This window comes from Apteryx mantelli, chromosome 32 (genome assembly GCF_036417845.1).
Source record: "Apteryx mantelli isolate bAptMan1 chromosome 32, bAptMan1.hap1, whole genome shotgun sequence".
NCBI lineage: Eukaryota > Metazoa > Chordata > Aves > Apterygiformes > Apterygidae > Apteryx > Apteryx mantelli.
The window spans coordinates 1,220,429-1,281,376 of record NC_090009.1 but is presented as its reverse complement, the minus strand read 5'-3'; the positions used below and the strand labels follow the sequence as shown (position 1 = coordinate 1,281,376).

At 53.0% G+C, this 60,948-nt stretch overlaps 3 protein-coding genes, 2 long non-coding RNA genes and 1 other non-coding gene across 9 annotated transcripts; 5 read left to right on the top strand and 1 right to left on the bottom strand.

The window, feature by feature from the left end:
• The first annotated feature begins 2,141 nt into the window (after positions 1 to 2,141).
• On the top strand, positions 2,142 to 28,348 carry LOC136994722 (class I histocompatibility antigen, F10 alpha chain-like). Of its 3 annotated transcripts, XR_010886654.1 has the most exons (8): positions 2,142 to 2,236; positions 2,462 to 2,725; positions 3,264 to 3,539; positions 21,276 to 21,548; positions 21,631 to 21,732; positions 21,891 to 21,922; positions 22,583 to 22,989; positions 28,069 to 28,348. XR_010886654.1 is itself a non-coding variant. In XM_067313797.1 (7 exons), the coding sequence occupies exons 1-7, from the start codon at positions 2,173 to 2,175 to the stop codon at positions 22,607 to 22,609; spliced, it is 1,038 nt and encodes a 345-aa protein (XP_067169898.1). In that variant the 5' UTR covers positions 2,142 to 2,172; the 3' UTR covers positions 22,610 to 26,874. The 3 variants fall into 3 exon arrangements, 2 of the variants coding, with proteins under 2 accessions (XP_067169898.1, XP_067169899.1); XM_067313797.1 differs by lacking the exon at positions 28,069 to 28,348 and having other exon boundaries at positions 22,583 to 26,874; XM_067313798.1 differs by lacking the exons at positions 2,142 to 2,236; positions 2,462 to 2,725; positions 3,264 to 3,539; positions 28,069 to 28,348 and adding exons at positions 20,452 to 20,719; positions 20,836 to 21,108 and having other exon boundaries at positions 22,583 to 26,874.
• On the top strand, positions 6,768 to 11,504 carry LOC136994758 (uncharacterized). Its single transcript, XR_010886661.1, has 4 exons — positions 6,768 to 6,890; positions 8,126 to 8,249; positions 10,678 to 10,886; positions 11,217 to 11,504. It is a non-coding gene; the product is annotated as an uncharacterized lncRNA (long non-coding RNA).
• Positions 28,349 to 31,866: 3,518 nt separating the features above from the next.
• Positions 31,867 to 34,577, top strand: LOC136994767 (uncharacterized). 2 transcript variants are annotated; one of them, XR_010886674.1, is made up of 2 exons: positions 31,867 to 31,974; positions 34,285 to 34,577. It is a non-coding gene; the product is annotated as an uncharacterized lncRNA (long non-coding RNA). The 2 variants fall into 2 exon arrangements; XR_010886673.1 differs by lacking the exon at positions 31,867 to 31,974 and adding an exon at positions 33,799 to 33,955.
• A 9,218-nt stretch (positions 34,578 to 43,795) lies between these two features.
• TRNAP-AGG (transfer RNA proline (anticodon AGG)) lies at positions 43,796 to 43,883 on the bottom strand. The gene is given in 2 exon segments: positions 43,796 to 43,839; positions 43,846 to 43,883. It is a non-coding gene; the product is annotated as a tRNA-Pro (tRNA).
• Positions 43,884 to 46,139: 2,256 nt separating this feature from the next.
• Positions 46,140 to 49,791, top strand: LOC136994725 (butyrophilin subfamily 1 member A1-like). Its single transcript, XM_067313811.1, has 4 exons — positions 46,140 to 47,033; positions 47,761 to 48,042; positions 48,345 to 48,461; positions 49,478 to 49,791. The coding sequence occupies exons 1-4, from the start codon at positions 46,559 to 46,561 to the stop codon at positions 49,483 to 49,485; spliced, it is 882 nt and encodes a 293-aa protein (XP_067169912.1). The 5' UTR covers positions 46,140 to 46,558; the 3' UTR covers positions 49,486 to 49,791.
• A 3,663-nt stretch (positions 49,792 to 53,454) lies between these two features.
• LOC106497303 (class I histocompatibility antigen, F10 alpha chain-like) lies at positions 53,455 to 56,567 on the top strand. The gene is made up of 5 exons (XM_067313810.1): positions 53,455 to 53,709; positions 54,230 to 54,505; positions 54,675 to 54,947; positions 55,030 to 55,131; positions 55,984 to 56,567. Exons 1-5 carry the CDS (start codon positions 53,481 to 53,483, stop codon positions 56,001 to 56,003), a joined length of 900 nt encoding a protein of 299 aa, XP_067169911.1. The 5' UTR covers positions 53,455 to 53,480; the 3' UTR covers positions 56,004 to 56,567.
• The last annotated feature ends 4,381 nt before the right edge of the window (positions 56,568 to 60,948 follow it).

The following is a 60,948-nucleotide window of genomic DNA, read 5'->3' as shown; positions in this document are numbered from 1 at the left end:
AACGTTTATTACCTCTGCATCTGAGCCAGGGTTCCCCAGCCATTTCCCGGTCGAAGCAATAATGGAGCAGGAGAGTCCCTGGCACCGCCGAGCGTCGGTCCATGGTGAGGAACGCTGCGGGGGGGGCACTATACGTGGGTTTTGTTACTATACACACGCGCAGGAAGCACACTGAGCTCATCACTAATCTCGAGTCAAAGCCCAGGTGCAGCCCACGCTGCGCAGGCCCAGCTACGTGGCTATGGGTCAGCATGCCCTGTCGATGCTCCTTTTCCCACGGAATGGTCTGGCCAGCTCCCATTGCCTGTCTCCTCAACATTCTTCCGCACTTTCCCATACAGTAGTTGTGTAAAGTTTAACCTTCTTATGCCTATTATTTACAATCATATTGTACATAAAATTATGGAGAATGTTAGTATGCCTCAAAAGACTTTGGGAACTCTGTTTCATATATTAGCAGGAATGCTTAATAAAAACAAAGGGAGGACTGATAAAGAATATTGGACTGAAGCTGCCTAGAGTTGATCACTCAGCATAACTTGTTTAGCATTAATAGCTAAATTTGCTGAAGCCTTAGGCCGCAAGCTGTGAACTTTCTCCTAGATATTACCTAGGTAAGTGAAAGAGGGTCCTGGAGCTGGTTCAAGCCGGGAAAATGAAGAAGTTACAACTGAGGGCAGAAGCTGCAACCTTGCAAATAAGAAAAGCAGCAGCCTGCCTAGAGACAATGAAGGAACCCAATGAAGAAGGGGAAGACCCCAGATCTAAACATGACTCTTCGTCCGAAGTCTCGCATGAGGGGTGGGGAACTTAGATTGTAAGGGTATAATTGCGCAGGGCTGTCCTTGTGCGGGGTCTCTCTGTGGAGGCACCCAGCTCGAGCTGTTATTTGATGCTGAACCGCTTCCAGTAAACCAGTTTGATACTCAGCATCTGAGACTCTGCTTTGGGAAACCGAGGGTCAAGGAACTTCTTTAACAATCGTGTACCAGCGCGAGAGCTGCCCGGACACGAGTGACATCATGCACCAGTGCGAGATCTGCCTGGACACGAGTGACCTCTGGGGGGGCAGGACGCCTGGGTCCCCAGGGGTGACCTAGGTAGGGGCAGGACACCTGGGTCCACAGCAGGGCACCCTGGGGGAGGGGGACAAGACAGGGGCCAGGGGGTGCCAGGGCTGTGGGAGCATCCTGGGGGGATCTGAGGGGCTGTGGGGAGGGGGCCACAGGGTGTGAGGAGCCTTTGGGGTGCCCTCAGGAGTTGGGGGGGTCCCGGGGGGTCCCAGGGGTGTGTGGGGAGCCTTGGGGGGCCCCCTCAGGAGTTGGGGGGTTCCCAGGGAGGATCCTGGGGGTTCCAAGGGGTTTGGGGGGATTGGGGAGAGCCGAAGGGCTGGGGGAGGAGGTCCCGGGGGGACCCAGGTTGTGGGGGGGGTTTCAAGGGGTGTGGGGGGCCTTGGGAGGGTGCTCAGGAGCTGGGGGGCTCCCTGGCAGGGGTCCTGGAGAGGTCCAGGGGGATGTTGGGGGGAACTTGGGGCATAGGGGGTGCTGGGGGGGGTGACAAGGGCTGGCGTTGGTTTGAGGATGGGCCTGGGGGGGCACTCAGGAGGTGGGGAGGGGTCCGGGGGTGGGTCCAAGGGGGTGTTGAGGGTCTGGAGGGATCCCAGGTACTGGGGGGGCCCCGAGAAGGGGTCCGGAGGGTTCCAGGGGGATGTTGGGGGTGTGGGGGGAGCCCAGGGACTGGGGGGGGCTCCCAGAAGGGGTCCGGGGGAGGTCCGGGGGGGGTGTTGGGGGTGTGGGGGGAGCCCCACGACTGGGGGGATTCCGGAAGGCGGTTCCGGGGGGGCTCTAGGGCAGCGCGGGGATTGCGGGGAGCCGTTGTGGTGCCGGGGGGACACGGCGGTGGGGGGGGGGGCCGGGCCGGGGATCCCGGGGGGGCCGGGCCGGGCTCCCCCTCCCCCCTCTCCTCACCGCTCGCGCCTTTCGCTTTCGCTTCTCCCGGCCTGCCGCGGCGGGATCTGCCCGGCGCCCGGTGACGACCGAGACGGCGCGGGCCGCCATTGGCGGACGATCCGGAGCGCAGCCAATGGCCCCGCGGGGAGCGGCGCGGCGCGGGATAACGCGGCACGCGCAGCCGGATCGGAGCCGAGTGGTGGAGTCGGAGCCGGGGAGAGCGATGGGGCCGGGGCCGCTGCTGGCGCTGACGCTGGCGCTGGGGGGCGGCGGGGCGGCGGCGAGCGGTGAGTGCGGGCGGGGATCCCGGGCCACCCTTTCCCCCCCCCTCCCCCGGGGTCCCCGTCAGCAGCCCTCCATGGCCCCCCCCAAACCGCCCCCTGTGCCGTGCTGCCCCCTCCGGACCCCCCGGTCTCCCCTCCCGGGAGCTGGTGTCCCTTTCTATCCCCCCGGTCCCCTCCATCGTGCTGCCTCCCTCCCCCCAGCCCCTCACCCCCCCCGTGTCCCCGCAGGCCCCCACTCCCTGCGCTACTTCTACACCGGGGTGTCAGAGCCCAGCCCGGGGCTGCCCGCGTTCGTGTCCGTGGGGTACGTGGACGGAGAGACCATCTCACGCTACGACAGCGAGACGCAGAGGAAGGTGCCCCGCGCGGCCTGGATGAAGGCCAACCTGGACCAGCAGTACTGGGACCGCCAGACCCAGATTCTACAGCGCTGGCAGCAGACTTTCCGCGTGGACCTGGACACGCTGCAGAAACGCTACAACCAGAGCGGGGGTGAGCGCAGGCTGGGCCGGGGCTCTGCGGCCCCATGGGCGCCCCGAGGCCTTGCCCTGTCGTGGGCCGATGCCTCGAAAGCTCCAGCCCTTGCCCAGCCGGTATCACGGGGCGTCCCGAAAGGGGAGAGAGCCCCGGGGGCCCCTCGCTGTCCCCAGGACACTGGGGCAGCCCCGTCACGCAGCCCCGGGGGCTCCCAGCCACCCCATCGCAGCCCCTCGCCATGCCCAGCTGCCTGTGCTGGGGTCTGTGTGGCCGGGGTGCCCCTGTCCCTGCACTGGGTGCCGGGAGGTCTGGGGCAGGGGTTTGTGTGACGCCCCAAACGCTTCCGGCCCTGGGGGAGAGGCTGAGCTGCTGCGGTGCCAGTGCTCGAAGCCACAGGGCAGCCCGTGCCAGCATCCGCCTGGGGCCCGGCTCCCCCGTCAGCTGCACGGGGCTGGGGCAGGGGCAGGGGCAGGGGCTGCTGCCGAGGGGTGTCTGAACCCCTCCGAGGTGCCAGGGCTGCCCCTGAGCCCCCGTCTCCCTGCTTGTGTCTCAGGGTATCACACACTGCAGTTCATGTACGGCTGCGACCTTCTGGAGGACGGGGGAATCCAGGGGTTTTTGCAGCGTGCCTACGATGGGAGGGACTTCCTCGCCTTCGACAAGGACACGCTGACGTTCACCGCGGCAGATTCTGCAGCAGAAATCACCAAGAGGAAGTGGGAGGCTGATGAGGCCATTGGTGAGAGAATGAAGCACTACCTGGAGAACACCTGCACTGAGTGGCTGCAGAGATACATGGAGTACGGGAAGGCCACGCTGGAGAGGAGAGGTGAGGGCAAGGCGGGCAGCCCCGGAGACGGGGACGGTCCCCGGGCTTTGCGCTGGGCCAGGGCGACGGAGGGCGCTGCCCGAGCTGGGAGCAGGACTCAGGTGCGTGCATGCGGGGTTGGGCACAAGCTGCCTGACCTGCCTCCCTGCCTTGCGCCACCTCCCCAGAGCGCCCTGCTGTGCGACTGTCGGGGAAGGAGAGCCACGGGCTCCTGACCTTGTCGTGCCGGGCTCACGGCTTCTACCCACCGTCCATCGCCATCAACTGGCTGAGAAAGGGCCGTGTCCAAGCCCAGGAGACCAAGCGGGGCAGCACCGCGCCCAACAGCGACGGCACCTACCACGCCTGGGCCAGCATCGAAGCCCTCGCAGCAGAGAAGGACGAGTACCAGTGCCGCGTGGAGCACGCCAGCCTGCCAGAGCCCGGCCTCTTTTCCTGGGGTGAGCACGGGCGCCCGGAGCTTGCAGAGCGCCAGCTGGGGGGCGGCTCCGTGCCCCTGCTCATGGCCCCGCTCTCTTACAGAGCCGCAGAGCAACCTGCTGCCCATCATCATTGGGGTTGTCATCGCTGCGCTCGCCATCGTTGCAGCCATCGTCGGCTTTGTGTTCTGGAAGAGCAGATCGGGTAACGCGCTGGGGCCATTGTGTTGGGGGGAGGAAGACTGGGTCTCGGGGGGCTGCTGGCGGCCGGGAGGAGAAGGGGGCGCGAGGAGGGGCGCGAGGCGGGGCCCCTGCGGGTGGAGCGGAGCCCAGGTGCGAGCTGCCGCTTTGGCTGATGCCTCTTTCTTCCCGCGGGGAGGAGGGAAAACAAGTACACGAAGGCCGCGGGTGAGTGCCGGGGGGGGCAGCTGTGTGCCAGGCCGGGCGCAGCAGCGGGGCAGGCTTTGGTCTCTGGTTTCTAGCGGCCGTGGGGCTGGTGTTTCCCAGGCCCCGACTGCCCTTGTCGCCCCTCTCCCGAGCCCACAGCTTTTACCCCGGCCCCACAGCTGGGGTAAGGGTTCCTGTCCTGCCGCTGGAGGCTGAGGCGCTTGGGTGCTGCCCTCTGCTCCTGGCGGCCGTAAGGCGTCTCCAGGGCTGGGTCCCGGCCGAGGGCCTCTGCCCCAGCCCGGCTCTCCCCACAGACAGCGCAGGGTTCACGGTCTCCTTAGCGCAGGGCCGGGGCTCACTGCCGCTCCTCTCTCGCAGCCCATGACGGGGGATCCAGCAGCTCCGGAACGGGTAAGGGCTCGTGCTGGGAGGTGAGCGGGGGCCCTGGCCCAGTGCCCTTCCAGGACAGCACCCGGTGCGGGGCTGTGGGGTTCAGAGTTCAGAGGCCGTGTAGGAGCGCTTGGCACAGGGGACCCTGCGGGGGCCAGGAGCCACAGCCTGGTGCGGCGCACTGCGCGAGCACGACACATCCAGTGAGCCCCGCTAACGGGCCATACCAAGCAAACAACTCATTTGGCCCAGCGAGAAGGAGAGAGGGAGGGATTCCTCCTTGCAGCGGCAGTGCCACATGCTGCTGCTCAAAGCTTCTGCCCCTCGCTTCTGCCCCCAGCTCTGCTCTGGCTGTGTCCTAGTGCTGCCTTCTCCCACCTGCCGTGACTCTACACCCACGAGCACCTCTTGTTTGGCCTGCTCCCACCAAGGCATGATTTTACACCCGCTCTGGGTCGGTCTGCTCCCCCCATGCGCTCTGTCCCGTCCCCCTGCTTGGCCAGCTCCTGCCTCCGCCTTGCAGCCCCACCAAATTTGCTTGCGCAGGCAACGAGGGGAAGAAACGGGGGGGCACAAAGCCCTTGCAGCGCAGTCCCTGCTCAGCCTGCGCAGCGCATCCCAGCTCCCGGGGTCCGGAGGATGCTTGTGCCTCCAGAGAAAGCCCCGCGGCCCGCAGGGCCTCCCGCCGGCTCCTCCAGCGCCTTGCCGGCTCGCTCCGCGCTGGAGCCCCCGCGGCTCCTTCCTGTGCCTCGGCGCCGCGAGCCGGGCTGCAACAGAGCCGGGCAGCCGCGCTGGGGCCCGGGCGGCCGGGTCGGGCCGGGCCGGCGCGCAGGAAGGGGCGGGAGCAGCGCCGAGAGGCCGCGCCTGGAGCGGCCTGAGCCGAGCCGAGCCGAGCCGAGGCCGACGGTGCCCGGGCGGCGCGGGGGCCGCGGCCGCAGCTACCGCGGGGGCTCCCGGGGGGCAGCGCCGGGGGGCGCGGAGAGGCAGCACCGGGGGCTGCACGGGGGCCGAGGAGGGGCAGCACCGGGGACAGCAGCGGGGGGCTCGGAGAGGCAGCACCGGGGGCTGCACGGGGACCGAGCAGGGGCAGCACCGGGACCCCGGAGAGGCAGCGCCGGCGCCGCGGGGGCGGCTCTGCCCTGCCGTGCCTGGCTCCGCGCCGCTGCTCGCAGCCCGCCCGGCACCGCGGGCGCTTAGCCGGCTGCGTGGGGGCCGCTGAGCCGCCCCCGGGCTTGGCTCGGTCGCCCGAGCTGTCTTCCCTGTCCCCGGGTCCCGCTTACAGCGATCTCTGCTGATTTCAGCCCGTGGAGCAGGGGTTCCCCTCCCGGAGCAGGCTCGGCTGCAGCATGGAGCAGACTGACGAGCTCTCGGAGCCCGATGCCCAGGGCACGCGAGAAGGGGAGGCTCCGGGAGCCCCCCTGGCAGGTAAGGAGCCCACCCCTAGAGACACGCTACCCCAGCTCCCTGTGCTCCCCAGGTCTGTCCTCCGTCGTGCGCTCCGTGTTGAGAGCGAAGACATGAGGCAGCTCGATGCGTCGCTCTGCGTGTTTTGGTTTACCACCCCCCCCACACACACCATGACATTGTTTCCCTTCCAGAAATAAAGCCATTTCTCTTGTCTGTAACCCAGCAGGATGTGTGATGAGGAGGGCGAGGGCAGAGCCGGACCTGAGCCAGGAAGGTGCTGAGCGAGGGGAAGGGTGCAGCATGGTATCGGTGAAACGGGAAGGGAGTGATGTGGAGGGCGCTCAGCAGGAAGCAGCGTGTGAGAGGGAGCGGAGACCAGAAGGAAACGACGCAGGGAAGGAAGTGGATCAATGCATCCCGCATGGCGGAAACGTAACGGTCTTCAAGGAATCCAAAGCCTAGTGCAGAACCCCTGCCAGGGAGAAGAAGTACATATGCAATGAGTGCGGAAGAAGTTTTGGCCAGAGCTCAAACCTGATTGTGCATCAGCGGATCCACACGGGAGAGAAGCCTTACAAATGTCATGAATGCAGAAAATATGCTGCGGGGTCCTTTGCCGCTCCATCATAAAGGGAAGGATGCTTAAAGTAAAACGACCTACAGTGCATGGGCCACCTGTGGCGTTGGCTGGCACATATGTATATGCTGTAGTGCCGCACAGAAGGAACCACCCTAATGGTGGTATAAGGTGAGCAGACGCATAGGTAACATTTATAGTGTCATTACAAATTAACTGTGTATTGGTTACATGCTGCAGAACAGGGGCAGCATTTACAAAGTGCAAGCAAATATCTGCTTTAGATATGTTAGCTATACAAAAAGAGTAAGTCCAAGGTGTCATCTTTTGGGAAACAATACCCAAATTGTATAAATTCATGGGAGTAACAGAAATCTCTCTCTTTTTTTAATATATAAGTCTGTAATACTGCGAGTGGAGCTGGTACACCTATGTGACATGTAGTTAAGACATCATCCACTGATTGTCCTCCTGCAATACAGAAAGCAGAGAGGTTAGCGGATGTTTGTGCGAGCCAAATCCATGCATTTACATGGGAAGCTGGATGGTCTTGTAGATTAACGGCCTCTGTTGTGGTCAACAATAGGCAACATCCCAACAGCAACTTATGGATGCCGGCGTGATAACCTGTTGAGGGGAAGATAGAAAGGCATGGTATCACCATCAGGAAGAACTAGAGCAGTGGCTCCTGGACCATCTGCTTGTTATGGAAAATTAGGCTTGCCGGCCACCATAACAGGGTCTGACCCTAGGTTCCCGCTGAGGCAGAAGTTCAAAGTCAGATTGGAGAGAAATAAAATTTAATGACACACATGTGGTAATTACAGCTCAAGCTGGGTGCCTCCACAGAGGGACCCCACACAAGGACAGCCCTGAGCAATTATACTCTTACAATCTAAGTTCCCCACCCCTCATGCGAGAGGTCGGACCAAGAGTCATATTTAGATCTGGGGTCTTCCCCTTCTCCATTGGGTTCCTTCATTGTCTCTAGCCAGGCTGCTGCTCTTCTTATTTGCAAGGGTGCAGCTTCTGCTCTCGGTTGTAACTTCTTCATCTTCCTGGCTTGAACCAGCTCTGGTGCCCTCTTTCACTTACCTAGGTAATATCTAGGAGAAAGTTCACAGCTTGTGGCCTAAGGCTTCAGCAAATTTAGCTACTAACACTAAGCAAGTTATGCTGAGCGATCAACTCTAGGCAGCTTCAGTCTGATATTCTCTAACAGTCCTCCCTTTGTTTTTATTAAGCATCCCTGCTAATATGCAGGTCCTTATCTATCTTTGCTGCTTGGGTTAATGCTATTAGTTCTGCCCCTTGAGTGCTTACACACAGAGATAAGGAATTAGCCTCAAGTACCACAGAGGCTGCTGACAGCATAACCTGAATGGTGTTTTCCATCGAAATCATAGGCTGATCCATCTGTAAACAGAACTAAGTCTGCGTTTCCCAAAGGTTCATCTTGGAGATCCTCCCGGGGCTTCCTCGAGCTGACAACCACCTGTTCACAGGAATGATGAGGCTCTCCATCTTCAGGTAGGGGCAATAGTGTCGCTGGATTTAAGATGTTGCAGCAGCTCTTTAAGGTCACATTATCTGCGTGTAGTATTATTAGTTCATAGCCATGAGCTCTCTGTGGGGACACTGCTTGAGCAGCGTACTGTTTCGTTAACAGTTCTACCTCATGTGGCACATAGGCAGTCATTGGGTGACCCAAAACTACAGGTCATGTTTTTTCAATAAGGGCTGCTGTAGCTGTTATCACTCTGATGCATCCTGGAGTGCCTTTGGTTACTGCATCTAGCTGGGTGGAGTACTAGGCCACTGGCCTACGGTGAGGACCTAGTTTTTGAGGGAGTACTCCACTTGCTACTCCCTGTCGTTCAGGAACAAATCATTCAAATGGCTTATGATAATTTGGTAGTCCTAGAGCCGGGGCTGAGACCAATGCCCTTTTTACAGATGTGAAAGCTTTTTCTTTTCCTGGATGCCAGGTCAAAGGCTCTGTCTCCTCCTTCTTTGTTGCCTGCACCAAAGGTTTGGTAAATTCTCCCAACCCGGGAATCCATGGTCGGCAAAATCCTACAGCTCCTAAAAATCCCCTGAGTTGCTTTTTTGTTCTAGGACGGGGCATATCAAGAATTGTCTTTACTCATTCGGGATCAATTAATCTGTGCCCTTCCTTCAAGATGAACCCCAAATATTCTACCTCTTGTTGACACAGCTGGAGCTTGAACCCATCGAGCTGGAGCTCGATGCCCATTCTCTGCAAGAGCATTTCATAGAGAAACATGTCAAACATGTCTCTTAATCTTTACTTGCTAATAACAAATCATCCACATATTGTGTTAACACTGAATGTCCTGGAAGTTCAATATCCGCAAGATCATTTTTAAGTATATGCGAAAAATAGTCGGAGACCTAGTAAATCCCTGTGGTAGCCTAGTCCAAGTCAATTGCTGTCCCTTCCAAGTGAAGGCAAAAAGATCTTGGCTGTCCTCAGCTACCGCTATACTAAAAAAGGCTGCCGGTAAATCAGTCACGGTAAAATAAGTTGCCCAGTGGGGTATCTGTAATAATACAGTTGACAGGTCAGGAACTACTGGATGCGGAGCAATTACATGTTGGTTTATAACTCTTAGGTCTTGTACAAACCGATACTCTGGATCGCCATCAGAATCCTGCCTATTCTTTTTCACTGGCAGAATTGGAGTGTTGTATGGGGATTCACAAACTCTAAGGATACCCAACTTTAAATAGTGATCAATTTGCTTTTGGATACTCTTCTCTGCATCCTTTGGGATAGGGTATTGTTTAACCACGGGAGGTAATCCCCTCTTTGTTTTGATGGAGACTGCACTAGCTGATTTCAATAGTCCAACATCCATTCCTGAAGAGCTCCATAACTTTCCAGGAACTCATTCTAAACCTGTTGGAAGCTGCAAATTAGTTGACTCTGTTTCAGGTGTCTCAGCCAGAACACACGAGCCCATTATTGATAATTTCAACTGTTCCGGCTGTAAGCAGATCTGAGTGTCCAAGGCTTGTAAGAGATCTCTCCCTAAAAGGCAAAAGGGTGAATCCATGGAAATTATGAAACACACCACACTCCTTTACCTCCAAGAGTGAGCAATAAGGGCTTAGTTAACGTCCGTTCGCCTTTTCCCATTACTCCCTGTACTGTTATTTTAGCTGATGACTTACATCCTCTAAGGCTCAAAATTCAGAAGGGAAAGGGTAGCTCCAGTATCCACTAAGAAGGGAATTTCTTGACCTTCTATATTTGCCATTATCTGCCCCCTGAAATCCAAATCTATATCCCATGAATTCACCCCAATTCCCACAGTATTTTCTGGGTCTCCCATCTCCTGTCATTGTGGGCTGGCTGGGAATTGCCTAGTGTCATTCCCAGTACTCGACTGTCTCCTGCTGTCCCCTCCATTCCTGGGCACGCGGGGCTTCACTGGGCATTGCCGCTTCCAGTGCCCTTGTTCCCCGCAAGAATGGCAATAATCATTAACTCCTAAGCGTACAATATGTTCACTTTGATTCCGTCTATCTCCTCTGGCCCTTATTCACCCCCTTCCTCTAGTTTCTTTCAACCTGGCTCTTAACACAGCTGCTAACACACTCACATCCTCTTTCTTTTGTTGTCTCTTTTCTTTCACCTTCTCTTCATCTCAACCGTTATATACAAATGTGGCTAAACGTACTATTTTGTCCATAGACTTCCCTGGCCAGTCAGGAACATGTTTAGAAAAATGCTTTTTAATGTCCAAGGCCGTTTGATCTACAAATGTGGAAACTAGTAGAGGCCTGTTAGCCTCGGCTTCTGGGTCTATCCCCCCTCCAAACATTTGGATTTGTTAAAATAGTCTAGAAAGGAAAGCTGAGGGCCGTTCCTCAGGTTGTTGCTGACACTCCCTTATTTTAGACCAATTCGCACTCTTTTGTCCTGCCAAAGGTATAGCTTCTTCTAAGCCTTGTCTGGCTAATTGCAACTGCCAGTAATCTGCCTCTACATTATAATTCCACCCGGTGTCCACTGCTGGCCAGGCCGTTCAAGCAGCCAGAACACCCCCCTGTTCTGCCCAACGATGGTTTGCATCCAGAATCGAGTGTTTTTCATCTGGAGTGAACAAGGCTTCAAGGAGCATTTTCACCTCCCCCCAGGTAGGATCAGACACCCGCAGCATTCCTCGTACAATTTGTAACACTTTCTCGGGATCTCCCCTAAGCCTGGGAGTTTGTTGACTCCATGCAATCCAATCTTGGGGCTGTCCCCAGGGTCGGTAAATTCGCGTTGTAGCCACCCGTCCGGACCTGGCGGGGGCACTCCTGGCACAGGAACGACACAGTTTGAAAGGCAGAGGTGGAAGGCAAGGAGGGGGTAGAGAGAAGTTGAAACAGAGGATAGCGCATAGGGTGGAGCAGTTTCTACAAGCATTTTAGCAGCTGCACTACTTTCAGCATTCTGAAAAAAAAAATTTCTTTCTTTTCTAGGTGCCTCTTTTCGTCTAGCAAATGCCCAACTGTCTCATACATACTAATAATCATTTGTCTGGGGAACCGATCCTGCGAATGGTGACGCAGGAAAGTTAACTCCTGATGATCAAAGGTTCCCTGCGGCGGCCATCGTTCCACTGGGTTACCAGCCTTTCTCAGGAACGGCCAATCCTCCTGACATAGTTGGATCAACCTTTTTTTTTCTTAGGTTCTTTGTCACGCTACGACGGTTTGATAGTCATGACTGAGACAGTAATATAATAAAAAGCTATGTTTACTTCCTCACGCAAGCTCTTGGATTAGTAACATCCATTAAAATAATGCGATTACTAATTTAGAAAGGATAGCCCGAAAGGATAGCCCGAAATTGTCGATTATTGATTCACAAGGATAACGCGAAACAATGCAATTACTGATTTAGAAAGGATAACCCAAAACAATGCAATTACTGATTTAGAAAGGATAACCCGAAACAATGCAATTACTGCGCTAGTAACTGAAAGCACTGCTTATCCCTACTTGCAAGCTTTCTTGTTCACTCTCTTAGTGAGAGGGCTCTCAACCTTGAGGAGTTACTACTGGCCAGCCTTTTGGTTCACTCTCTTAAGGAGAGGGCTCTCAACCTCGAGGAGTTACCTTAACCCAGCATCCCAGGAAAAGGGGAGGGGGGGAAATACTCACGGTCCAGCCGGAGAGGATGGTCAGGTCATGTTCCCGTCCCTGCTCAAACTCTCCTGCTCAGTGACCCTTTTTTTATACCTGGCTGGGACTCTGGGCAAATGTCATCTGTGCTGATTCATGCATAGTTGCATATTCGTAGAGCTGCTTCTCACTGGCCTTTTTTTTGCTTTATTATTCGTTTCCCGCCTCTTCTTGATATGCTAATTAGGAGGCGGTGTGCGAGATAATATTAAAATGGGGTGTAATGAGCTGAAGGGTATTGTGGGTCAGAGTTAAGTTCTGTGATCATGGTCTTTTGCTCCTTGCGAAACAGGGAGGTGGACTGCAATGTCTTCACATCGCTTCCTCCTTCGCCTCGTTTGTCTCGCCACCATCTTCATGTAGACAGCTTGACCCGACCACGCTCATTACTCAATCCCTAACTTCTCTAATTTCGTTAATTTGTGGACTCATAATAATAATTTTGAGACGGTCTTTAGTATCCAAGTCTCCTTTTTTATACGGCTGGGACTCTGGGCAAATACTGCTTTCGCTGACTCCTGCGAGTTTCATAACAACAGGGCTGTTTGTCTGTTCGGAAGGACCCTGCTAGCAAGGCAAGACCACAACACCTCCGTATCGCTTCCTCCCTCCCTGCGGGTCCATGCAGACTCCTTAGTTGGCAGACTTTTTCAGTCCTGTTAGCCCTTCACTTGCTCGACATTCTTGGTACCATCAATCTTACTCTAGTTCTGCAAAATTTCGGCTAAGGGCGTCCCTTTTTCTATGCCAAAATTATTTCTCATATTGAGTTCCTGAAAAGTGCGTCTTATGCTGATCAGGCAGCGCACTTCCTTATAATACACCTTTTTTTTTTCCCCCCCAGCAACACCAGAATTTAGATTTTCATTACCCCCTGCAGCCGGCATGATTACTCTCTCTCTCTCTCTCTCTCTCTCTCTCTCTCTCTCTCTCTGGGAACCGCACTCACCACCCAAGTCTTTGACCGCCAGGACTGCTGTCCCTTTGCAGTGGGCAGCTCTGTCAGCCGACGGGTGCCCCCTTCTGTTCCCAGGTCACACGCACTCACACTAGTCACGGTACCAGTATCCACACTCACACTAGTCACGGGGACTCTAAGTTAGTCTTGCGGTGTGCCTTAGGCTGATCAGGCTGTGCACTCCCCCTTCCGGCTGGAGTGAGATGGGACTCGAACCTTCTCAGACCCTGGGGGTGGGACTTAAACCCACTCTCCCTGAAATGTAATATCTGGTATGCCTTACGCTGATCAGCCTGCACGCCCTTTACAGTGCACTTTGTTACCAAACCAGAAGTTAGAATTTAGGCAGGAATTTAAGACTCACCTTCTCGGGGCTTCCCGTTGCCAAAGATGCCAGGTGAACTCACCCGATGGTGCCAGGTGATCGTCTGGAGACGAGAGGCCCCAATACTGGTCGCCTATGGTCCCATCTGGGTCTCCAAACTGTTATGGAAAATTAAGCTTTCTGGCCACCATAACAGGCTCCGACCCTAGGTTCCTGCTGAGGCAGAATTTCAAAGTCAGATTGGAGAGAAATAAAATTTAATGACACACGTGTGGTAATTACAGCTTGAGCTGGGGGCCTCCGCAGAGGGACCCCGCACAAGGACAGCCCTGCGCAATTATACCCTTATAATCTAAGTTCTCCACCCCTCATGTGAGAGTTTGGACCAGTAGTCATATTTAGATCTGGGGTCTTCCCCTTCTCCATTGGGTTCCCTCACTGCCTCTAGGCAGGCTGCTGCTTTTCTTAGCTTCAAGATTGCTACTGCTGCTGTCCGTGTAACTTCTTCATCTCTCCGGCTTGAACCGGCTCTGGGGCCCCCTTTTACTTACCCAGGTAAAAGTTCAACGTATCTAGGAGAAAGGTCACAGCCTGCAGCCTAAGGCTTCAGCAAATTCAGCTACTAACGCTAAGCAAGTTATGCTAAGCGATTAATTCTAGACTGCTTCAGTCCGATAGTCTCTAACATGCCAGAACAGCACCAGGCCGCTTCTCCTTTTGAGGAGTTAGTATCCACACACTGGCTAAAGAGTGTGTCAAGGGTGTTTGCTGAACTTGAGGCACTCCGGCACTGTGGATCAGAATTCCGCGCAGTATCGGTGCTCCCTGTGAGACGTTCGCTGGCGTGGATATGGATAGCTGGAAAGATAAATCTGGAGAAGAGGTCAATGAGAGTGGGGCTATTTGAACAGGTATCAAAGGTGTAAAGAGCCATACACACTCTGAAGGGCAGTCAAGGCTTAAATGTAAGCTTATAACCCTTTGTTCAGTAATCATACGTTGCTCAGATGTATAGAATTCTACCTCCCTGGAGGCGAGTATGCGGGGCACAATCCCCCCTTCCATTACGGACATCCGAGCAGGGGTTGCTAGAGTCGGTTTGGCTTGTACTCGCTCATAGGGAGTAAGCATTCCAACACGCCTGTTGTTAAGCATAAACAGTGCTTGTGGGAGCATGCTCACCCACCCCCTTGACGTTTGCATGGTGCTAAGTGTTTGGATTTGTTCTTTTAGCAGGCCATTCATTCTCTCTATTAATCCACTAGCTGGAGGGTGGTACGGTACATGCAAGAGCCAGGTGATCCCCAAGTCCTTTGCCCATTCTTGTACTACATGGCCTGCAAAGTGGGTACTGTGATCACTCTGTATTTCTTTTGGTATACCGTAAGTACACATGAATTCCTCTAAGCCCCGTACAGGAGAGGATTGATTCGCATGGGAGGTAGGATATGCATACATAAGGCCCGGGTAAGTGTCTGCAGCAGTCAATATATACTTTCATCCCTGTGAGGGGGGTAACGGGCCGACATAATCTACTTGCTGGGTTGCAAAGGGTTGTTCGCCCCACTTGATGAGACCATATGTGCTGGTGAAAGGCACTTTTGTTAGCTTCATACAAATGGGACAGTTGATGCATGCTGTCTTATACCAACGTAGAGCTAACATGGGATGATGGCTTGGTGATAGATCCCAAGCCTGAGCTGTGATGGGGCCACGATGCCCTGATCGTTCATGCGCTTGCCAAGCTTGCTTTAACTCTGAGGGAGCTGCCATCTGGTCGACTGCTGTATTATGCTGAGTTTCGAGGGTCTCCAGCTTCTGATGGGCATCAACATGTCGCAGAGACACAGCTTTAGCTTGCACAATGTCCCGCAGCCTTTCCCACAAGGGGCTCCCCCAGAGTTCCTTATCATGTATCTTCCACTGTGCGGCGACCCATGTTGGTACCCAAGTGGGCCCTGACGGTATCATGCGTCACCCATGCCTGAATGGGGAGGGGGGTGTGTACAGTCACCGGGTCACCTCCCATAACTCGTTCGCTATCCTGCAAAGCCCACACCACAGCCAAAAGCTGTTTCTCCAGAGGTGTATAATTTGCTGTGGCCCCTTGCAGAGAATGGGACCAGAAACCTATAGGTTCCCGCCTTGTGTGGGCACATTGCTGCCACAACCCCCAAGACACCGTATCCCCCATGACCGTTACCTCCAGCTCGAAAGGTTGTCCCTCAGACGGAGTGAATAGTTCGCAGTGTTGGACCACCGCCTCCTTGCACACGTCAAAGGCTTGCTGCTGTTCTTTAGTCCATCGCCACTGCCTACTTTCTTTTGGACAAACGCTGTAGCGGCTGCATTCAATATGCTAAGTGGGGTATAAAGGTCCACCAGAACCCCGGAAGGCCCCAAAAAGCCTGTAGTTGTCTCACAGCAGTGGGAACAGGGTGCTGTTGAATAGTATTGTGCACTTTCTCGGGGATAGCTTTCGTCTGCCACCTTCAGACTATCCCTAAGGATTGCACGCTGATGTCCGGCCCCTGGACCTTCTTAGGGTTTACAGCCCACCCCCACTCCTGTAGGGTCTGTACCAGCAATGATAACTGCTCACCTACTCGTTCTTCAGAAGCTCCCATTATCAAATATCATCAATATAATGACGGATGGTACACTCTGGAAGGTTAGGAGGGAGATCAGCTGAGATCATCTGGTGGCAAATGGGGGGCTACATTTATAGCCCTGAGGAAGGACTTGAAACGTATATTGCTTATCATCCCATGTAAACACGAATTGATCTTGCAATTGTGGGGATATAGCGACGGAGAAGAATGCATTTGCCAAATCAGTGACAGTTTTCCATTCCTGCAGATGTTTGCCTATGCCTTCCAGCAGAGTTACCATGTCAGGTACTACGGCTGCTAATGGTGGGGCAATTTTATTTAGCTCCCTGTAATCCACAGTCATACGCCATGAGCCATCAGGCTTCCGAACAGGCCAAATAGGACTATCGAAAGCCGACAGGGCAGGGCGTGTTATTTGAGTATGCAACAAAGCATCTATAGTTTCCTGAATCTCTTTTCCCCACCAGGAATTCTATATTGCTTCACTTGCACCACAGTGCGGGGAACCGGTAAATCCACTGGGTCCCATTTGGGATACCCTCTAATCAAAGTAATGGATCGCAACTGTGGTAACGCAGGACTTTTTCCAGAGGAGAACAATCCTTGCAGGCTCTGAATATCTCTGCCCAGTAGCACGTCAATCCCCAAGATGTACTCATGAATCAGTGCTAATAAAAGTGTGGCAGAAAATGGTTTTTTTTGCCAATTGCTAACGTAACTCCAGCCTGTATCGCTGGGGTGGCCGATCCTCCTAACCCACGTATATGGGTAGTGGCCTTCCCCGGAGCTACCGCGCTATGTAGGACAGGAGCTTCTGCTCCAGTATCTACTGAAGTGAGCACAGCAATTTCTCCTCCAGAGCACCAGTGAATTCACAGGGGTACCTAAGGACATCGGTCCCCCCGATGGTAAGCCGCAACCGATGCTTATATTGCTGGGATCCTGTCTCCCCCTCGTTGTCTCTTGGCTGACAGTTTCGACACTGTGGCTGGAGCAGGGGGGGGCAGCAGGCTGTGTTCGATATTGCTGATCAGCAGGTAACCGCCACCACCACCGCTTGAATAAGTCAGCAGTAGAAAGACCATTTATCTCCTCACATAATACCCCTGCCTGCAGCAAATCAGCCCACATCTGCCACCTTGTTACCTTTCCACTCAATTTAGTAGTTCCCTGCCAATTTTCTCGCTCTAGAATTCCGAACTGCTCTCACTTGCTTAATATCTGGTTCACCAACAAGTGCCAAAGCCCTTGTGTTGTTTACCAAAGTCCCCACTGTCCCAGTTGCAGGCATTACTTTGCCAAGCAGTAATGGCTTTAAGGCACTTGAAGCCCCCCTTCATAACTGGGTTTTCATCTGCCGCGTTATTTCCACACCATCCGGTCCTTCTCCATCTGCTAATCCAATTGCTGCCCCTAGCTGCCGCCACACGTTGATCCCTTCCTCAAAAGCACGTCATGCTCCCACTGCAGCAGCTAACTCACCGGTGGATGGAGAAGCACCTACCACAGCGGCACACAACCATTGATATAATGTTGGAGCTACGATAACATTTCCTGCCCCATCCCGTACTGAAGTTAATTCGGTAAGATAACACTGTACTTGAGCACCGGTTGATAAGGGGCCCATTGAATTCAGCTCCTCTCTTAAGAGACTAAGCGATCCGGCACCTGCATCCCATGCTCTCACTAACCAGGCTAACAAAGACTCCCCACGGGGGCTGCTGCTGGAAAGCAGTTAAAAATTCACGCAATTCCTTTGGGGTATACGTCCTAGATTGCTCTATCGTATTCCCGTCTACTCGCCTCTCCCCCTTCAATTGTACAAGAGGTGAGACCTGGGGAGTAGCTGGTTCTCCTTCCAATCCAAATTCAATCTCCGAGTCAGAGGAAGTACTCCAATTATTACCATCCCACTCCTCTGGGTCCCAGGGGGGTCTAGTTATTAGTGCTCTCACCTGGGCAGCTGTAGCTGGGGCTTTACCATAGCGCCCACGGTGTTTGTTAGCCACTCGTAAAGCTCATCGCTCTACCCTATGGGTTAATTCCTGACTCTTTGCAGTTTGGCTCGTGATCAACTCCTGTGCTACTGCCTTCGCATCCCGCCAATCTCCAGTCTCCTTTTCCAGATCTTTTACTCGTTGCTGCAAAGATGATACTTCATTAACTAAGGCTCAAACGCCTGTCAACAGCGCCTACCCTAATTGTCCGGCTAGCTTCCAAGCTGCTTCCGAAGTGGCACGGAAGGGCATAGCCTGTAAAGCGGATTCAATCACCTTCGGAGGAACCTTTTCCCCCTGTGCCAACTCTGGCCGGTCCTTGGGGACTGCCAGGGCAGCAAGCAATGCAGCTACTGGCCCCCACCGCTCAGTCTGGGGCCATCCTGGCAGCCGCAGGTGAGCAGTTCCTCCATGGCTCTCGCCCTCCCCCTTCGCTCTCCTCGGCCACGGCATCGTCCTTTGTGTATCCTGCCGAATACGCCACTTGTAAGGGTCCGGCGGGGATGACACCTGCGCTCCCAGCAGGGACAGATACAGAAACAAAAGGCACACTAAGGTCCATACTGCACGTTTATTACCTCTGCATCTGAGCCATGGTTCCCAAGCCGTTTCCTGGTCGAGGCAATAATGGAGCGGGAGAGTCCCTGGCACTGCTGAGCATTGGTCCATGGTGAGGAACACTGCGGGGGGGGGGACTATACATGGATTTTGTGTACTATACACACGCGCAGGAAGCACATTGAGCTCATCGCTAATCTCGAGTCAAAGTCTAGATGCAGCACCATGCTGCGCAGGCCCAGCTACGTGGCTGTGGGTCAACATGCCCTGTTGATGCTCCTTTTCCCATGGAACGGTCTGGCCAGCTCCCATCACCTGTCTCCTTGACATTCTTTCGCACTTTCCCATACAGTAGTTGTGTAAAGTTTAACCTTGTTATGCCTATTATTTTCAATCATATTGTACATAAAATTATGGAGAATGTTGGTATGCCTCGAAAGACTTTGGGAACTCTGTTTCATATATTAGCAGGAATGCTTAATAAAAACAAAGGGAGGATTCATAAAGAATACTGAACTGAAGCTGCCTAGAGTTGATCACTCAGCATAACTTGCTTAGCGTTAGTGGCTAAATTTGCTGAAGCCTTAGGCCGCAAGCTGTGCACTTTCTCCTAGATATTACCTAGGTAAGTGAAAGAGGGCCCTGGAGCTGGTTCAAGCCGGGAAGATGACTAAGTTGCAACCGAGTGCAGAAGCTACACCCTTGCAAATAAGAAAAGCAGCAGCCTGGCTAGAGACAATGAAGGAACCCAATGGAGAAGGGGAAGACCCCAGATCTAAATATTACTAATATTATTTCTACTCTCATTATTCTTATTGGTACGAAGTCTCGCATGAGGGGTGGAGAACTTAAATTGTAAGGGTATAATTGCGCAGGGCTGTCCTTGTGCGGGGTCCCTCTGTGGAGGCACCCAGCTCGAGCTGTTATTTGCTGCTGAACCACTTCCAGTAAACCAGTTTGTGATACTCCGTGTCTGAGACTCTGCTTCGGGAAACCGAGGGTCAAGGAACTTCTTTAACAATCGCGCCCTGGTGCGAGAGCTGCCTGGACATGAGTGACATCATGCACCAGCGTAACAGCTGCCGGCACACAAGTGACATCTTGGGGGGGAGGACGCCTGGGTCCCCAGGGGTGACCTAGGCAGGGGCAGGACACCTGGGTCCACAGCGGGGCACCCTGGGGGAGGGGGCAAGATGGGCCGGGGGGTGCCAGGGCTGTGGGGGCATCCCGGGGGGTTCCGAGGGGCTGTGTGGAGGGTGCCAGGGGGTGTGGGGAGCCTTGGGGGCCCCCTCAGGAGTTGGGGGGGTCTTAGGGGGTCCCAGGGGGGTGGGGGGTCCGGGGGAGCCCAGGGACTGGGGGGCCCCCGAGGGGGAGGTCCGGGGGGGTGTTGAGGGTCTGGGGAGAGCCCGGGGACGGGGGGGATCCCGGAGAGGGGTCCCGGGGGGGCTCTAGGGCAGCGCGGGGACTCCGGGGCGCCGTTGTGGTGCCGGGGGGACACGGCGGTGCGGGGGGGCCGGGCCGGGCTCCCCCTCCCCCACTGCCTCACCGCTCGCGCCTTTCGCTTTCGCTTCTCCCAACCTGCCGCGGTGAGATCTGCCCGGCGCCCGGTGACGACTGATACGGCGCCGGCCGTCATTGGCGGGCGACCCGGAGCGGAGCCAATGGCCGCGCGGGGGCGGGCAGTGGCGATGGCGGCGGCGACAGGCCCGGGCCCCGGGCGGGCAATGGGGCCGGGGCCGCTGCTGGCGCTGGCGCTGGCGCTGGCGGGCGGCGGAGCGGCGGCGAGCGGTGAGTGCGGGCGGGGACCCCCGGGCCACCCTTCCCCCCCTCCACCCCAATCCCCGGGGTCCCCGTCAGCAGCCCCCCATGGACCCCCCCAAACCGCCCCCTGGGCCGTGCTGCCCCTCCAAATCCCCCCCCCGACCCTGCGCCAGGAGGTGCTGCCTCCCCCAGACCCCCTTGACACCTCCGGGACGTGCTGCCCCCTGAACCGCCCCCGACCCTCCCGGGACCTGCTGTCCCTCCGGACCCCCCCATCAGGCCGCCCGCCCGCCCCAGCCCCTCACCCCCCCGTGTCCCCACAGGCCCCCACTCCCTGCGCTACTTCTACACCGGGGTGTCGGAGCCCAGCCCGGGGCTGCCTGCGTTCGTGGCCGTGGGGTACGTGGATGGAGAGACCATCTCGCGCTACGACAGCAAGACGCAGAGGGATGAGCCCCGCGCGGCCTGGATGGCGGCCAACGTGGACCAGCAGTACTGGGACCGTGAGACCCAGAAACTACAGGGCTGGCAGCAGACTTTCTACGTGGGCCTGGACACGCTGCAGAAACGCTACAACCAGAGCGGGGGTGAGCGCGGGCTGGGCCGGGGCTCTGCGGGGCAGGGGCCACTGCTGAGGGGGGTCTGAGCCCCTCTGAGGGGCCGGGGCTGCCCCTGAGCCCCTGTCTCCCTGCTTGTGTCTCAGGGTATCACACGGTGCAGGCCATGTACGGCTGTGACCTCCTGGAGGATGGGGAGATCCAGGGGTTTGAGCAGAATGCCTACGACGGGAGGGACTTCATCGCCTTCGACAAGGACACGCTGACGTTCACCGCAGCAGATGCTGCAGCAGAAATCACCAAGAGGAAGTGGGAGGCTGCAGCTGAGCCTGAGAGATGGAAGCGCTACCTGGAGACCACCTGCATTGAGGGGCTGCGGAAATACGTGGAGTACGGGAAAGCCACGCTGGAGAGGAGAGGTGAGGGCAAGGTGGGCAACCCTGGAGACAGGGACGAGCCCCGGGCTTTGCACTGGACCAGGGCGACCAAGGGCGCTGCCCAAGCTGGGAGCAGGTCTCAGGTGCGTGCGTGTGGGGTTGGGCATGAGCTGCCTGACCTGCCTCCCTGCCTCACGCCACCTCCCCAGAGCGCCCCGCTGTGCGAGTGTCGGGGAAGGAGAGCGACGGGCTCCTGACCTTGTCGTGCCGGGCTCACGGCTTCTACCCACGGCCCATTGACATCAACTGGCTGAGAAAGGGCCGCGTCCAAGCCCAGGAGACCAAGCGGGGCAGCACCGCGCCCAACAGCGACGGCACCTACCACGCCTGGGCCAGCATTGAAGCCCTCGCAGCAGAGAAGGACGAGTACCAGTGCCGCGTGGAGCACGCCAGCCTGCCGGAGCCTGGCCTCTTCTCCTGGGGTGAGCGCGGGCACCCGGAGCTCGCAGAGCGCCAGCTGGGGGGTGACACCATGCCCCTGCTCACAGCCCCGCTCTCTTCCAGAGCCGGAGAGCAACCTGCTGCCCATCGTCATCGGGGTTGCCGTCGCTACACTCATCATTGTTGCGGTGATCGCTGGCTTTGCGGTCTGGAATAGCAGATCGGGTAAAGCACCGGGGCCGGTGCGGCAGGGGGAGGAAGGCTGGGCCTCGGGGGGCTGCTGGCGGCCGGGAGGAGAGGGGGGCGCGAGGTGGGGATTGCGCGGGCTGAGTGGAGCCCAGGTGCGAGCTGCTGCTTTGGCTGACATCTCTTTCTTCCCGCAGGGAGGAGGGAGAAGGGGTATGCGCCGGCACAGGTGAGTACCGGGGGGCAGCTGCATGCCAGGTGGGGCCCAGCAGTGGGGTGGGCTTCGGTCTCTGGTTTCTAGCAGCCATGGGGCTGGCGTTTCCTGGGCCCCGACTGCCCTTGTTGCCCCTCTTCTGAGCCCACAGCTTTAACCCCGGTCACGGGGCCGGTGAAGGGTTCCTGTCCTGCCGCTGGAGGCTGAGGCGCTCGGGCGCTGCCCTCTGCTCCTGGCGGCCATAAGGCAGCTCCAGGGCTGGGTCCCAGCCGGGGGGCTCTGCTCCAGCCCAGCTCTCCCCACAGACAGCGTGGGGCCCGCAGTCCCCTTAGTGCAGGGCTGGGACTCACTGCTGCTCCTCTCTCGCAGCCCATGACGGGGGATCCAGCAGCTCCAGAATGGCTAAGGGCTCGTGCTGGGAGGGGAGCGGGGGCCCTGGCCCGGTGCCCTCCCAGGATGGCACCCTGTGCAGGGCTGCCGGACGCTCCGGCTGGTTCACCTCGGAGGTTTTTGCCCACTGCCCTGGCTCTGGGAGGTGGGATTGAACCCCACCGAGCAGCTCCAATGCGGGACAGTGCCATGGCGCTGGGACCCGCAGGGCTGGGCATGGCTGGGGGTGCTGTGACCCCCCCTAAAACCTCTCCCTTATTTCTCTTTCCCCTCTTGTCCTTGCAGGGAGCAACCCCAACAGTTAAGCGCTGAAGCACTGAACTTGGCTCTATGGGATGTTCGAAATGCTCCGCGACAACCCATAGGACTAACAACCAGCAGAAATTCTCTTTGGGAGACATTCAGCTATACCAGGGACTTATATCCCGGCCGTTAGAGAATATTGGAGTGAAGCTGCCTAGAGCTGATCGCTCAGCATAACTTGCTTAGCGTTAATAGCTAAATTTGCTGAAGCCTTAGGCCGCAAGCTGTGCACTTTCTCCTAGATATTACCTAGGTAAGTGAAAGAGGGCCCCGGAGCTGGTTCAAGCTGGGAAGATGAAGAAGTTACAACCAAGAGCACAGCCACATTTGTATATAACGGTCGAGACGAAGAGAAGGTGAAAGAGAAGAGACGACAAAAGAAAGAAGCAGCGAGTATGTTAGCAGCTGTGTTCAGAAATGGGTTTAAGGAAACTAGAGGACGGGGGCGAGTAAGACGGAGATGGATGGAATCAAAGCCCACATGTTGTACGCTCAGGAGTTAATAATTATTGCCATTCTTGCGGGGAACAAGGGCACTGGAAGCGGGAATGCCCAGTGAAGCGTCGTGTGCCCAGGAATAGAGGGGACAGCATGAGATAGTCAAGTACTGGGAATGACACCAGGCAATTCCCAGCCAGTGCACAATGACAGGAGATGGGAGACCCAGAAAATACTGTGGGAACTGGGGTGAATTCATGGATATAGATTTGGATTTCAGGGGGCAGATAATGGCAAATATAGAAGGTCAAGAGATTCCCTTCTTAGTGGATACTGGAGCTACCCTTTCCCTTCTGAATTTTGAGCCTAAAGGATGTAAGTCGTCAGCTAAAATAACAATACAGGGAGTAATGGGAAAAGGCGAACGGACATTAACTAAGCCCTTATTGCTCACTCTTGGAGGTAAAGGAGTGTGGGGACGTTTCATAATTTCCGTGGATTCACCCTTTTGCCTTTTAGGGAGAGATTTCTTACAAGCCTTGGACACTCAGATCTGCTTACAGCTGGAAGGGATGAAATTAATAATAATCAATTATATAAATCACTAGGGATAAAAAAGAAACCTACATACCCCTTATCACCCACAGTCTTCAGGACAGCTAGAAAGAATGAATAAAAGGGAAAAACAGCAAGACTAGGCACATGCGCTAGTCTAAAATAGCCAGAAGCACTGAACTTAGCTCTATGGATGTTCGAAATGCTCCGCGACAACCCATAGGACTAACAACCAGCAGAAATTCTCTTTGGGAGACGTTTAGCCATACCAGGGACTTATATCCTGCCTAAGACCAACCTCTTGGACAGAGATGAACGGCTGACCCAGTATGTTATTGGTATGCAAAAAAAGGTTTGAAAATTTAAAAAGAATATGCTCAGTGGTATCAATCTACACCACCTGAAATACAAGTGCATGATATACAGCCTGGGGATGAAGTTTTAGTTAAAGTATTTTTATGAAAATCCAAGTTAGAACCTAAATGAGACAGGCCTTATATTGTCTTATTAAGCTCTTATTTTGCTGTTAAAGTTTTAGAAAAAGAAAATTGGATACACCATTCTCATGTTAAATGAGTGGTGAATAACCAAATGAATAATTCCTGAAAACCTCTCGCACTGACAAGAAGAAGAAGAAAATGAAAATGAAGTGGAACGCCGCACTACTCAGTACTATTGATCTGAGTAACTGTGACAGCACGCACCTCACAGGGTGGCAGATGGAAGTGCTGTGCTCATCTTGCTATTCCAAACACTGACAATGCTGCTCCTCCTAACCTGTGGTCAAAGAACCCTAGAATGGCCATGGTCCCAGGCCCGTGTTAAGTATACCAGAAGTATGGGACTAAGATCTAATAAAGACTTGAACCTCTTGACTGTAGTCATGCATGGAGCTGAAGTATGCTTAGAAAATGAATGGAGCTGGAATAGTACTAACCGACTTCCCCAAATCCCGGAAAAGACGGGACACAAAATAAAGATAGGATACCAGGTGGTCAATGGATCCACCCATAAGAAGGTAACTCAAATCTCTGTGACTGAAGTCAAATCAAACAAGAGAGGAAAGAAAAATTGTGCCTCTGAAAGATTGGACTGTTGGTACAATTTTGCCCTAGTACAGCCTGTTTTTGTAGTTTGTCTCTGGGCTCACCATAGCGTGGGATTATCATTTAAATTCAAAATAGGCACTACTGAGCTCAATACAACAACATCTGCCCCGACTGTAGCTGTTTCCCCCAGTGTAAATACCTCTACTGTTATAAAGGATAAGAAAATTCTATCCCCACTAATTTCTGAAATTGGACCGTATGTGATCAAAATACAGGCCAGCAATGAGTGTTATTTAATCCATCATGGTCTCTTAAATGAATATAACTGTTAATGCAAATTAATATCTCCACAATCAAACCAGCCTGCTCACCATTCCTAAGTACATCCTATACAGGATGGTTAGCATGGCTACGTGGGCGAACCCTCGCCTCTCCAAGACGAGCAAGGAGAGATGTGACCGGTATCATAGGGACAGGACTGGGAGTCTTAAATAGTATAGATGCCGAGGTACTCGTAAATAAATTGAGCACAACAACAAGTGATTTAAGCAAATTAGAACACCCGTTATGGTCTTCCCTGTTAGCATGGGGAACTAACCAATGGCTGTTGTCTGATGTATTGCCTCAGTGGGAAGGAATTAATGAAAGGGACCACCAATTGATTGTGGATGCACTTGGTGCAGTCCAAATTAATGTTTCTCTAGCTCTCAGTTGTATCCAAGCTCAACTGTGGATGCCATCTATGGTAGCAGCAATTATAAGAGAAGGTGAAGAGGGCACCTAACCCACTGAAATTCGAAAGGTAATTTGGGATAATGCAACTAAATTTGAAAAAGAATTCCAATCCTGCTGGTACTTAGTCAATTTTACTTATAACCCCATCAACAATAAGGCCACAGCTTTTGTCTTAACAATACGCAATGCTTTGGTATACACCATATACCCAATCATTGCACTGGGATTAAATCACAATGGAACTATATCCGATAGAACACAGAGTATGGGCTGAACGAAACAGAAACAAATGGCAAACTGTTGATGTTAACGCATGTGTTGTACGGGAACAACAAGGATTTGTTTGCGAGAGTAACACCATCAAAGCTCAAGATATTTGTCTTGATACTGAACAAAATATTTGTCATTTCGAAATACACCCTGACGAAACCCCTGAAACTGTACTTGTATATATTGGAAAAGGATGTGTTTGTATGAGAACCCTCTGTGATCTCATATTCGTAGATAACATTACTGTAGACACAAGTAATCACTCAAATATTTGTGTTTGTAATTTTACTAAAATTATGGGCTGTGATTTTTCAGATTATTCAGATTATTCAGCTCCTGTTGTGTCTTATCAATTGTTACAATCTAATTATACCTTAAGTCAAGTTTTATTGCCTACACCCATCAGAATGAATCTTACATTGGTAAAGAAATTACTACGACATGATGACCTGTGTCAACTGTTAAAAACGCATCTGAAACAATGGAGAAAAACCCCTAATCACCGTTCATCATGATACAGAAGAGATACACCACATCTTGGAAAGAGCGAAGGAGGATGGAGAATATCATTGGTGGGAGACTCTTCTGGGATGGTCACCAACTGCAACAGGGATCTATAATCACATGTTGCACCCAGCAGTAGTTGTGTAAAGTTTAACCGTGCTCTACCTATTACTTACAATCATATTGCACATAAGATTATGGAGAGTGATAGTGCGGCTCGAAAGGCTTCGAGAACTCTGCTTAACATATTAGCAGCGATGCTTAATAAAAACAAAGGGAGGACTGTTAGAGAATATCGGACTGAAGCTGCCTAGAGTTGATCGCTCAACATAACTTGCTTAGCATTAGTAGCTAAATTTGCTGAAGCCTTAGGCTGCAAGCTGTGAACTTTCTCCTAGATATTACCTAGGTAAGTGAAAGAGGGCCCTGGAGCTGCTTCAAGCCGGAGAGATGAAGAAGTTCCAACCGAGAGCAGAAGCTGCACCCTTGCAAATAAGAAAAGCAGCAGCCTGGCTAGAGACAATGAAGGAACCCAATGGAGAAGGGGAAGACCCCAGATCTAAATATGACCATTGGTCCGAAGTCTCGCATGAGGGGTGGGGAACTTGGATTGTAAGGGTATAATTGCGCAGGGCTGTCCTTGTGCGGGGTCCCTCTGCGGAGGCCCCCAGCTCAAGCTGTAATTACCGCATGTGTGTGTCATTAAATTTAATTTTGCTCCAATTGGACTTCGATTTTCTGCCTCAGCAGGAGCCATGGGTCGGAGCCTGTTATGGTGGCCAGCGAGCCTAATTTTCCATAACACTCATCACCCTCAACATTGTTGGTAACACAGGAGGGGAAGAATCCCCAAATTTAGCTTGGGAATTGATACAAGGATTTATATGAGTATGGAATCTTCCTGACCAAGGGGCATGTGTGGCCCTCCCTAGGTCGACTCAGGAGGGAATTAAAATGGGACTGCTTTCCATAAATCTTCTCTTTCTGTTGAGGGGGGAACAGAGAAACTCATCCCTGTTTATACAACCAGTGATGAATTTGTACTTGACTATGATTTCACTTGGAACTCGGGGTGCATCCAACTCCCAAACATCTGTAACTGGACCCTTCTTAAGGACAGGACACATTACCGGTTGGCCTGGTCCGTGAAGCGACTTAGACAAAACCAAACGCAAGGGATAGATACACCCCCCGATGCAAGACCAACACCCCCGGATAAGCCCTTGTTTAATTGCACAAAGGTTATCAACTGTACCCATGGCCCTGGGGATCCCCCGGAGACATGGTACCTCACGGAACTCAGAATTCTCATCCGAGATATGTGCCCATGCTGGGGGTATCCCTCTATGGGATTTAAAAACTCTGACCCACATTGTAATGGGACGACAATGGGTGAATATGATGGTACCCTAGAAGAGTGTGCAATACCCTTAATGCACTTTCCTGAAGAAGGAGCGCCCGCGGACAGGCTCTCTGATGCCATACTTTTGCCACACTCCAATCAGTACAATTGTAAAACTGCTTGGTATGCCCCTCCCTATGGCCTAGCCTGGGGATGCTCCGATGGAAAGATGTATACGCGCTTGAGAGTTTTTGATGAGGCAGGGCTGAAGTGCAGAGTCAGAATAAACAGGAAGAACTAGAGATGTGTGTGTGGTCGCAGGGCCATGATCTCATTGCAATTACAGAGACATGGTGGGATAGCTCGCATGACTGGAGTGCTGTCGTGGATGGCTACATGCTTTTTAGGAAAGAGAGGCCAGGAAAGCGAGGTGCTGGAGTTGCTCTTGATGTGAGAGAGCAACTGGAATGTATGGAGCTGTGCCTAGGGGTGGATGAAGAGCAAGTTGAGAGCTTCTGGGTAAGGATTCAAGGAGAGGGTAGCATGGGTGACCCTGTTGTGGGTGTTTACTATAGGCCACCTGATCAGGAAGAGGAAGTCGATGAGGCCTTCTACAGACAGCTGGAAGTAGCCTCACAATCAGAGGCCCTGGTTCTCGTGGGGGCCTTCAAGCACCCTGATATCTGCTGGAGAGACAACACAGCTAGGCACAAACAGTGCAGGAGGTTCCTGCAGAGCACTGATGATCACTTTTTGACACAGGTGGTGGCGGAGCCAACAAGGAGAAGTGTGCTGCTGGACTTCGTAGTAACAAAGAAAGAAGGAGTGGTTGAAGATGTGAAGGTTGGGGGCAGCCTTGGCTGCAGTGACCATAAGATGGTGGAATTCAGGATCCTGTGAGGAAGAGGCAGGGCAAGAAGTAGGATGGCAACCCTTGAGTTCAGGAGAGCAAAGTTTGGCCTCTTCAGGGACCTACTTGGAGGAATCCCACGGGTTAGGGCCCTAGAAGGAAGGGGAGTCTTAGAGAGTTGGTTAATATTGAAGCATGACTTCCTCCAGGTTCAAGAGCGGAGCATCCCTATCAGTAGGAAGTGAAGCAAAGGAGGCAGGAGACCTGCATGGATGCGCAAGGAGCTCCTGGCAAAACTGAAACAGAAGAAGGAAATAGACAGAAGGTGGAAAGGGGGACAGATCACTTGGGAGGAATCTAGGAACGTTGTCAGAGGATGCAGGGATGCGAGGAGGAAGGCTAAGGCCCATTTGGAATTAAATGTGGCAAGTGATGTCAAGGACAACAAGAAGGGCTATATTATTCAGCCCTTGTTACGTCTTATCAGTTGTTGCAATGAAATTATGCCTTAAGTTGAGATTTATTGCCTAGTCCCGTCGGAATGAATCTTACTTTGGTAAAGAAACTACTACAACATGATGATTTGTATCAATTGTTAAAACATATACAAAATAATGGACAAAACCCTCTAATTACTGTCCACCATGATACAAAAGAAATGCATCGTGTACTTGAAGGAGTAATAAAGGACACAAAAAAAAAAAAATCATTGGTGGGAAACTCTCTTGGGATGGTCACCAACCGCTACAGGGACTTATAATCGCATCTTGCAGCCAGTAGTAGTGGTAAGGATCCGGCGGGGGCGACACCTGCCCTCCCGGCAGGGACAGATACACAAACACAAGGCACACCAAGGTCGATACTGAGCGTTTATACCTCTGCGTCTGAGCAACAGCTCCTCAGTGATTTCCCGGTCGAGGCAATAAAGGAGCGGGAGAGTCCCTGGCACCGCCAAGCGTCAGTCCATGGTGAGGAACGCTGCGGGGGAGGCACTATACGTGGGTTTTGTGTACTATACACATGTGCAGGAAGCACATTGAGCTCATCGCTAATCTCGAGTCAAAGCCTAGGTGCAGCGCCACGCTGCGCAAGCCTGGCTACGTGGCTATGGGTCAACATGCCCTGTTGATGCTCCTTTTCCCATGGAATGGTGTGGCCAGCTCCCATCTCCTGTCTCCTCAACATTCTTCTGCACTTTCCCGTACACTCCACCCCTGTGATGGAAAGCTAGTTACAGGCCATTCCAGTCATGGGGTATAAGGGCAAGGGAATTTACAAAGAGAGGCAATGGCTCTAGATGTCCAATTTAAGCCTTGAGCTAAAGCACAGGCAACATGCTCTAGCTGTTTACAATTATGCACCACCACCCCTGGGATCCCAATGAGGCTTAGCAATAGGCCTAAGGCTTCTGCATGGGAAAATAAGCTTACATGGAGGTTACAGGTGGCATCTAGGATATGCCACGGGGTCCTTCGCCGCTCTGTTATAAAGGGAAGGATGCTTAAATTAACATGACCTACAGTGCATGGGCCACCTGTGGCGTTGGCCGGCACACATGTATATGCTGTAGTGCCACACAGAAGGAACCACCCTAATGGTGGTATAAGGTGAGCAGACGCATAGGTAACATTTATAGTGTCATTACAAATTAACTGTGTATTCGTTACGTGCTGCAGAACAGGGGCAGCATTTACAAAGCACAAGCAAATATCTGTTTTAGATATGTTAGCTATACGAAAAGAGTAAGTCCAAGGTGTCTTCTTTTGGGAAACAATACCCAAATTGTATAAATTCATGGGAGTAACAAAAATCTTTTTTTTTTTTTTTTAATATATAAGTCTGTAATACCGCGAGTGGAGCTGGTACACCTATGTGACACGTAGTTAAGACATCATCCACTGATTGTCCTCCTGCAATACAGAAAGCAGAGAGGTTAGCGGATCTTTGTGCGAGCCAAATCCATGCATTTACATGGGAAGCTGGATGGTCTTGTAGATTGACGGCATCTGTCGTGGTCAACAAGAGGCAACATTCCAACAGCAACTTATGGATGCCGGCGTGATAACCTGTTGAGGGGAAGATAGAAAGGCATGGTATCACCATCAGGAAGAACTAGAGCAGTGGCTCCTGGACCATCTGCTTGTTATGGAAAATGAGGCTCGCTGTCCACCATAACAGGCTCCAACCCTAGGTTCCCACTGAGGCAGAAGTTCAAAGTCAGATTGGAGAGAAATAAAATTTAATGACACGCGTGCAGTAATTACAGCTCGAGCTGGGGGCCTCCGCAGAGGGACCCCGCACAAGGACAGCCCTGGGCAATTATACCCTTACAATCTAAGTTCCCCACCCCTCAAGCAATAATTCAGACCAATAGTCATATTTAGATCTGGGGTCTTCCCCTTCTCCATTGGGTTCCTTCATTGTCTCTAGCCAGGCTGCTGCTTTTCTTAGCTTCAAGATTGCTACGCCTGCTGTCCGTGTAACTTCTTCATCTCTCCAGTTTTAACCAGCTCTGGGGCCCCCTTTTACTTATCTAGCTAAAAGTTCAACGTATCTAGGAGAAAGGTCAGAGCTTGCGGCCTAAGGCTTCAGCAAATTTAGCTACTAATGCTAAGCAAGTTATGCTGAGCGATCAACTCTAGACCGCTTCAATCCAATATTCTCTAACAGTCCTCCCTTTGTTTTTATTAAGCATCCCTGCTAATATGCAGGTCCTTACCTATCTTCGCTGCTTGGGTTAATGCTATTAGTTCTGCCCCTTGAGCGCTTACAGATGGAGATAAGGAATTAGCCTAAAGTACCACAGAGGCTGGTGACAGCATAACCTGAATGGTGTTTTCCATCCAAAACATATGCTGATCCATCTGTAAACAGAACTAAGTCTGCGTTTCCCAAAGGTTCATCTTGGAGATCCTCCCGGGGCTTCCTCGAGCTGACAACCACCTGTTCACAGGAATGATGAGGCTCTCCATCTTCAGGTAGGGGCAATAGTGTCGCTGGATTTAAGATGTTGCAGCAGCTCTTTAAGGTCATATTATCTGCGTGTAGTATTATTAGTTCATAGCCATGAGCTCTCTGTGGGGACAGTGCTTGAGTAGCATATTGTTTCAATAACAGTTCTACCTCATGTGGCACATAGGCAGTCATTGGGTGACCCAAAACTACAGGTCATGTTTTTTCAATAAGGGCTGCTGTAGCTGTTATCACTCTGATGCATCCTGGAGTGCCTTTGGTTACTGCATCTAGCTGGGTGGAGTACTAGGCCACTGGCCTACGGTGAGGACCTAGTTTTTGAGGGAGTACTCCACTTGCTACTCCCTGTCGTTCAGGAACAAATCATTCAAATGGCTTACGATAATCTGGTGGTCCTAGAGCCAGGGCTCAGACCAATGCCCTTTTTACAGATGTGAAAGCTTTCTCTTTTCCTGGATGCCAGGTCAAAAGCTCTGTCTCCTCCTTCTTTGTTGCCTGCACCAAAGGTTTGGTAAGTTCTCCCAACCCAGGAATCCATGGTTGGCAAAACCCTACAGCTCCTAAAAATCCCCTGAGTTGCTTTTTTGTTCTAGGACGGGGCATATCAAGAATTGTCTTTACTCCTTCAGGATCAATTAATCTGTGCCCTTCCTTCAAGGTAAACCCCAAATATTCTACCTCTTGCTGACACAGCTGGAGCTTGGACGGAGATGCTCGATGCCCTTTCTCTGCAAGAGCGTTACATACAGAAAGGGTGTCTTTCAAACATTTCTCTTAATCCTTACTTGCTAATAACAAATCATCCACATATTGTATTAACACTGAACGTTCTGGAAGTTTGATATCCGCAAGACCATTTTTAAGTATACCCAAAAAAATAGTCAGAGACCCAGTAAATCCCTGTGGTAGCCTAGTCCAAGTCAATTGTTGTCCCTTCCAAGTGAAGGCAAAAAGATCTTGGCTGTCCTTAGCTACCGCTATACTAAAAAAGGCTGCCGGTAAATCAATCACGGTAAAATAAGGTGCCCAGTGGGGTATCTGTAATAATATAGCTGACAGGTCAGGAACTACTGGATGTGGAGCAATTACATGTTGGTTTATAACTCTTAGGTCTCGTACAAACCGATACTCTGGATTGCCATCAGAATCCTGCCTATTCTTTTTCACTGGCAGAATCGTGGTATTGAATGGGGATTCACAAACTCTGAGGATACCCAACTTTAAATAGTGATCAATTTGCTTTTGGATACTTTCCTCTACTTCCTTTGGGATAGGGTATTGTTTAACCACGGGAGGTAATCCCCTCTTTGTTTTGATGGAGACTGCACTAGCTTATTTCAATAGTCCAACATCCATTCCTGAAGAGCTCCATAGCTTTCCAGGAACTGATTCTAAACCTGTTGGAAGTTGCAGATTAGTTGACTCTGGTTCAGGTGTCTCAGCCAGAACACACGAGCCCATTATTATTAATTTCATCTGTTCCAGCTGTAAGCAGATCTGAGTATCCAAGGCTTGTAAGAGATCTCTCCCTAAAAGGCAAAAGGGTGAATCCATGGAAATTATGAAACATCCCCACACTCCTTTACCTCCAAGAGTGAGCAATAAGGGCTTAGTTAACGTCTGTTTGCCTTTTCCCATTACTCCCTGTACTGTTATTTTAGCTGACGACTTACATCCTTTAGGCTCAAAATTCAGAAGGGAAAGGGTAGCTCCAGTATCCACTAAGAAGGGAATCTCTTGACCTTCTATATTTGCCATTATCTGCCCCCTGAAATCCAAATCTATATCCCATGAATTCACCCCACTTCCCACAGTATTTTCTGGGTCTCCCATCTCCTGTCATTGTGGGCTGGCTGGGAATTGCCTGGTGTCATTCCCAGCACTCGACTGTCTCATGCTGTCCCCTCCATTCCTGGGCACACGACGCTTCACTGGGCATTCCCGCTTCCAGTGCCCTTGTTCCCCACAAGAACGGCAATAATCATTAACTCCTAAGCATACAATATGTTTGCTTTGATTCCGTCTATCTCCTCTTTCCCTTGCTCACCCCCTTCCTCTAGTTTCTTTCAACCTGTCTCGTAACACAGCTGCTAACACACTCATATCCTCTTTCTTTAGTCGTCTCTTCTTTCACCTTCTCTTCATCTCGATCGTTATATACAAATGTGGCTAAATGTACTATTTTGTCCATAGACTTCCCTGGCCAGTCAGGAACATGTTTAGAAAAATACTTTTTAATGTCCAAGGCCGTTTGATCTACAAATGTAGAAACCATTAGAGGCCTGTTAGCCTCGGCTTCTGGGTCTATCCCCCCTCCAAACATTTGGATTTGTTAAAATAGTCTAGAAAGGAAAGCTGAGGGCTGTTCCTCAGGTTGTTGCTGACACTCCCTTATTTTAGACCAATTCGCACTCTTTTGGCCTGCCAAAGGTATAGCTTCTTCTAACCCTTGTCTGGCTAATTACAGCTGCCTGTAATCTGCCTCTACATTATAATTCCACCTGGGGTCCACAGCCTGCCAGGCTGTTTGAGCAGCCACAACATCCCCCTGTTCTGCCCAACGATGGTTTGCATCCAGAATTGAGTGTTTTTCATCTGGAGTGAACAAGGCTTCAAGGAGCATTTTCACCTCCCCCCAGGTAGGATCATATGCCCGCAGCATTCCTCGTACAATTTGTAACACTTTCTCGGGATCTCCCCTAAGCCTGGGAGTTTGTTGACTCCATGCAATATAATCTTGGGGCTGTCCCAGGGTCGGTAAATTTGCGTTGTAGCCACCCGTCCGGACCTGGCGGGGACACTCCTGGCACAGGAACGACACAGTTTGAAAGGCAGAGGTGGAAGGCAAGGGGGGGGTACAGAGAAGTTGAAACAGAGGATGACGCATAGGGCGCAGCAGTTTCCACAAGCATTTTAGCAGCTGCACTACTTTCAGCATTCTGAGAAAAACTTTTTCTTTCTTTTCTAGGTGCCTCTTTTCGTCTAGCAAATGCCCAACTGTCCCATACATACTAATAATCATTTGTCTGGGGAACCAATCCTGCAAATGGTGACGCAGGAAAGTTAACTCCTGATGATCAAAGGTTCCCTGCGGCGGCCATCGTTCCACTGGGTTACCAGCCTTTGTCAGGAACGGCCAATCCTCCTGACGTAGTTGGATCAACCTTTTTTTTTCTTAGGTTCTTTGTCACGCTACGACGGTTTGATAGTAACGACTGAGACAGTAATATAATAAAAAACTATGTTTACTTCCTCACGCAAGCTCTTAGATTAGTAACATCCATTAAAATAATGTGATTACTAATTTAGAAAGGATAGCCCAAAAGGATAGCCCGAAATGGTCGATTATTGATTCACAAGGATAACGCGAAACAATGCAATTACTGATTTAGAAAGGATAACCCAAAACAGTCAGTTACTGCGCTAGTAACTGAAAGCACTGCTTATCCCTGCTTGCAAGCTTTCTTGTTCACTCTCTTAGCGAGAGGGCGCTCAACCTTGAGGAGTTACTACTGGCCAGCCTTTTGGCTCCCTCTCTTAAGGAGAGGGCTCTCAACCTTGAGGAGTTACTACTTGCAAGCTTTTGGTTCACTCTCTTAGCAAGAGGGCTCTCAACCTTGAGGAGTTACTACTGGCCAGCCTTTTGGTTCACTCTCTTAACGAGAGGGCTCTCAACCTCGTGAGGAGTTACCTTAACCCAGCGTCCCAGGAAAAGGGGAGGGGGGGAAATACTCAAGGTCCAGCCGGAGACGATGGTCAGGTCACGTTCCCATCCCTGCTCAAACTCTCCTGCTCGGTGACCCTTTTTTTATACCTGGCTGGGACTCTGGGCAAATGTCATCCATGCTGATTCATGCATAGTTGCATATTCATACAGCCGCTTCTCACTGGCCTTTTTTTTGCTTTATTAATTGTTTCCCGCCTCTTCCTGATATGCTAATTAGGAGGGGGTGTGCGAGATAATATTAAAATGGGGTGTAATGAGCTGAAGGGTATTGTGGGTCAGAGTTAAGTTCTGTGATCATGGTCTTTTGCTCCTTGCGAAACAGGGAGGTGGACTGCAATGTCTTCACATCGCTTCCTCCTTCGCCTCGTTTGTCTCGCCACCATCTTCATGTAGACAGCTTGACCCGACCACGCTCATTACTCAATCCCTAACTTCTCTAATTTCGTTAATTTGTGGACTCATAATAATAATTTTGAGACGGTCTTTAGTATCCAAGTCTCCTTTTTTATACGGCTGGGACTCTGGGCAAATACTGCTTTCGCTGACTCCTGCGAGTTTCATAACAACAGGGCTGTTTGTCTGTTCGGAAGGACCCTGCTAGCAAGGCAAGACCACAACACCTCCGTATCGCTTCCTCCCTCCCTGCGGGTCCATGCAGACTCCTTAGTTGGCAGACTTTTTCAGTCCTGTTAGCCCTTCACTTGCTTGACATTCTTGGTACCATCAATCTTACTCTAGTTCTGCAAAATTTTGGCTAAGGGCGTCCCTTTTTCTATGCCAAAATTATTTCTCATATTGAGTTCCTGAAAAGTGCGTCTTATGCTGATCAGGCAGCACACTTCCTCATAATACACCTTTTTTTTTTTTCCCCCCCAGCAACACCAGAATTTAGATTTTCATTACCCCCTGCAGCTGGCATGATTACACTCTCTCTCTCTCTCTCTCTCTCTCTCTCTGGGAACCGCACTCACCACCCAAGTCTTTGACTGCCAGGACTGCTGTCCCTTTGCAGTGGGCAGCTCTGTCAGCCGATGGGTGCCCCCTTCTGTTCCCAGGTCACACGCACTCACACTAGTCAAAGTACCGGTATCCATACTCACACTAGTCACGGTGACTCTAAGTTAGTCTTGCGGTGCACCTTAGGCTGATCAGGCTGCGCACTCCCCCTTCCGGCCGGAGTGAGATGGGACTCGAACCCTCTCAAACCCTGAGGGTGGGACTTAAACCCACTCTCCCTGAAATGTAGTACCTGGTATGCCTTACGCTGATCAGCCTGCGTGCCCTTTACAGTGCACTTCTTTGTTACCAAACCAGAAGTTAGCATTTGGGCGTGAATTTAAGACTCACCCTCTCGGTGCTTCCCATTGCCAAAGATCCCAGGTGAACTCACCTGATGGTGCCAGATGATCGTTTGGAGATGAGAGGCCCTGACGATGGTCACCTAGGGTCCCACCAGGGTTGCCAAACTGTTATGGAAAATGAGGCTCGCCGGCCACCATAACAGGCTCTGGCCCTAGGTTCCTGCTGAGGCAGAAGTTCGAAGTCAGATTGGAGAGAAATAAAATTTAATGACACACACATGTGGTAATTGTCGCGGTCCGCGGGAGTGACAGGAAAGAATCATACACACTCACAGAATGCAGGTTCAATTCCATCTTTATTCAGCAATTTGCCCATTTTATAAGTACAGGTATTCGGCGCTCTGGCCCTTGATTTGTGGTTCATACAGATTATGTCACAGGTAGCCAATCATTGCACCGATCACGCACGCAGCGGTCATGCCTTGTACCTTGCTGCTTGTTTAGCAAAGCTGTCTAGCCCTTAACCTTGGTTCCCACTGGCTTCTGCTAGCTTATCTGTACTTTCTCAGGATGTATCATTCCCAGCTGCACCAGTGTCCTTGGTAAAACTACTTTAAAGCACGTAGCAGCGGCTACAGCCTGAGGCCTAAGGCTTCAGCAAATTTAGCTACTAATGCTAAGCAAGTTGTGCTAAGCAACTAATCCTAAACAGTGTAGTTCCATACTCTATATTTCATATAGATTGTTGTTCTGAAGTACCGCAAGGGCCCCAACAGGTAATTACAGCTGAAGCTGGGTGCCTCCGCAGAGGGACCCCACACAAGGACAGCCCTGTGCAGTTATACCCTTACAATCTAAAGTTCCCCACCCCTCATGCCAGAGTTTGGACCAAGAGTCATATTTAGATCTGGGGTCTTCCCCTTCTCCATTGGGTTCCTTCATTGTCTCTAGCCAGGCTGCTGCTTTTCTTATCTTCAAGATTGCTACTCCTGCATTCCAACACGCCTGTTGTTAAGCATAAACAGCGCTTGTGAGAGCATGCTCACCCACCCCCTTGACGTTTGCGTGGTGCTAAGTGTTTGGATTTGTTCTTTTAGCAGGCCATTCATTCTCTCTATTAATCCACTAGCTGGAGGGTGGTACGGTACATGCAAGAGCCAGGTGATCCTCGAGTCCTTTGCCCATTCTTGTACTACATGGCCTGCAAAGTGGGTACCTTGGTCACTCTGTATTTCTTTTGGTATACCGTAAGTATACATGAGTTGCTCTAAGCCCTGTACAGGAGAGGATAGATTCGCATGGGAGGTAGGATATGCATACATAAGGCCTGGGTAAGTGTCTGCAGCAGTCAATATATACTTTCGTCCCTGTGAAGGGGGTAACGGGCCTACATAATCTACTTGCTGGGTTGCAAAGGGGTGTTCGCCCCACTTGATGCGACCATATGTGCTGGTGAAAGGCACTTTTGTTAGCTTCATACAAACGGGACAGTTGACGCATGCTGCCTTATACCAACGTAGCACTAACATGGGATGATGGCTTGGTGATAGATCCCAAGCCTGAGCTGTGATGGGGCCATGATGCCCTGATTGTTCATGTGCTTGCCAAGCTTGCTTTAACTCTGAGGGTGTTGCCATCTGGTCGACTGCTGTATTATGCTGAGTTTCGAGGATCTCCTGCTTCTGATGGGCATCAACATGTCGCACAGACACAGCTTTAGCTTGCACAGTGTCCCAAATCCTCTCCCACAAGGGGCTCCCCCAGAGTTCCTTATCATGTATCTTCCACTGTGCGGCGGCCCATGTTGGTAACCAGGTGGGCCCTGACGGTATCATGCGTCACCCATGCCTGAATGGGGAGGGGGGTGTGTACGGTCACCGGGTCACCTCCCGTAACTCATTCGCTATCCTGCAAAGCCCACACCACAGCCAGAAGCTGTTTTTCCAGAGGTGTATAATTTGCTGTGGCCCCTTGCATTGAACCTATAGGTTCCCGCCTTGCATGGGCACATGGCTGCCACAACTTCCAAGACACCGTATCCCCCATGACCGTTACCTCCAGCTCGAAAGGTTGTCCCTCAGACGGAGTGAATAGTTCGCAGTGTTGGACCACCGCCTCCTTGCACAGGTCAAAGGCTTGCTGCTGTTCTTTAGTCCATCGCCACTGCCTACTTTCTTTTGGACAAACGCTGTAGCAGCCGCATTCAATATGCTAAGTGGGGTATGAAGGTCCGCCAGAACCCCAAAAGGCCCCAAAAAGCTTGTAGTTGTCTCACAGCAGTGGGAACAGGGTGCTGTTGAATAGTATTGTGCACTTTCTCAGGGATAGCTTTCGTCTGCCCCCTCCAGACTATCCCTAAGAATTGCATGCTGATGTCCGGCCCCTGGGCCTTCTTAGGGTTTACAGCCCACCCCCACTCCTGTAGGGTCTGTACCAGCAATGATAACTGCTCACCTACTCGTTCTTCAGGAGGTCCCATTACCAAAATATTATCGATATAATGACAGATGGTACACTCTGGAAGGAGGGGAGGGAGATCAGCTGAGATCATCTGGTGGCAAATGGGGGGCTACGTTTATAGCCATGAGGAAGGACTTGAAACGTATATTGCTTATCATCCCATGTAAACGCGAATTGATCCTGCTATTGCGGGGAGATAGCGACGGAGAAGAATGCATTCGCCAAATCAATGACAGCTTTCCATTCCTGCAGATGTTTCCCTATGCCTTCCAGCAGAGTTACCATGTCAGGTACTATGGCTGCTAATGGTGGGGCAATTTTATTTAGCTCCCTGTAATCCACAGTCATACGCCATGAGCCATCAGGCTTCCAAACAGGCCAAATAGGACTATCGAAAGCCGACAGGGCAGGGCGTATTATTTGAGTATGCAACAAAGCATCTATAGTTTCCTGAATCTCCTTTCCCCACCAGGAATTCTATATTGCTTCACTTGCACCACAGTGGGGGGAACCGGTAAATCCACTGGGTCCCATTTTGGATGCCCTCTAATCAAAGTAATGGATCGTAACTGCGGTAACGCAGGACTTTTTCCAGAGGAGAACAATCCTTGCAGGCTCTGAATATCTCTGCCCAGTAGCACATTGATCCCCAAGATGTACTCATGAATCAGTGCTAATAAAACTGTGGCAGAAAATGTTTTTTTTTGCCAATTGCTAACGTGACTCCAGCCTGTATCGCTGGGGTGGCCGATCCTCCTAACCCACGTATACGGGTAGTGGCCTTCCCCGGAGCTACCACGCTATGTAGTACAGGAGCTTCTGCTCCAGTATCTACTAAAGTGAGCACAGCAATTTCTCCTCCAGAGCACCAGTGAATTCACAGGGGTACCTGAGGACATCGGTACCCCCGATGGTAAGCCGCAACCGATGCTTATATTGCTGGGATCCTGTCTCCCCCTCGTTGTCTCTTGGCTGGCAGTTTCGACGCTGTGGCTGGAGCAGGGGGGGCAGCAGGCTGTGTTCGATATTGCTGATCAGCAGGTAACCGCCACCACCACCGCTTGAATAAGTCAGCAGTAGAAAGACCATTTATCTCCTCACATAATACCCCTGCCTGCAGCAAATCAGCCCACATCTGCCACCTCGTTACCTTTCCACTCAATTTAGTAGTTCCCTGCCAATTTTCTCGCTCTGGAATTCCGAACTGCTCTCACTTGCTTAGTATCTGGTTGTCCAACAAGTGCCAAAGCCCTTGTGTTGTTTACCAAAGCCCCCACTGTCCCAGTTGCAGGCGTTACTTTGCCAAGCAGTAACGGCTTTAAGGCACTTGAAGCCCCCCTTCATAACTGGGTTTTCATCTGCCGCGTTATTTCCACACCATCCTGTCCTTCTCCATCTGCTAATCCAATTGCTACCCCTAGCTGCCGCCACATGTTGATCCCTTCCTCAAAAGCACGTCATGCTCCCACTGCAGCAGCTAACTCACTGGTGGACAGAGAAGCACCTACCACAGCGGCGCACAACCATTGATATAATGTTGGAGCTACAATAACATTTCCTGCCCCATCCCGTGCTGAAGTTAATTGAGTAAGATAACACTGTACTTGAGCATCGGTTGATAAGGGGCCCATTAAATTCAGCTCCTCTCTTACGACACTAAGCGATCCGGCACCTGCATCCCATGCTCTCACTAACCAGGTTAACAAAGACTCCCCACGGGGGCTGCTGCTGGAAAGCAGTTAAAAATTCATGCAATTCCTTTGGGGTATACGTCCTAGATTGCTCCACTGTATTCCCGTCTACTCACCTCTCCCCCTTCAATTGCACAAGAGGTGGGACCTGGGGAGTAGCCGGTTCTCCTTCCAATCCAAATTCAATCTCCAAGTCAGAGGAAGTACTCCAAATATTACCATCCCACTCCTCTGGGTCCCAGGGGGGTCTAGTTATTAGTGCTCTCACCTGGGCAACTGTAGCTGGGGCTTTACCATAGCGCGCACGGCGTTCGTTAGCCACTCGTAAAGCTCATCGCTCTACCCTATGGGTTAATTCCCGACTCTTTGCAGTTTGGCTCGTGATCAACTCCAGTGCTACTGCCTTCATGTCCCGCCAATCTCCATTCTCCTTCTCCAGATCTTTTACTCGTTGCTGCAAAGACGATACCTCATTAACTAAGGTTCGAATGCCCGTCAACAGCACCCACCCTAATTGCCTGGCTAGCTTCCAAGCTGCTTCCGAAGCAGCACGGAAGGGCATAGCCTGTAAAGAGAATTCAATCACCTTCGGAGGAACATTTTCCCCCTGTGCCAACTCTGGCCAGTCCTCGGGGACTGCCAGGGCAGCAAGCAATGCAGCTACTGGCCCCCACCGCTCAGTCTGGGGCCATCCTGGCAGCCGCAGGCGAGCAGTCCCTCCGTAACTCTCGCCCTCCCCCTTCGCTCTCCTCAGCCACAGCATTGTCCTTTGTGTATCCTGCTGGCTATGCCAATCGTAAGGGTCCAGTGGGGGCGACGCCTGCACTCCCAGCAGGGACAGATACACAAACACAAGGCACACTAAGGTCGATACTGAACATTTATTACCTCTGCGTCTGAGCAGCAACGGTTCCCCAGCCATTTCCCGGTCGAAGCAATAATGGAGCAGGAGAGTCCCTGGCACCACCGAGCATCGGTCCATGGCGAGGAACGCTGTGGGGGGGGCACTATATGTGGGTTTTGTGTACTATACACATGTGCAGGAAGCACACTGAGCTCATCGCTAATCTCGAGTCAAAGTCTAGGTGCAGCGCCACGCTGCACAGGCCCAGCTATGTGGCTATAGGTCAACAGGCCCTGTTGATGCTCCTTTTCCCACGGAATGGTCTGGCCAGCTCCCATCGCCTGTCTCCTCGACATTCTTCCGCACTTTCCCATACAGTAGTTGTGTAAAGTTTAACCTTCTTATGCCTATTATTTACAATCATATTGTACATAAAATTATGGAGAATGTTAGTATGCCTCGAAAGACTTTGGGAACTCTGTATCATATATTAGCAGGAATGCTTAATAAAAACAAAGGGAGGACTGTTAAACAATATCAGACTGAAGCTGCCTAGAGTTGATCACTCGGCATATCTTGCTTAGCATTAGTAGCTATATTTGCTGAAGCCTTGATCAATGATCAAATATTCATTACATGAGCTGTCTGCCCATGAGAAGTTAATGGGCAGACAGGGACAGGCTGGAGTGAGCCCAGTGGTGGCCACCAAGTTGGTGCAGCCGGAGGTCCGGATGGACAGGTAGAGGCTGAGGGTGATGGCTTTGTCCAGCATGGAGAGGAGACAGCAAAGGGGGATTGAATCACTGTCTGCCACTGCCTAATGGGGTTGTAGAGCAGCCAGAGCCAGGCTTTTGGAGGTACCCAGCAACAGGATGAAAGGCAAGGGGCAGAATTTGCAAGACGGGAATTTCTGATTAAATATGAGGGAGGAACCTCCCCCCTTCATCCTGAGGATGGTCAAATATGGGGACAGAGGCATGGGAGATCCCCGTCTTCAGAGATATTTAGATCTTGGTAGGACACAGAACTGAGTAACCTGATCTAGCCTTGAAGGCAGAAGACTTGTCCTAGTCAAAGAGATTTTTTTTCCTCCTGGCGTTGGTGGGTAGGAAGCAGTTTACATCTTGATTTCTTGTTGCTTTGGGATGCTTGGAAAAGTATCAGCTGTTTCTTTGTGGTAGATACCCTGCATCTACCATACAACCGAGCCTGGATACTTTGTGTTCCTCTGTTTCCAATAATACCAGTGAACCCAGCGGGAGTGGGAAAGTAAATATATGGAAACCAGCATTTACAAAATAAGCTTTTACAGGAATAAAAGTCATGCTAGTGAGGTCCAGATTTCCAGCACAAGCTGACCTTCAAAGAAGACTTCCCTGCAGAAGCACTCTCTGCTCTCTCATTATTTTGCTGCATTTGATTTTAGAGGCTTTTTTCCCGGAAGGAAGTTTAGAAAGTGCCTTGCTGATTTGCTTGTGGTGAGACATGGACCATGCAAGATTTGGGAAGGGTGAAAAGGGGATGGAGAAGTGCTGGCAAAAAACCTTAGTCACAGTTTAGAATGACTGAGGTTGTGTTCCATTTTTTCTCCTTTGCTTCTTGCCCAAACTGCAGGTCAAATCTTGAGGACGCAGTGCATTTCTTCTTGCAAGTTCAAATTCTGCTGGGACACCGCTTAATCGTCCCTCAGGGCCAAAACCTCCTGGCTGTGACACTGGGACTCTGTGCGCCTGCAAGAGGGAGCCCCGGACTGTTTGCAGGGATCTCCTGGAGACAGGCACGGACCTCCCAAGGCCGGGCAGGAATGCAGGAGCGTGTGCCCACGCTGGGACTCTGCCTCCTGGTCTTCCCACAGACCTTCCCCCTCAACCACTCTGCTTGTGATCCCAGCACCCAAGTGGTGGGAATTTTCCTCAACTCTGAGGCAGGTGAGGTCTCATTTTACAGCCTCACTGACAGGTCCCACCTCTTCGCTTTCACCAGCAGCTTCTCGGAGCCGCTGCGCCCCTATTTCAACCTTGCCATCAATAAAGGGGGGCAGAAGGCAACTCTCCTGAACATCTGCCCCGTCCCGGGTCAGCCCTGAGGTCCTGTCAAGGACAGCGACAGGCACAGCTTGGATGGTCTCCTCTGTGCTGGGCAAAATTTGTTTCTCCTCCTCCTGAGGAATTCCCTGGATTTCAACATCTGCCCCTTGGGAGAGGCGTAGCCTTGCACTGCATGCCACCAGGAAGAGGAAGAGTCTGGCTCTTTCTCCACTCCATCCCTGCATTCACTGCTCCAGTCTAGTCTGTCTGTGGTTTGTGTGCTGGGCAGCCCAGAGCTGGACACAGGCAGCCTCTACTCCAGATGTGGTCTCCTCGCCCTGTACTCCAGATGTGGCATCGACCAGCACTGCACAGAGAGAAGAAGTGACTCCATCCCTCCAGCTGCCTCTCAAGGGCCTAAAAGGGACCTGGCAGCAGTGGGATTTGAACCCACACCTCCAAAGAGACTGGAGCCTTAATCCTAATCCAGCACTTTAGACCACTCAGCCACACTCCCCTGGTGAGGGAGGTTTTCCTTGCTACGGAATACAGAGCCAAGGAAAGTTGGGGGATTGTGCCAAACTTATTCTGGGATCTTTTAAGGGGATTGTGGGAAAGTGCAGAGCTGATGAGGGGATGTTTAGGGGAAGGACCAAAGGTGGGGAAAGGGAGGGATCAACATGCACTGCGCAGGAGCAAATGTGGTGGAAACGTGGGGGAAGTGGGATAAAAGAGGCTCAGGAGGCTTGAGCTGCTCTCCCTGCCTTGGGCCAGGTGTGCGCTGTGCTGGTGACGGCCCTGCTGCGGGAGCTGCTGGCAGAACAGACGCTGCGTTGACACGGGCACCGCTGTCACACGTGCTGCCACCGCGGCCGCGCTGGCGCAACAGACCCCAAGCTGCTGCTGCTGCTGCTGCTGCTGCTGCTGCCGCTCTTCCCTGCCCGGCCATCGCCGCCCGCTTGGAATTGCCGCTGCCGGCGGCTCAGCGCGGCCGTATCCTGCGCGGCCGCGGCGGGGGAGGCCCCGGGCAGCGCCGCTTTCGCTTTCGCTTTCGCTTTTGCTTTCGGGCTCGCTCCCAGTCAGGCGCAACCCTGGCGGCCGGGATTCGCCTGGCGACCGGTGACGACAGAGGCGCACCGCGCCGCCATTGGCTGCCTCTTTCTGCCTTCGCGCTGCTCTCGGCGCCCCGCAGCCTTTCAGCGGCGGCGCGGGGGCTGGTGGTGGTTCCAGAGCCGAAGAACACCCTGCTCCTCCTCATCCCTGCGGTGCTGGCTGCTGTCCTCACTGCCATCGTGGTGGCTGCCGGCTTCGTGGTCCGGAAGAAGAGCTAAAGCAAGGGGCTGTCCAGCCGTCGGTGGGCGCTGTGCTGGCGGCAGGTGCGGAGCGGGGAGGAAGGTGAGACGCAGGGTCTGTGGGGTGCCGGGTACTGGGCAAGGGAGGCGTGGGGAGCCCTGGGGTGGGAGCAGGGCTGTTCTGGAGGACACGTGAGCCGTGCTGGGAAGTGCGGCTTAGCCCCGGGCCGATTGCTGCCGGGGAGCGGCTTTTGCTGATGCCTGCCTCGTCTTTGCAGGGAGAGCAGAGAAGGGCTACAAACCCACGGTGGGTGAGTGAGTGGAGGCAGGCCCGTGGCCTGCCTACCACTGAGCAGCACCAGCACGATCCAGTCTCCTCTTGTTCCTAGCAGCAGTGCTGGAGTTTCCCAGTCCAGACGGCTGCGTAGAAAAGCTCCTTTCTCTCTTTAGAAGCAAAGAGCAGTGGTTTGGGTGGTGCAGTTTTGGAAAGGCTGCTCCTGCCCTGCTGGACCCCACTCCTGGCTTTGAGTGCCCCCATCCTTTGCTCTTGCCCGTGGCCTGGGTGGTGGGGCTGGGCACTGGCTCAGTTCTGTGGCATCCCCCTGCCCCCGGGGGAGGCTGGTGAGGGAGCATGGGGCAGTGTGTGGGGCTGCAGAGCTCGCCTGCACCCGGGGATCTTACCAGGTAGCTGGGTGCAGTTCCGTGTTGACCTTGAACAACTGTTTCCTCCTTGGTCAGGCGTTGCAATGGCCCTGCCCATGCTGCTGTTTCTGCTGGGGGAAAGGAGTGGGGTGTGTGGGGTGAGGGTTCTGCTGGGGTCCTGACAAGGAAGGGAGACTTTGAATGTGGAAGGAAGTGTGAGAGTAAGGGAGCAAGCGGAGCATGTGGAGGAGGCAGGGCCAGCGAGAGCCTGGGCTGTGGGGAGGGGTGAGCTGGGTGGTGGCCCAGAGGGCATGGTGGGCTCTGCGAGGCCCTGGGCAGCCCAGGCATGTTCCTCTCCCCAGGCAGCTCCTGGGTTGCTGTCCCCTGCAACACCACCTGTGTGAGACTGTCGCAGGGAGGCTCCCGGTCCACAACTGCAGCTCTGGGCTCTGCTACTCTCCTCCCCAGGCAGAAATGCAAGCCATGATGTTGCCCCCTTCCCTCCATCCAAGCCTCATCTTGCTCCCTGCTCAGCCTAACTCGCCCGCTTGGCTGCCTGTTCCCACTTTGTGAAGTGAGGGGTTTGGGTTGGCTGCGTGTTCGTGATGGGGATTTGGTGGGATTTCTGGAGTCTGTGTCCTGGAGAAGTGCTGTCCCTTGGCCCCAGCTGCCCCTCCGTTCCCCTCATTTTTCCTTTTCTCCTCCATCTTCTCCAGGTAGAGCCTCAGGGGAGATGCAGTTTCTCTTGGGCTCTGGCTATTCCAGCCTCACCAACCATCTGTGGGGTGTCCTGTGTTATCTTGTGACTCTCCATGTTCTCCATCTGGGATCAGGTAGGAATGCCGTGACCCATGGCAGATGCTGCAGGGCTGACATGGACGTTGCCCAGCTGTGTCTGCCAGATGTGCGTCCCTGTGCCCAGGCACCTGAGGCAGTTGGGAGAGGGGAGGAGGTGTCAGGGAGGAGATGTGAGCCTGGAGCACAGCCCCGGTTGCGGTTCCATTTTCCCTCTTGTTCTTCTGTGGAGGCTCTGCATTGGCTGGGCTAGATTTTCAGTCCTCTTCTTTAAGACCTTCTTGAACTCTATGGTTATGGAGAGTTCCTGCTCTGTGAACATGATCAGCAGGAGGTGGAGAGCCCTTACAGGCTGATCCCAACTCCAGAGGGGGTGGGAGGATCTTTCCAGGAAACCTCATTCTCCTTCACGTCCTCCTACTCCCCCCCTGAGTTTCTCTAGTGTCTTTGCTTTTCCCTTCTGATGCTACAATGCCCGCACCCAACCACTCCCACAAAACTCATCCCCCTTTCATGCAGATCATTCAAGTCACGTCTGCAAAAGCTCAGTGTCTGTCTGCTTTTCCTCTGTGTCCTTCTCCATTTCACAGCCCAGCTGAAGGTGGTGGGACCAGGCCACCCTGTCACTGCCACCGTGGGGCAGAGCATTGTGCTGCCCTGTCAGCTCTCCCCCAGCTTGAATGCGCAGAGCATGGCTGTCAGGTGGATCCGGCACCATGATTTTGAAACAGTGCATCATTACTGGGATGGAGAGGACCTGTTTGCGGAACAGATGAGAGAATATCAAGGGAGGACAGTGTTGTCTCATAATGGCCTCAGCAGAGGAAGCCTGGACTTGCAAATTCTCAGTGTCAGACCCTCCGATGATGGAACGTACGTCTGCACTGTTGAAGGTGCTGCTGGTTATGCAGAAGCTACAGTGGAACTGGAAGTGGCAGGTGTGTTGGTGGCTCAGCTGCCATTTCCACCTTAGCTGCATTTCCATGCTGGTAGTTTTGGACAAGGCCACTAAGTACAGCTTACTCAAAGGGGTAGGAAAATGCTCCCCAGGGAATGGGGGAATTGCCCATGCATCGAGGGAGTCGGTGCTCTATGGCTGGAAGAGAAGAGTCTTTGAAACAGGAGGAGGCCAAGAGGGCTCTTCCCTTCAGCATCTGAACCCATGCCCAGGAGGGAGCACACGTCTTGCATGAGCAGGGTCGTTGGTGGCCTGGGTGTGGGTTGTGTGGTTAGAATGGCTGGAGTTGGGAGGAGAGCTCTTTCTAGGTCCAGCTAGCTGGGATCTTTGTTTTGGGTTTGCTTTTTGTGCAATAGGAGACCTGACTCATGGCCAGGAAATGTCTGGGGTTAACTAAACAAGTGTGGGTGCTCGGACAGGGCCTTGGGATGCTGACAGCTCATGAGCCCTGTCTTCCTCTGCTGTGGAGGATGACAGGAGATTTAGGGCTGTTGGCACTTTGTGCAGGGACCTGAAGGTGCTGATGCAACGGTGGGTGGTTCTTGTGTGCCTAGCACCACGGGTGTGTGAACGCCTGGTCCTGCAGCCCCTTCCGGACTTGGCTGGACAGGGATGTGGATGCTATCTACACAGAGCATAGTAAAGTACTTCCCCTTTGAACCAGATGCTCTCAGTCCTCAACCCAGGATACCACCTTTTCATCCCAGCCATAGGCTCTTCACCACTCGTCTCGCTGGAGGGTTACCAGGGCGGAGGGATCCAGGTGGTGTGTCGATCGTCCGGCTGGTTCCCAGAGCCTGAGGTGCTGTGGAAGGATCCTCAGGGGCAGCATCTCCCCTCGGTCTCTCAGAGACATTCCCAAGATGAGAGGGGCCTGTTTGAAATAGAACACAGCCTGAGTGTGACAGGGGAGGCAGACGGGGACTTGTCGTGTGTGGTGAGGAACAGCCGCCTTGGCCAAGAGAAGGAGTCGTCTCTGCACATTTCAGGTGAGTTCCCTGCAGTGGCACTCAGGGAGTGGGGGGAGAAAGTCCCCTTAGGAGCTGTGTGGAGGGGAGATGAATGCCAGCGGTGGTGCTGAGTGGTGAGAGAGAGAGAGGAGCTCAATGAAGAGGGATCCCATGGGAACAGCTGGAGCCCTCCTCTGCCCTGGAGCACAGCTGCACCCAGCTGCACTTTTCTGGATTCGGGTTTTCTTTTTTCTTTCTTTTTTATTTTCAGTCATGTGGGAAACATGGGGTTTTCCTCAGGCCTTGAAGTGTAAAATGAGCCTTTCCTTTTGCTTTCTTAGCTCCCTTTTTCCATGATGCCCATCCCTGGAAGGTGGCTCTGGCAGTGATGCTGGTGGCTCTGTTAGTGTGCATACTTGGTTTAATTCTCTTCAGTGTTCGTCTGTTTAAGAAGAGAGGTAAAATCCTAACGGGAGAAGGGAAGAACCATCTAGTTGGAAAGGGATGTTGTTTAGAGGGGTGAAGAGTGGAGGGGTGAGGCTGTGACGGAGCTGGAGGCCCTGACCCACCTCTGCTAAGGTGCAAAGGGAGCTCCACCTGGGCATCACGGCTGTGTTTGCAGCATGCCTTCAGTGTGCTGAGAACTCAACTTGGGCTCCCGGCAGAAGGCAGGGGGACATTTGTCTTGATACTGAACAAAATATTTGTCATTTTGAAATACATCCTGATGAAACCCCGGAAACCGTACTTGTATATATTGGAAAAGGATGTGTCTGTATGAGAACCCTCTGTGATCTCATATTCGTAGATAACATTACTGTAGACACAAGTAATCACTCAAATATTTGTGTTTGTAATTTTACTAAAATTATGGGCTGTGACTTTAATTATTCAGCTCCTGTTGTGTCTTATCAATTATTACAATCTAAATATACCTTAAATCAAGATTTATTGCCTACCCCCATCGCAATGAATCTTACATTAGTGAAGGAACTACTACAACGTGATGACCTGTGTCAACTGTTAAAACACATCTGAAACAATGGAGAAAAAATTCTAATCACCGTTCATCATGATACAGAAGAGGTCCACCACATCTTGGAAAGAGTGAAGGAGGATGGAGAATATCATTGGTGGGAGACTCTTCTGGGATGGTCACCAACCACAACAGGGATCTATAATCACATGTTGCACCCAGTAGTAGTTGTGTTAAGTTTAACTGTGCTCTGCCTATTACTTACAATCATATTGCACATAAGATTATGGAGAGTGATAGTATGCCTCGAAAGGCTTCAAGAACTCTGCTTAACATATTAGCAGGGATGCTTAATAAAAACAGAGGGAGGACTTTTAGAGAATATCGGACTAAAGCTATCTAGAGTTGATCACTTGACATAACTTGCTTAGCGTTAGTAGCTGAATTTGCTGAAGCCTTAGGCTGCAAGCTGTGAACTCTCTCCTATATATTCCCTAGGTAAGTGAAAGAGGGCACCAGAGCTGGTTCAAGCTGGGAAGATGAAGAAGTTACAACTGAGAGCAGAAGCTGCACCCTTGCAAATAGGATAAGCAGCAGCCTGGCTAGAGACAATGAAAGAACCCAATGGAGAAGGGGAAGACCCCAGATCTAAATATGACCATTGGTCCGAACTCTGGCATGAGGGGTGGGGAACTTGGATTGTAAGGGTATAATTGCCCAGGGCTGTCCTTGTACAGGGTCCCTCTACGGAGGCACCCACCTCGAGCTGTAATTACCGCATGTGTGTGTCATTAAATTTAATTTTGCTCTGATCAGACTTCGATTTTCTGCCTCAGCCGGAACCTGGGGTCGGAGCCTGTTATGGTGGCCAGCAAGCCTAATTTTCCATAACACTCATCACCCTCAGCATTGTTGGTAACACAGGAGGGGAAGAATCCCCAAATTTAGCTTGGGAATTGATACAAGGATTTATACGAGTATGGAATCTTCCTGACCAAGGGGCATGTGTGGCCCTCCCTAGGTTGACTCAGGAGGGAATTAAAATGGGACTGCTTTCCATAAATCTTCTCTTTCTGTTGAGGGGGGAACAGAGAAACTCATCCCTTTTTATACAACCAGTGATGAATTTGTACTTGACTATGATTTCAGTTGGAACTCGGGGTGGTGCATCCAACTCCCAAACATCTGTGACTGGACCCTTCTTAAGGACACATCACCGGTGGGCCTGGTCCGTAAAGCAACTTAGACAAAACCAAACGCAAGGGATAGATACACCCCCCGATGCAAGACCAACACCCCCGGATAAGCCCTTGTTTAATTGCACAAAGGTTATCAACTGTACCCATGGCCCTGGGGATCCCCCGGAGACATGGTACCTCGCAGAACTCGGAATTCTCATCCGAGATATGTGCCCATGCTGGGGGTATCCCTCTATGGGATTTAAAAACTCTGACCCGCATTGTAATGGGACGACAACAGGTGAATATGATGGTACCCTAGAAGAGGCGGAATACCCTTAACACACTTTCCTGAAGAAGGAGCGCCCATGGATAGGATCTCTGATGCCATACTTTTGCCACACTCCGATCAGTACAATTGTAAAACTGCTTGGTACACCCCTCCCTATGGCCTAGCCTGGGGATGCTCCGATGGAAAGATGTATACGCGCTTGAGAGTTTTTGACTTGGAGTCGGAATACCAACCATGTGTCCTGGGAGGATTTTTAACTTTACCCCACCACACAGAAGAAAGCAAAGGGAAAGTGATAAACCCCAAGCTCGACCCGAAGGGGCCATACATGGAGTTCAAATACCTGACTATTATACTTGGGGAACGAGAACATCTTTGATGTTAGAAAATATATTTGCCCCGTATGTAACCCTTAAAAGACACCAATTGGTCTTAGAAAGTATTACATGGCTGTGGGAGAATGGTTAAGCGAGAGAGGGCATGATCTCTTAGAAGTGAGCAATCCTGCCTTCATGATGAAGGGAGGATCCCACGGCTATGTGAACTGTCCTTGAGCATTCCTAGACCATTACAAAAGGGGAAGGCAAGTAGTGGTAAACAAGTAAAGGAGGGGGCCGACAAGCCCCTCCACGTGAACAGCAACTTTGCACCAATCATATATCCGCTTTAGGCGTGTGGACAGAAGCTGTAAACCAATCATACAGCTATTGCTAGTGCATGCTTATTGCTTGTCTATATATACTCTGTGTAAGCTCTAATAAAGGGAGAACGACCATACTCATACTGAGACTCATCGTTACTCCGGGTCCGTCCCCCCACTCCGACACATGGCAAATACATAGTTTAAGTAATTGGACTCGGTATGCCTTTGGGAAGATGAACACTCAATTACAACAAGTATCTAAGATGATGCTACAAAATAGGTCAGCCTTAGATATGCTGTTATTAAAAGAACATGGGGTTTGTGGTATATTAAACCATACTGGAGAAGAATGCTGCATTACAATTCACAACGCCACTACCTGGATCGAGGAAGCTTGCGCTAAAATGAAGGAAGCTGCCGACCAAACTAGAGAATTGTTCTACAGAAATGGGATTGAACTGAGCATTGGAGCCACAGCGAGTGTAAGAGCCTGAGCTGAAAGAGTTCATGTCTCAAACACCTGGCAGAAGAAGAAAAGAATGTTACAATACTAACGAAATAAGGTAGAGCTAGAAAAGAGGGTCTTGCAAAGGCAGGAGAGTGCTTTTCTGGGGCCAACTCCCTTATTTTGGGTAACTGCCTCAAAACAAGTCTGGGACAGCATCACACCTGCGTCTCTGCCAGGGAGGCGGGGACTCGACCACCCTCTGCCCTCCCCATCCCAGCCCTGTCTGAGAAGGTTCTAGAACAGCAGACTGCGCATGTGAGGTAATTACCATATGAGGCTGATGGGGGCAGGGACTAGTCTATAAATAGCGCAACTCAGCGAGGCCACGTGTGCACCCACCATGGGAAGGAGCTGGAGATGTCACTGGAACCCAGGGCAGTGATCCGGCTCTTTCCTTTACCTCTAGCTTTCTAGCTTTCTTTCTCTCTGTTTTTCTTGTATGTTAGGGGCCATTCAGCCCTTTATAAGGTTCCAGGTTGAAACAGCTCCTGCCATAAATCAAACTCTTCAATCGATCATTTGGTGTCATGTCACCTTAATTTAGCCCAAGGGTTTTCCGACCATTGGTTGTCTCGGCGTGGGTTGTCCAGCACAGCCCTCTAGGGACCCTACACCCCACCCCAAGCCGGGGCTGGCACTGCCGTGCTCGCTGGGCTCATGGGGCGCTGCTGGCGCTGGGGCGACTCTGGCCCCACGAGGATGAGGACGGTGGGGTGCCGGGTGTGAAGAGCCTGGGCTGCTGGCACAAAGCAGAGGCTGAGACCGGGCACAGCTCGGTGCAGGCACCTCCCCTGCCCTCCGCCGCAGCAGGGAGCAGGCTCCCCCAGCACCCTGGGGTGCACAGCAGTCAACACCAGTGCTCCCAGTCCAGCACCCCAGTCCCGGCCCTGCACCCAAGGGCGCACACCAGTCAGCACCAGTGCTCCCAGTCCAGCAGCCCAGTTGCGACCCCGCACCCAAGGGCACACACTAGGGCTCCCAGTTTGGGCTCCCTGTCCCTGCCTGGGCCCTGGAAGCCTTCCCCCGCCCCGCTCGGGCCATGGCAGCCGGCTGCAGCGCAGCCAGCAGCTCCTGGAGCCCTTCGCTGAGCGCTGGAGGCGGGAGGTGACGGAGAAGCCCCGGGTGCAGCGCTCTGCCGCCCCTTGGAGCAAAGAGGGGCCGTCTCCACGGGGAGGCAAGGCTGAGCGAGCCAGGCCCCTGCAGCCGGGGAGGGCCATGGGTGGGGCCTCACAGGGAAGGGGTGGGGCCTAGCAGGGAAGGGCGGGGCTGGGGCGGGGCTGGTGTCGGAGCAGCACAGCGCCCCCTGCGTCCGTTTTCGCTTTCACTTCTCACAGCCAGCCGCGGCGGGATCTGCTCGGCGCCCGACACCAGTGACGATGCTGGCTGCTATTGGTGGGATGTCTGGAGCAGAGCCAATGGCGATGCAGGGGCGGGGCCCGAGTGTGGATCGGCGCTGCATGAGGGCGGTGGCGGCGACAGGCCGGGGCCCGGGGTGGATGATGGAGCCGAGGCTGCTGTTGGTGCTGGCGCTGGCGCTGGGGGGCAGCGGGTCGGCGGCGAGCAGTGAGTGCAGGCGGGGACCCCTGGGCCACCCTCTGCCCCCCTCACCCAGGGACCTCATCAGCAGCCCCCCCATGGACCCCCCAAACTGCCCCCTGGGCCTTGCTGCCCCCCCCCAGACCCCCCAACCTGCCCTGCGGGACCTGCTGCCCCCCCAAATCCCCCCCAGAGCCCCTCAACACCCTCTGGGATGTGCTGCCCCCCTGAACTGCCCCTGGGACCTGCTATCCCTCCAGAACTCCCATCGTGCTGACCCCCCAGCCCCTCACCCCCCCCGTGTCCCCGCAGGCCCCCACTCCCTGCGCTACTTCTACACCGGGATGTCAGAGCCCAGCCCGGGGCTGCCCGCGTTCATGGCCGTGGGGTGCGTGGATGGAAAGACCATCATGCGCTACAGCAGCGAGCAGAGAGCGGAGCCCCGCGCAGCCTGGATGGTGGCCAACGTGGACCAGCAGTACTGGGACCACGAGACCCAGAACTTACAGAGGTCACAGCAGGTTTTCCGCATGGCCCTGGACACGCTGCAGAAACGCTACAACCACAGCGGGGGTGAGTGCGGGCCAGGCCAGGGCTCTGCGGCCCCACGGGCGCCCTGAGGCCTTGCCCTGCCACGGGCCGATGCCTCGAGAGCCCCAGCCCTTGCCCAGCCGGTGTCATGGGGCATCCCGGAAGGGGAGAGAGCCCCGGGGGCCCCTCGCTGTCCCCAGGATGCTGGGGCAGCCCCATCGCACAACCCCAGGGTCTCCCAGCCGCCCCATCGCAGGCCCTTGCTGTGCCCGGCTGCCAGCACTGGGGTCTGTGTGGCCGGGGTGCCCCTGTCCCGGGTGCCGGGTTGTCTGGGGCAGGGGTTTGTGTGACGCCCCAAACGCTTCTGGCCCTGGGCGAGAGGCTGAGCTGCTGTGGTGCCAGCAGTCGAAGCTGCAGGGCGCCCCATGCCAGCGCCCGGCTGGGCCCTGGCTCCCCCATCAGCTGCAAGGGGCAGGGGCAGGGGCTGCTGCCGAGGGGTGTCTGAGTCCCTCTGAGGGGCCAGGGCTGTCCCTGAGCCCCCGTCTCCCTGCTTGTGTCTCAGGGTATCACACACAGCAGATCATGTACGGCTGTGACATCCTGGAGGACGGGGGGGTCCGGGGGTTTTCACAGCATGCCTACGACGGGAGGGACTTCATCGCCTTTGACAAGGACACGCTGACGTTCACTGCAGCGGATGCTGGGGCAGAAATCACCAAGAGGAAGTGGGAGGCTGATAAGGCCATTGCTGAGGGTTGGAAGCACTACCTGGAGAAGACCTGCATTGAGTGGCTGCAGAAATACGTGGAGTACGGGAACACCACGCTGGAGAGGAGAGGTGAGGGCAAGGCAGGCACCCCCAGTCACGGGGACAGGCCCCGGGCTTTGCAGTGGGCCAGGGCAACGGAGGGCGCTGCTGGAGCTGGGAGCAGGTCAGGTGCGTGCATGCGTCTGGGGTTGGGCGCAAGCTGCCTGACCTGCCTCCCTGCCTCGCGCCACCTCCCCAGAGCGCCCCGCTGTGCGAGTGTCGGGGAAGGAGAGCAACGGGCTCCTGACCTTGTCGTGCCGGGCTCACGGCTTCTACCCACCGTCCATCGCCATCAACTGGCTGAGAAAGGGCCGCGTCCAAGCCCAGGAGACCAAGCGGGGCAGCACCGCGCCCAACAGCGACGGCACCTACCACGCCTGGGCCATCATCGAAGCCTTCGCAGCGGAGAAGGACGAGTACCAGTGCCGCGTGGATCACGCCAGCCTGCCGGAGCCCGGCCTGTTCTCCTGGGGTGAGCATGGGCACCTGGAGCTTGCGGAGAGCCAGCTGGGGGGCGGCTCTGTGCCCCTCCTCATGGCCCTGCTCTCTTCCAGAGCCGGAGAGCAACCTGCTGCCCATCATCATCAGGGTTGCCGTTGCTGCATTCGTCATTGTTGCGGCTATCATCGGCTTTGCGGTCTGGAAGAGCAGATCGGGTAAAGTGCTGGGGCCGGTGCGGCAGGGGGAGGAAGGCCGGGCCTTGGGGGGCTGCTGGCTGCCAGGAGGAGAAGGGGGCGTGAGGTGGGGGCCCCATGGGCGGAGCGGAGCCTGGGTGCAAGCCGCCGCTTTGGCTGATGCCTCTTCCTTCCTGCAGGAAGGAGGGAGAAGGGGTATGTGATCCCCGCAAGTGAGTACTGGGGGGGTGGCTGCGTGCCAGGCTGGGCCCAGCAGCGGGGCAGGCTTCGGTCTCTGGTTTCTAGCAGCCGTGGGGCTGGCGTTTCCCAGGCCCCGACTGCCCTTGTTGCCCCTCTCCTGAGCCCGCAGCTTTTACCCCGGCCCCATGGCCGGGGTAAGGGTTCCTGTCCTGCTGCTGGAGGCTGAGGCGTTCAGGCGCTGCCCTCTGCTACTGGTGGCCGTAAGGCAGCGCCATGGCTGGGTCCTGGCCAGGGGGCTCTGCCCCGGCCCGGCTCTCCCCACAGACAGCATGGTGCCCATGGTCCCCTTAGCACAGGGCCGAGGCTCATTCCCACCCCTCTCTCACAGGCCACGACGGGGGATCCAACAGCTCCAGAACGGCTAAGGGCTTGTGCTGGGAGGGGAGGAGGGGGCCCTGGCCTGGTGCCCTTCCAGGACAGCACCCAGTGCGGGGCTGCCGGACGCTCTGGCTGGTTCCCCTCGGGGCTTTTGCCCACTGCCCTGCCTCTGGGAGGTGGGATTGAAACACACTGAGCAGCCCTGATGCGGAACGGCAATGTGGCACTGGGACCCACAGGGCTGGGCGCAGCTGGGGTTGCTCTGACCCCCGCAAAACTTCTCCCTTATTTCTCTTTCCCCTCTTGTCCTTGCAGGGAGCAAGCCTGACACTTAAGTGCTGAAGCACTGAACTTGGCTCTATGGGATGTTCGAAATGCTCCGTGACAACCCATAGGACTAATAACCAGCAGAAATTCTCTTTGGGAGACATTCAGCTATACCAGGGACTTATATCCCGGCTGTTAGAGAATATTGGACTGAAGCTGCCTAGAGTTGATTGCTCAGCATAACTTGCTTAGCATTAGTAGCGAAATTTGCTGAAGCCTTAGGCCGCAAGCTGTGAACTTTCTCCTAGATATTACCTAGGTAAGTGAAAGAGGGCCCCGGAGCTGGTTCAAGCTGGGAAGATGAAGAAGTTCCAACCAAGAGCAGAAGCTGCACCCTTGCAAATAAGAAAAGCAGCAGCCTGCCTAGAGACAATGAAGGAACCCAATGGAGAAGGGGAAGACCCCAGATCTAAATATGACCATTGGTCCGAACTCTTGCATGAGGGGTGGGGAACTTAGATTGTAAGGGTATAATTGCCCAGGGCTGTCCTTGTGCGGGGTCCCTCTGTGGAAGCACCCAGCTCGAGCTGTTACTTGACATTGTACCACTTAGAGTAAACCAGTTTGTGATACTCGGCGTCTGAGACTCTGCTTCGGGAAACCGAGGGTCAAGGAACTTCTCTAACAGTTTGGCGACCCAGGTGGGACCCTAGGTCACCACCATTGGACCTTCCCATCTCCAAACATCTAACTGCCGGCAGCAGGTGAGTTCACCTGGGATCTTTCGAGCAGGCGGTGCCAAGTAGGTGAGTGTTAAAATTCCCTGATCAGATTCAGAAAAGTTATTAGAGGGGGTTTGAGTCCCCCTAGGTAGGAGTATTAGGGCAGGTTCAGGACCCTCCCTTGCTGCAGCTTTAAGGGTGCGCAGCCTGACCAGCATAAGGTGCACTGGACAATGGAAAGTACAGCCAGCGTGGAGAAGGGGACGCCCTTAGCCACGGTACAGGAAAATGGGAAAAAGATTGGGGGTACAGACGGCTTCTCAAAAAAAGCACAGTTACATTCTGTCAGGAGGATTGGCCATTGGCAGCAAAGTGCACTGTAAGGCGCAGCAGGTACGGTGACGAGTGGGAGCGTGCATAGTGCCAGGTACGGTGACGAGTGGGAACGTGCATAGTGCCAGGTACGGTGACGAGTGGGAGTGTTTGTAGTGCCAGGTACAGTGACTAGTGTGAGCATGCATAGTGCCAGGTACTGTGACTAGTGTGAGCCTACATACCGCCAGGTACGGTGACTGCTTGGAGTGTCCACAGTGCCAGGTATGATGACTAGTATGAGCATGCATAACGCCAGGTACCATGCCTAGTGTGACTGTGCATACTACCAGGTGCTGTGACAAGTGTGAGTCTGCATAGTGCCGGGTACCATGACTTATGTGAGTGTGCATACTACCAGGTACGGTGACTAGTGTGAGTGCACATAGTACCAGGTACCGTGACCAGGGTGAGCATACATATCGCCAGGTACGGTGACTAGTTGGAGTGTGCAAAACGCCAGATACCGCGACTAGTGTGAATGTTCATAGCACCAGGTACGGTGATTACTGTGAGCGTGCATAGTGCCAGGTACGGTGACTAGTGGGAGTGTGCATAGCGGCAGGTACCGTGACTAGGGGGAGCGCGCATAGTGCCAGGTATGGTGACTAGTGTGAGTGTGCATATTACCAGGTACTGTGACAAGTGTGAGCATGCATAGTGCCAGGTACTGTGACTAGTTGGAGCATGCATAGTGCCAGGTACCGTGACTAGGGTGAGCGTACATAGCATCAGGTACAGTGACTAGTGGGAGTGTGTATAGTGCCAGGTATGGTATCTAGTGTCAGTGTACATAGCGCCAGGTACCATGACTAGTGTGAGCCTACATACCACCAGGTAGGGTGACTGCTCGGATCACGCATAGTGCCAGGTACCATGACTAGTGTGACTGTGCATATTACCAGGTGCTGTGACAAGTGTGAGTCTGCATAGTGCCAGGTACCATGAGTTATGTGAGTGTGCATACTACCAGGTACGGTGACTAGTGGGAGCGTACATATCGCCAAGTACCGTGACTAGTGGGAGTGTGCAAAACGCCAGGTACCAAGACTAGCATGGGCGTGCATAGCACCAGGTACGGTGACTAGTGGGAGCGTACATAGTGCCAGCTATGGTGACTAGTGGGAGTGTGCATAGTGCCAGGTGCTGTGACTAGTGTGAGCGTACATAGCGCCAGGTACTGTGACTAGTGTGAGTGTGCATAGTGCCAGGTGCCGTGACTAGTCTGAGCCTACATACTGCCAGGTACAGTGACTAGTCGGAGAGTACATACTGCCAGATATGCTGACTAGTGTGAGTGTTCATAGTGCCAGGTACGGTGAGTAGTGTGAGTGTGCATAGTGCCAGGTACAGTGACTAGTGGGAGCATGCATAGTACAGGTACAATGATTAGTGTGAGTGTGCATAGTGCCAAGTACTGTGACTAGTGGGAGCGCGCATAGTGCATGGTACCGTGACTACTGGGAGTGTGCATAGTGCCAGGAACCGTGACTAGTCGGAGCATGCACAGTGCCAGGTACGGTGGCTAGTTGGAGCGTGCATAGTGCCAGGTACTGTGACTAGTGTGAGTGCGTGTAACCTGGGAACTGAAGGGGGCACCCGTCAGCTGATAAAGCCGCCCACTGCGAAGGGACAGCAGTCCTGGTGGTCAAAGACTCGGCTGGTGAGTGCGGTTCCCAGAGAGAGAGTGAGAGAGAGAGAGACCCTGCCAAAGGTGATGCTAGCACTGGCAGATGCTAATACCCCCAATATTGTTCACACTGTATCTGCCCCGCTTTATATGCCTGGCGATCTATCTGCTGTTCCTTCTCCTCCTTTACCACCTACCTCTAATTTAGTGGCTGCCAGACTCTATCCTGTGGTCTCTAACGTGCTGCCTAATCCTGCTGCTTTACAGCCAGGGGGAATGGGTGCAGCCAATCCCCCTCCTGCTGTATTACATGTATTTACTGATCAACCCGGGAATCCTAGCCATTTAGCCTTGGGGGGGGGGGGGGAGAAAATGCCGAGGTTAAGGGAGGATGCGCTCAATTATTTTCCAACCTATGTACAGGGTATAACCCGAGTTGGGGAGATACCCAAATTCTTTTGGGAGAATTATTTTGCAGAACTAGCACAACAAACTGGGGGGAAAGAGAAACTCCTGGCCAGCAAATGATCCAAACTGGGATTATAATAATGCAGGAGATAGAGCTGCATGCCAAACAGGACTCCAAAATTTAATAGAAGCAATTAGGGCATGCAGGGACTTAGGAATAAGTTGGACTAAAGTACAAGAATGTAGACAGTGACTAGGCGAATGCCCCGGTGACTTCTGGGGATGGCTTTGGCAAGCTCTGCTAAAATATGAGGGAATGACCCCACAAAACTCCAAGGATGCCCTCGCAAGTAGTGTTTTTGTAGATCAGGCGGCCCCGGATATACAAAAGTATTTTAAAGAACATATGCCAGCTTGGCAAGGAGAGACTTTGCAGAAGATTTTAAGTGTAGCAGTGTTCGTATATGATTGCCTGCCAGGGACTCGAATACGAGATGTCATGGAAAGACTGCCAAGGCTTGTCCGCTCGTCAGACTATTACCCTCTGCTGCTCTTCCATGTGGGCACTAATGACACCAAGGGCAAACCGGAAACCATCAAAGAGGATTTCAGAGCTCTGGGGCTGGTGGTCAAGGGTCTGGGAGCCCAGGTCATCTTCTCCTCAATCCTGCCAGTGAGGGGGATGGATGAGAGGAGAAGGAGACGGACTTTCCAAGTTAACGACTGGCTGTGCCGCTAGTGTTGGCAACAGGGTTTTGGTTTCTATGACCATGGGACCCTGTTTGAAGATCGACAACTGCTGGGGAGAGATGGGATCCGCCTGACTAAGCAGGGCACGTGTGTCTTTGGCAACAGGTTGGCCAAGCTGGTAAGGAGGGCTTTAAACTAGGAAAGATGGAGGAAGGGGAGAGTTATAGTGACAGGGTAGTTGGCAAAACGTGGCTCAAGTCGGGATGCCTCCAGTGGGTGCATGCAGCCAGGGAAGTGCACATGGGACGTGGTTATGGAGGATCCTCTTTTACACCTCCTGGGAAACCTGCATGCTCGATCACCTCTCTGAAATGCCTGTACACCAATGCACACAGCATGAGGAATAAACAGGAAGAACTAGAGATGTGTGTGTGGTCGCAGGGCCATGATCTCATTGCCATTACAGAGACATGGTGGGATAGCTCACATGGATGGCTACGTGCTTTTTAGGAAAGAGAGGCCAAGAAAGCGAGGTGCTGGAGTTGCTCTTGATGTGAGAGAGCAACTGGAATGTATGGAGCTGTGCCTAGGGGTGGATGAAGAGCGAGTGGAGAGCTTCTGGGTAAGGATTCAAGGGGAGGGTAGCATGGGTGACACTGTTGTGGGTGTTTACTACAAGCTACCTGATCAGGAAGAGAAGGCCTCATCGACTTCCTACAGACAACTGGAAGAAGCCTCATGATCAGAGGCCCTGGTTCTCGTGGGGGCCTTCAAGCACCCTGATATCTGCTGGAGAGACAACACAGCTAGGCACAAACAGTGCAGGAGGTTCCTGCAGAGCATTGATGATCACTTTTTGACACAGGTGGTGGAGGAGCCAACAAGGAGAGGTGTGCTGCTGGACCTCGTAGTAACAAACAAAGAAGGACTGGTTGAAGATGTGAAGGTTGGGGGCAGCCTTGGCTGCAGTGACCATGAGATGGTGGAGTTCAGGATCCTGCGAGGAGGAGGCAGGGCACTAAGTAGGATGGCAACCCTTGAGTTCAGGAGAGCAAAGTTTGGCCTCTTCAGGGACTTACTTGGAGGAATGCCACAGGTTAGGGCCCTAGAAGGAAGGGGGGTGCCGAGAGAGTTGGTTAATATTCAAGCATCACTTCCTCCAAGCTCAAGAGCAGAGCATCCCTATGTGTA

Bases quoted from the DNA above. Each gene is read 5' to 3' on its own strand.
- LOC136994722 (XM_067313797.1), top strand. From the start codon at position 2,173: ATGGGGCCGGGGCCGCTGCTGGCGCTGACGCTGGCGCTGGGGGGCGGC. The intron at 2,237-2,461 runs GTGAGTGCGGGC...GTGTCCCCGCAG, and splicing joins CGGCGGGGCGGCGGCGAGCG to GCCCCCACTCCCTGCGCTAC. The intron at 2,726-3,263 runs GTGAGCGCAGGC...CTTGTGTCTCAG, and splicing joins ACGCTACAACCAGAGCGGGG to GGTATCACACACTGCAGTTC.
- LOC136994725 (XM_067313811.1), top strand. From the start codon at position 46,559: ATGCTACAATGCCCGCACCCAACCACTCCCACAAAACTCATCCCCCTT. The intron at 47,034-47,760 runs GTGTGTTGGTGG...TTTTCATCCCAG, and splicing joins AGTGGAACTGGAAGTGGCAG to CCATAGGCTCTTCACCACTC. The intron at 48,043-48,344 runs GTGAGTTCCCTG...TTGCTTTCTTAG, and splicing joins GTCGTCTCTGCACATTTCAG to CTCCCTTTTTCCATGATGCC.
- LOC106497303 (XM_067313810.1), top strand. From the start codon at position 53,481: ATGTCAGAGCCCAGCCCGGGGCTGCCCGCGTTCATGGCCGTGGGGTGC. The intron at 54,506-54,674 runs GTGAGGGCAAGG...CCACCTCCCCAG, and splicing joins CACCACGCTGGAGAGGAGAG to AGCGCCCCGCTGTGCGAGTG. The intron at 55,132-55,983 runs GTAAAGTGCTGG...TTGTCCTTGCAG, and splicing joins GGTCTGGAAGAGCAGATCGG to GGAGCAAGCCTGACACTTAA.